This window comes from Aegilops tauschii, chromosome 4 (genome assembly GCF_002575655.3).
Source record: "Aegilops tauschii subsp. strangulata cultivar AL8/78 chromosome 4, Aet v6.0, whole genome shotgun sequence".
Classification (NCBI taxonomy): Eukaryota; Viridiplantae; Streptophyta; class Magnoliopsida; order Poales; family Poaceae; genus Aegilops; species Aegilops tauschii.
This window is the reverse complement of record NC_053038.3, coordinates 64,000,170-64,072,258: the sequence shown is the minus strand read 5'-3', so window position 1 is coordinate 64,072,258 and position 72,089 is coordinate 64,000,170. Positions and strand designations below refer to the sequence as shown.

The 72,089-nt window shown below is 50.1% G+C and overlaps 1 protein-coding gene and 1 pseudogene across 1 annotated transcript; both read right to left on the bottom strand.

Annotated features, from left to right (window-relative positions):
• Positions 1-30,590: 30,590 nt before the first annotated feature.
• Positions 30,591-60,498, bottom strand: LOC123493589 (uncharacterized; annotated as a pseudogene).
• Positions 60,499-63,025: 2,527 nt separating this feature from the next.
• LOC109740672 (F-box/kelch-repeat protein At2g44130) lies at positions 63,026-64,718 on the bottom strand. Its single transcript, XM_020299728.4, has one exon. It carries the CDS (start codon positions 64,376-64,378, stop codon positions 63,266-63,268), a length of 1,113 nt encoding a protein of 370 aa, XP_020155317.1. The 5' UTR covers positions 64,379-64,718; the 3' UTR covers positions 63,026-63,265.
• Positions 64,719-72,089: the final 7,371 nt, after the last annotated feature.

Sequence of the window (72,089 nt, the reverse complement as noted above, 5' to 3'; positions counted from 1 at the left end):
GTAGATCGCGAGCGGAAGCGTTCAAGAGAACGGGGTTGATGGCGTCGTACTCGTCGTGATCCAAATCACCGATGATCCTAGCGCCGAACGGACGGCACCTCTGCGTTCAACACACGTACGGAGCAGCGACGTCTCCTCCTTCTTGATCCAGCAAGGGGGAAGGAGAGGTTGATGGAGATCCAACAGCACGACGGTGTGGTGATGGAAGTAGCGGGATCCCGGCAGGGCTTCGCCAAGCGCAAGCAGGGAGGAGGGAGATGTGTCATGGGAGGGAGAGGGAGGCGCCAAGGCTTAGATATTGCTGCCCTCCCTCCCCCCACTATATATAGGGCCAAGGGAGAGGGGCGGCGCAGCCTTGGCCCTTCCTCCAAGGAAGGGTGCGGCCAGGGAGGAGTCCATCCTCCCCAAGGCACCTCGGAGGTGCCTTCCCCTTTAGGACTCTCCCTTTCCCTTATCTCTTGGCGCATGGGCCTCTTGGGGCTGGTGCCCTTGGCCCATATAGGCCAAGGCGCACACCCCTACAGCCCATGTGGCCCCCCGGGGCTGGTGGACCCCCGGACCCCTTTCGGCACTCCCGGTACAATACCGATAATGCGCGAAACTTTTCCGGCGACCAAAATAAGACTTCCCATATATAAATCTTTACCTCCGGACCATTCCGGAACTCCTCGTGACGTCCGGGATCTCATCCCGGACTCCGAACAACTTTCGGGTTACCGCATACTAATATCTCCATAACCCTAGCGTCACCGAACCTTAAGTGTGTAGACCCTACGGGTTCGGGAGACACGCAGACATGACCGAGACGACTCTTCGGTCAATAACCAACAGCGGGATCTGGATACCCATGTTGGCTCCCGCATGCTCCTTGATGATCCCATCGGATGAACCACGAAGTCGAGGATTCAATCAATCCCGTATACAATTCCCTTTGTCAATCGGTATGTTACTTGCCCGAGATTCGATCGTCGGTATTCCGATACCTTGTTCAATCTCGTTACCGGCAAGTCTCTTTACTCGTTCCGTAACACATCATCCCGTGATCAACTCCTTGGTCACATTGTGCACATTATGATGATGTCCTACCGAGTGGGCCCAGAGACACCTCTCCGTTTACACGGAGTGACAAATCCCAGTCTCGATTCGTGCCAACCCAACAGACAGTTTTGGAGATACCTGTAGTGCACCTTTATAGCCACCCAGTTACGTTGTGACGTTTGGTACACCCAAAGAATTCCTACGGTATCCGGGAGTTGCACAATCTCATGGTCTAAGGAAATGATACTTGACATTAGAAAAGCTCTTAGCAAACGAACTACACGATCTTGTGCTAGGCTTAGGATTGGGTCTTGTCCATCACATCATTCTCCTAATGATGTGATCCCGTTATCAACGACATCCAATGTCCATGGTCAGGAAACCGTAACCATCTATTGATCAACGAGCTAGTCAACTAGAGGCTTACTAGGGACATGGTGTTGTCTATGTATGCACACATGTATCTGAGTTTCCTATCAATACAATTCTAGCATGGACAATAAACGATTATCATGAACAAGTAAATATAATAATAACCAATTTATTATTGCCTCTAGGGCATATTTCCAACAGTCTCCCACTTGCACTAGAGTCAATAATCTAGTTCACATCACCATGTGATTAACACTCACAGGTCACATCACCATGTGACCAACATCGAAAGAGTTTACTAGAGTCAACAATCTAGTTCACATCACTATATGATTAACATTCAATGAGTTCTGGTTTGATCATGTTATGCTTGTGAGAGAGGTTATCAGTCAACGGGTCTGAACCTTTCAGGTCCGTGTGTGCTTTACGAATATCTATGTCATCTTGTGGATGCTACCACGCGCTACTTGGAGCCATTTTAAATAACTGCTCTACTATATGAATCCGGTTTACTACTCAGAGTCATCCGGATTAGTGTCAAAGTTTGCATCGACGTAACCCTTTACGACGAACTCCTTTTCACCTCCATAATCGAGAAAATTCCTTAGTCCACTAGATACTAAGGATAAGTTCGACTGCTGTCATGTGATCCATTCCCGGATCACTATTGTACCCCTTGACCAACTCATGGCAAGGCACACTTCATGTGCGGTACATAGCATAGCATACTGTAGAGCCTACGTCTAGAGCATAGGGGACGACCTTCGTCCTTTCTCTCTCTTCTGCTGTGGTCAGGTATTGAGTATTACTCAATACTCACACCTTGTAACACAACCAAGAACTCCTTCTTTGCTGATCTATTTTGAACTCTTTCAAAATCATGTCAAGGTGTGCGTTCTTTGAAAGTATCATCAGGCGTCTTGATCTATCTCTATAGATCTTGATGCCCAATATGTAAGCAGCTTTATCCAGGTCTTCCTTTGAAAAACTCCTTTCAAACAACCCTTTATGCTTTCCAGAAATTTTACATCATTTCGGATCAACAATATGTCATTCACATATACTTATCAGATATCTTGTAGCGCTCCCACTCACTTTATTGTAAATACAAGTTTCTAACAAACTTTGTATAAACCCAAAAACTTTGATCACTCCATCAAAGCGTATATTCTGACTCCGAGATGCTTGCTCTAGTCCATGGAAGGGTCGCTGGAGCTAGCATACCTTTTAGCATCCTTAGGATCGACAAAACCTTTCTGATTGTATCACATACAACCTTTCCTTACGAAAACTGGTAAGGAAACTTGTTTTGACATCCATCTGCCAGATTTCATAAATGCAGCTAATGCTAACATGATTCCGACGGACTTAAGCATCGCTACGGATGAGAAAATCTCATCATAGTCAACTCCTTGAACTTGTCAAAATACTCTTTGCCACAAGTCGAGCTTCATAGACGGTAACATTACCGTCCATGTCCGTCTTCTTCTTAAAAATCCATTTATCTCAATGGCTTGCCGATCATCGGGCAAGTTCACCAAAGTCCATGCTTTGTTCTGATACATGGATCCTATCTCGGATTTCATGGCTTCTAACCATTTGTCGGAATATGGGCCCACCATCGCTTCTCCATAGCTCGTAGGTTCATTGTTGTCTAGCAACATGACTTCCAAGACAGGATCACGCATTACTCTGAAGTAGTACGCATCCTCGTCGTCCTACGAGGTTTGGTGGTGACTTGATCCGAAGTTTCATGATCACTATCATAAGCTTCCACTTCAATTGGTGTAGGTGCCACAGGAACAACTTCCTGTGCCTTGCTACGCACTAGTTGAAGTTATGGTTCAATAACCTCATCAAGTCTCCACCATCCTCCCACTCAATTCTTTCGAGAGAAACTTTTCCTCGAGAAAGGACTCATTTCTAGAAGCAATTACTTTTGCTTCCAGATCTGAAATAGGAGGTATACCCAACTGTTTTGGGTTTTCTATGAAGATGCATTTATCCGCTTTGGGTTCGAGCTTATCAGCTTGAAACTTTTTCACATAAGCATCGCAGCCCCTAACTTTTAAGAAACGACAACTTAGGTTTCTCTAAACGGTGTTGTCTCAACGGAATTGCGTGGTGCCCCTTTTAAAGTGAATGCGGTTATCTCTAATGCCTAACCCATAAACGATAGTGGTAATTCGATAAGAGACATCATGGTATGCACCATATCCAATAGGGTGCAGTTATGATGTTCGGACACACCATCATACTGTGGTCTTCCAGGCGGTATTAATTGTGAAACACTTTCCACAATGTCTTAATTGTGTGCCAAACTCGTAACTCAGATATCTCTATGATCATATCATAGACATTTTATCCTCTTGTCACGACGATCTTCAACTTCACTCTTAAATTACTTGAACCTTTCAATAATTCAGACTTGTGTTTCATCAAGTAAATATTCTCAGCATCTACTCAAATCATCTGTGAAGTAAGAACATATTGATATCCACTGCGTGCCTCAGCACTCATTGGACTGCACACATCAAATGTATTACTTCCAACAAGTTGCTCTCTTGTTCCATCTTACTGAAAACGAGGCCTTTCAGTCATCTTGCCCATGTGGTATGATTTGCATGTCTCAAGTGATTCAAAATCAAGTGAGTCCAAACGATCCATCTGCATGGAGTTTCTTCATGCATATATACCAATAGACATGGTTCGCATGTCTCAATCTTTTCAAAACGAGTGAGTCCAAAGATCCATCTACATGGAGCTTCTTCATGCGTTCTATACCAATATGACTCAAATGGCAGTGCCACAAGTATGTGGTACTATCATTACTATTTTATATCTTTTGGCACGAACATGTGTATCACTGCGATCGAGATTCATTTTAGGTGCAAGACCATTGAAGGTATTATTCAAATAAACAGAGAGTAACCATTATTCTCCTTAAATGAATAACCGTATTGCGATAAACATAATCCAATCATGTTTATGCTCAACGCAAACACCAAATAACAATTATCTAGGTTTAACACCAATCTCGATGGTAGAGGGAGCATGCGATGCTTGATCACATCAACCTTGGAAACACTTCCAACACATATCGTCATCTCACCTTTAGCTAGTCTCTGTTTATTCCGCAGCTTTTATTTCGAGTTACTAACACTTAGCAACCGAACCGGTATCTAATACCCTGGTGCTGCTAGGAGTACTAGTAAAGTACACATTCATATAATGTATATCCAATATACTTCTGTCGACCTTGCCCGCCTTCTCATCTACCAAGTATCTAGGGTAGTTCTGCTTCAGTGACCGTTCCCCTCATTACAGAAGCACTTAGTCTCGGGTTTGGGTTTAACCTTGGGATTCTTCACTAGAGCAGCAAATGATTTGCTGTTTCATGAAGTATCCCTTTTGCCCTTGCCCTTCTAGAAACTAGTGGTTTTACTAACCATCAACAATTGATGCTCCTTCTTGATTTCTACTTTCGCGGTGTCAAACATCGCGAGTTGCTCAAGGATCATCATGTCTATCCCTGATATGTTATAGTTCACCACGAAGCTCTAATAGCTTGGTGGCAGTGACAATGGAGAACTATCACTATCTCATCTGGAAGATTAACTCCCACTCGATTCAAGCGATTGTGGTATTCAGACAATCTGAGCACATGCTCAACGATTGAGCTTTTCTCCCTTAGTCTGCATGCTTAAGAAACTTGTCAGAGGTCTCATACCTCTTGACGTGGGCACTAGTCTGAAATCCCAATTTCAATCTCCGGAACATCTCATATGTTCTGTGACGTTTCAAAAAACGTCTTTGGTGCCACAATTCTAAACCGTTAGCATTACGCACTGAACTATCACGTAGTGATCAAAACGTGTATGCCAGATGTTTCGCAACATCTACAGACGACGCTGAGGTTCAGCACACCGAGCGGTGCATTAAGGACATAAGCCTTCTGTGCAGCAATGAGGACAATCCTCGGTTTACGGACCCAGTCCGCATAATTGCTACTACCAACTTTCAACTGAATTTTCTCTAGGAACATATCTTAAACAGTAGAACTAAAGCGTAAGCTATGACATAATTTGCAAACACCTTTTGACTATGTTCATGATAATGAAGTTCATCTGATTATTTAATGAACTCCCACTTAGATAGACATCCCTCTAGTCATCTAAGTGATACATGATCCGAGTCAAACTAGGCCGTGTCCGATCATCACGTGAGACGGACTACTCATCATCGGTGAACATCTCCATGTTGATCGCATCTACTATACGACTCATGTTCGACCTTTCGATCTCTTGTGTTCCGAGGCCATGTCTGTACATGCTAGGCTCGTCAAGTCAACCTACGTGTTTCGCATGTGTTCCGAGGCCATGTCTGTACATGCTAGGCTCGTCAACACCCGTTGTATTCGAACGTTAGAATCTATCACACCCGATCATCACGTGGTGCTTCGAAACAACGAACCTTCGCAACGGTGCACAGTTAGGGGGAACACGTCTCTTGAAATTTTAGTGAGGGATCATCTTATTTATGCTACCGTCGTTCTAAGCAAATAAGATGTAAACATGATAAACATCACATGCAAATCATAAAGTGACGTGATATGGCCAATATCATCTTGCGCCTTTTGATGTCCATCTTCGAGGCGCGGCATGATCACCTTCGTCACCGGCATGACACCATGATCTCCATTATCGTGTCTTCATGAAGTTGTCTCGCCAACTATTACTTCTACTACTATGGCTAACGGTTAGCAATAAAGTAAAGTAATTACATGGCGTTATTCATTGACACGCAGGTCATACAATAAATTAAGACAACTCCTATGGCTCCTGCCGGTTGTCATACTCATCGACATGCAAGTCGTGATTCCTATTACAAGAACATGATCAATCTCATACATCACATATATCATTCATCACATCCTTTTGGCCATATCACATCGCATAGCATACCCTGCAAAAACAAGTTAGACGTCCTCTAATTGTTGTTGCATGTTTTACGTGGCTGCTATGGGATTCTAGCAAGAACGTTTCTTACCTACGCAAAAGCCACAACGTGATATGCCAGTTTCTATTTACCCTTCATAAGGACCCTTTTCATCGAATCCGATCCGACTAAAGTGGGAGAGACAGACACCCGCTAGCCACCTTATGCAACTAGTGCATGTCAGTCGGTGGAACCTGTCTCACGTAAGTGTACGTGTAAGGTCAGTCCGGGCCGCTTCATCCCACGATGCCGCCGAATAAAGATAAGACTAGTAACGGCAAGTAAATTGACAAAATCGACGCCCACAACTACTTTGTGTTCTACTCGTGCATAGAAACTACGCATAGACCTAGCTCATGATGCCACTTTTGGGGAACGTAGCAGAAATTAAAAATTTTCTACGCATCACCAAGATCAATCTATGGAGTTTACTAGCAACGAGAGGGAAGGAGTGCATCTACATACCCTTGTAGATCGCGAGCGGAAGCGTTCAAGAGAACGGGGTTGATGGAGTCGTACTCGTCGTGATCCAAATCACCGATGATCCTAGCGCCGAACGGACGGCACCTCCGCGTTCAACACACGTACGGAGCAGCGACGTCTCCTCCTTCTTGATCCAGCAAGGGGGAAGGAGAGGTTGATGGAGATCCAGCAGCATGACGGTGTGGTGGTGGAAGTAGCGGGATCCCGGCAGGGCTTCGCCAAGCGCAAGCGGGGAGGAGGGAGATGTGTCACGGGAGGGAGAGGGAGGCGCCAGGGCTTAGATATTGCTGCCCTCCCTCCCCCCATTATATATAGGGCCAAGGGAGAGGGGGGGCGCAGCCTTGGCCCTTCCTCCAAGGAAGGGTGCGGCCAGGGAGGAGTCCATCCTCCCCAAGGCACCTCGGAGGTGCCTTCCCCTTTAGGACTCTCCCTTTCCCTTATCTCTTGGCGCATGGGCCTCTTGAGGCTGGTGCCCTTGGCCCATATAGGCCAAGGCGCACACCCCTACAGCCCATGTGGCCCCCCGGGGCTGGTGGACCCCCTTGGTGGACCCCCGGACCCCTTTCGGCACTCCCGGTACAATACCGATAATGCGCGAAACTTTTCCGGCGACCAAAATAAGACTTCCCATATATAAATCTTTACCTCCGGACCATTCCGGAACTCCTCGTGACGTCCGGGATCTCATCCCAGACTCCGAACAACTTTCGGGTTACCGCATACTAATATCTCCATAACCCTAGCGTCACCGAACCTTAAGTGTGTAGACCCTACGGGTTCGGGAGACACGCAGACATGACCGAGACGACTCTTCGGTCAATAACCAACAGCGGGATCTGGATACCCATGTTGGCTCCCACATGCTCCTCGATGATCTCATCGGATGAACCACGATGTCGAGGATTCAATCAATCCCGTATACAATTCCCTTTGTCAATCGGTATGTTACTTGCCCGAGATTCGATCGTCGGTATCCCGATACCTTGTTCAATCTCGTTACGGGCAAGTCTCTTTACTCGTTCCGTAACACATCATCCCGTGATCAACTCCTTGGTCACATTGTGCACATTATGATGATGTCCTACCGAGTGGGCCCAGAGATACCTCTCCGTTTACATGGAGTGACAAATCCCAGTCTCGATTCATGCCAACCCAACAGACACTTTCGGAGATACCTGTAGTGCACCTTTATAGCCACCCAGTTACATTGTGACGTTTGGTACACCCAAAGCATTCCTACGGTATCCGGGGGTTGCACAATCTCATGGTCTAAGGAAATGATACTTGACATTAGAAAAGCTCTTAGCAAACGAACTACACGATCTTGTGCTAGGCTTAGGATTGGGTCTTGTCCATCACATCATTCTCCTAATGATGTGATCCCGTTATCAACGACATCCAATGTACATGGTCAGGAAACCGTAACCATCTATTGATCAACGAGCGAGTCAACTAGAGGCTTACTAGGGACATGGTGTTGTCTATGTATCCACACATGTATCTGAGTTTCCTATCAATACAATTCTAGCATGGACAATAAACGATTATCATGAACAAGGAAATATAATAATAACCAATTTATTATTGCCTCTAGGGCATATTTCCAACAATGATATCCACTCGGGGACCTGTGGTTACCATGCGTCCTCTCGGACCATTGTGGCCAAAGCATACCGGGCGGGGTTTTACTGGCCGCGTGCTAATGATATGGCAAAAGAAATAGTTGACAAGTGTGAGGGCTGTCAGTTCTACTCCAACATGTCCCACAAGCCCGCATCAGCCTTGAAGACCATTCCACTCGTCTGGCCATTTGCTGTTTGGGGATTAGATATGGTTGGACCCCTGAGGACTGGCAGGAGTGGCTTCACCCATCTGCTCGTGGCAGTCGACAAGTTCACCAAATGGATTGAAGCTAAACCTATCAAAAACCTCGAATCAAGTACTGCTGTCAGCTTCATCAGAGAGTTGACGTTCAGATATGGAGTTCCACACAACATCATTATAGATAATGGGTCAAACTTTGATTCAGATGAGATCAGAGCTTTTTGCGCTTCCCAAGGCACTCGGGTCGATTATGCTTCAGTCGCGCACCCACAGTCGAATGGGCAAGCAGAGAGAGCAAACAGTTTGATCCTCAAAGGACTAAACCCTCGATTGATGCGTGACCTCAAGCATGCAGCTGGCACTTGGGTTGACGAGCTACTGTCAGTACTTTGGGGATTGAGGACAACTCCCAATCGGTCGACTGGTCGGACCCCCTTCTTCTTAGTGTATGGGGCTGAGGCTGTGCTTCCGAGTGACTTACTTCACAATGCACCCCGAGTGGAACTTTTCTCAGAAACTGAAGCAGAACAAGCTCGACAGGATGCTGTTGATCTTCTGGAGGAAGAAAGAGAGATGGCCTTGATTCGGTCGACCATCTATCAGCAAGACCTTCATTGATTATACGTCAGAAATGTGAGAGGTCGAGCATTTCAGGAAGGTGACCTAGTGCTCAGAGTGGATCAGCAACGACCGCACAAGCTTGCTCCTGCTTGGGAAGGTCCCTTCATCATCACCAAGGTGCTCCACAACGGTGCATATCATCTCTACAATGTGGAGCACAATAAAGATGAGCCATGCGCTTGGAACGCGGAGCTGCTCCGCCATTTTTATACTGAAGTCATTCAGACTATCGAGATATAATAAGAAGTACCTTATAGTTTGTTTTATCAAAGACACAGTTTTACAGTCTCCTAAATAATTGTTGTTTCTTATACATGAGTTTAAAATCCCCCAGTGGGTGGCTTAGCTGCAAATCCGCTTCGCCTAAGTTTAAAAAATCCTACCGAGTGAGGAGCAAGCCTCTCACTCGGGGGCTTAGCTGCAGTCCCGTACTCGCCTAAGTTTCAAAATCCTACCGAGTGAGGAGCAAGCCTCTCACTCGGGTGCTTAGCTGCAGTCCCATACTCGCCTAAGTTTAAAAAAATCCCACCGAGTGAGGAGCAAGCCTCTCACTCGGCGGCTTAGCTGCAGTCCCGTACTCGCCTAAGTTTAAAAAATCCTACCGAGTGAGGAGTAAGCCTCTCACTCGGGGGATTAGCTGCAGTCCCGTACTCGCCTAAGTTTAAAAAATCCCACCGAGTGACGAGCAACCCTCTCACTCGGGGGCTTGGCTGCAATCTCGTACTCGCCTAAGTTAAAAAAATCCCACCGAGTGAGGAGCAAGTCTCTCACTCGGGGGCTTAGCTGCAGTCCCGTACTCACCTAAGTTTAAAAAATCCTACCGAGTGAGGAGCAAGCCTCTCACTCGGGGGCTTAGCTGCAGTCCCGTACTCACCTAAGTTTAAAAAATTCCACCGAATGACGAGCACCCCTCTCACTCGCGGGCTTAGCTGCAGTCCCGTACTCGCCTAAGTTTTAAAAATCCTACCGAGTGAGGAGCAAGCCTCTCACTCGGGGGCTTAGCTGCAGTCCCGTACTCGCCTAAGTTTAAAAAATCCCACCGAGTGAGGAGCAAGTCTCTCACTCGGGGGCTTAGCTGCAGTCCCGTACTCGCCTAAGTTTAAAAAATCCCACCGAGTGAGGATCAAGCCTCTCACTCGGGGGCTTAGCTGCAGTCCCGTACTCGCCTAAGTTTAAAAAATCCCACCAAGTGAGGAGCAAGCCTCTCACTCGGGGGCTTAGCTGCAGTCCCGTACTCGCCTAAGTTTAAAAAATCCCACCGAGTGACGAGCAACCCTCTCACTCGGGGGCTTAGCTGCAGTCCCGTACTCGCCTAAGTTTAAAAAATCCCACCGAGTGACGAGCAACCCTCTCACTCGGGGGCTTAGCTGCAGTCCCGTACTCGCCTAAGTTTAAACATCCTACCGAATGAGGAGCAAGCCTCTCACTTGGGGGCTTAGCTGCAGTCCTATACTCGCCTAAGTTTAAAAGTCCTATCGAGTGAGGAGCAAGCCTCTCACTCGGGGGCTTAGCTGCGGTCCTGTAGTCGCCTAAGTTTAAAATCCCCCCCTCCCGGGGACTGAGCCACAAGTACAATGTGCACTCCATCCCGATCCGCAAGGACGACGAGGTGCAGGTCGACTACGACCTTCTCCTCAGAGCTGCGCTACAAGTACAATGTGCGCTCCATCCTGATCCGCAAGGACGACGAGGTGCAGGTCGACTACGACCTTCTCCTTAGAGCTGTACCATAAGTACAATGTGCGCTCCATCCTGATCCGCAAGGACGACGAGGTGCAGGTCGACTACGACCTTCTCCTCAGAGCTGCGCTACAAGTACAATGTGCGCTCCATCCCGATCTGCAAGGACGACGAGGTTCAGGTCGACTACGACTTTCTCCTCGAAGCTACGTCACAAATACAAACAAGAACAAGAGCCTGTTCCGAGTGAAGATTCAAGTTCCGCACGGAAATAAAGATAAGCATATTCAAGTCCAGATAAATCCCACGAGGTTCCAGACCGTAGATCAAAGTACTCGGGCTTCAGGCCCGAAGGAGTGTTACGGTTACAAAAACCACTCGGCATACCGAGGCAAATTTAAACGGATCATTAAAGAGTTTGTTCACTCCGCAGGAGGAGGGATGGCAGACTCGACGAACTCATCCAGATCGATTCCATCGGCGATCCGAGCAGCAGCAGCAATGAAAGTCTCCATGAAGGACCGGAAGTCAAGCCTCTTGGTGTTGGCAACCTTGATCGCTGCTAGCTTCTCTTCTCTGGCTTCCCTGTAGTGAACGCGTACCAGAGATAGAGCCACGTCAGCACCACACCGAGCAGAAGACTTCTTCCATTCTTGCACTCGACCGGGGATCTCATTGTGTCGAGTCGTCGGAGACTCGAGATCATTCTGGAGCGTCGCCCTTGGCCAGAGCGCTGTGTTGATACGCGACACCGCAACCTTCAGTCGAGCGAGGTAGTCGACGACGCTAGCAAGTCAAGATTCCAGTCGGAGCACATTCATGGCAGCTTCATCCTTGACAGGAGAGTTGATAGGGTCCAAGCTAGTTTTTATTTGACCAGTCGTTTCCTCGAAGTTTTGGCAGAATTCTGCGTTCACAGAGAAGCAATGAGTCGATGGTTTACAACTAGTCGACGAAAGCAAATCAATCAGACAAAGACGAATACCTTTGAGCATGAGGAATAACTTCTTGGTGAGTCCTCCCAGATAATTCTCCAGTTCGTTTCTCTTGCGGGAGATGTCTTCCACCTTGTCAGTCAGGGCCCCTTTGTCCTTCTTCAGTCGAGTCACCTCTTTGTTGGCTTCGTCAAGGGCAGCCTTCAATTTGGTGTTTTCTTCCTCCAGCTTTCTGACTGAGGCCAGCTTCTGGTCGGCGAGGGTTGTTTTGTCTTCTGCCACTTTTTGCGCAGCCGCAAGATCAGGGTCCTTTTTCTCCAAAGCTTGTCTCATTGTTTCTTCAAAGAATAACATTCGAGTCAGAAAAAGGAAGGGAAAGATAGCAGGAGAATCAGTCGACAAGTTTTCCTTACCAGCAGCATCATCCTTAGCCTTCTGCAGATTCGTCTTGGCCAATTCCAGATCAAGATTGAGTTGGATTTGCTTCTGCTCCAAGTCAGCAAACCGAGCTCCAAGTTCACAAGATTTCTATGGTCAGAAGATAGTCAGTCGACAGATGCAAGGATTGGGTGCTTCCGAGTTTAAAGAGTAACAAATTCAAAAAGTTCTAAGACTACTGCCGAATCAAACATCCACCAGTAGTCTCGGGGACTACACCCAGTGGGTGCACTTAGCGTGCCCCCACTGTTCTAGTTTCCACTCGACACGGTTTCTCTAGATCGAGTGCAAGAAGAAAAAACAAAGAGAGCAAGTGGAAGAATGCAACAGTTGTTCTCAGACCACAACCGACTGCCCGCAGTCGACCGCGGTCTCAGGGAGTACACCCAGTGGGTGCACTCAGTGTGCCCCCACTGGTTCAGGTTCCACTCGACACAATATGTCCAGATCGAGTGGAAGAATTGAAGAACAAGACATTTTTATCAAGACCTCCGCCGAATCTCACATTCGACGGCGGCCTCGGGGACTACACCCAGTGGGTGCACTCTGCATGCCCCCACTAGTCCAAAGCTACAATCGACACAATCTAGTCAACTCAATCAGAAAAATTACTCAACATAAATTGAAACACCTAGTGGGTGTACAGATGCAAAGTGCAGACTGACAAATAGATGCACAGGAAAAGTTTTTCAGGTAGCATATCCTAACAGAACAAGCGTCAAGCTAAGAGATCAGTCGAAATTCAACCAACCTGGACGTTGGTCTAGAGTGCTGAGCTGGCATCATAAGCATCTTGACCAGCCTCGCAAACCACTTTCATCTGCTCCATCATGATGCCTACCTGGCGTATAGCTTCCTTGGCAGCACTCACTTGGTCCTCTGGGACATGATGGGCGGTGAAAAGTGAAGATGGTGGATCAACTGGAGCCTGGGCAGTCGATGATGAAGGCTGTGCACTTGACAGTGGAACGACAAAAGTAACAGAAGCCCGGTTGGCGTCTCCGGACTGCTGAATCACCGGCTCCGTCACGGGCGTCGACTGAGGCATCTTGCTAGTTGATGTTTTCCTGCTCAAAGTCCTGCTCCTCCTTCCCGTGGGCCTCAGTGGCACATCCTCGTCGTCGTCTGGAAGTTCAATAACATTGGGCGGAGCTACAAAAGAACCAATCGCAAGAGTTCAGTCGACCGTAAAAATGGCTGATAAAGGAAAGACAAAATGGAAAGAGTTATACCCGCGTTGGAGGTGACTACGTCTTCCATTTCCTCCTCATCATCATCTCTATAAACAGAAGTCCCAAAGGTAGCAGCACTGCAAATTTCAAAATTCACTCGGTCAGGCCCTCCGAGGTGAGTCGACCAAAGATCAAGTCATGTCAAACTAAGAAGTCGAGTTCAAAGATTACCCAGAAGCAATGGGGACAGCCACTTTGATCTTGGGCAAGGCCTTCCGAGGTTTTCACGGCGCGACTTTGGGCTGCTTCGGAGCCTTCTCAGTCGGCACAGGAGAAGACGTCCGAATGCGCTTTGAAGTCTGACCAGTCTGTGCAGTTGCTTTGCCACGGATACTTGCTGGGTCATGGGTATGCTTGGATCGCCTTTCGGTGCGAGGTGGTGAGTCGACTTCCTCGCCATCGCTTGAGTCATCACTCTCATCATCTTCTCCTCCGTCAGAGTGCCACTCGCCGCTTTCGCCTCCGCTCGCCTCCCGTTCCTGCTCCTGCTCTTGCTCTCCGTTGGGCATCAAATACATCTTAGTATAAATCTGCAAGACACAGAGTCGGCCGAATGTCAGTCGGTTTCAAAAGCAATTACATGTCAGAACAAAAAGACACTCGAAAGGAAAGAGTCAGACCTTGTCTGGTTCATTGGTGTTGTCGAATGGAGGGACCCTCCTAGACCCCCTGGGGTTGTCCTTGTTGCCAGTGATACCCTGCAACCATTGCTCCACCGTCTCCTCACCAACTTCTTCTGGGTGGATCCGAGTGCTGTCTTCAACGCCCGAGTACAGCCACATTGGGTGATCGCGGGCTTGGAGTGGCTGGATGCGTCGTTTGAGAAACACCTCTAGCAAATCCATACCGGCCACATCATCACGGACAAGTTGGACCAATCGCTCAACCAACATCTTCACCTCCGCTTTATCAGCCGAGGTCACTTTCAAGGAAGAGGGCTTCTCGACTCGCTCCATGGAAAACGGAGGAAGGCCGGTCGATTGACCAGGGGTCGGTTTGTCCTTACAATAGAACCAAGTCGACTGCCAACCTCTGACTGACTCAGGGATAATCATAGCTGGGAAAGTGCTTTTACCCCTCATCTGGATCCCTAACCCTCCACACATCTGGATCACGTGTGTCCTCTCATCACTCGGATTAGCCTTTTTTACAGACTGAGAACGACAAGTGAAAATGTGCTTGAAGAGGCCCAGTGCGGTCGACACCCCAGAAAGTTTTCGCACATAGATACAAATGCAGCAAGGTATGTGATGGTGTTGGGTGAAAAGTGATGAAGTTGAGCTCCAAAGAAAGTAAAAAAACCCCCGGAAAAAAGGATGTGGAGGCAGGGAGAAACCGCGGTCGACGTGAGTGGCGAGAAGGACGCACTCACCCTCTTGCGGTGGCGGTTCGGTCTCGTCCTCTGGAAGCGCCAGGAGCCATGGGGAATCAGTCCCCCCTCCTCCAGATGCTCCAGATCCTCCCGCTGGATCGTGGAGCGAATCCAGTCGCCCTGAATCCAGCCGGGCGGCAGGCCGGATCTCGACGATGACCCCCCTCTGCTCGTCTTCTTGCCCTTCGCCTTCGTCGTCGCCTTCTTCGCACGCTCCAAGACCGCCGTCTTGTCCTTCGCCATCGCTGCGGGTTGCGCTCGGGCTGGGCGGCGGCGTCGAGGAAGGAGGCGGGCGCAGTGGAGAAGCACAGGAGGAAGAGGGGAAATTAGGTGCACAGTGCAAAGGCACCAGCCCAAACATCTTATATGGGCTCGTTCCCCGAGTTACTGACTTGTGGGTCAGCAATCCTGTCAAATCCCGCAAGAGTCGCGCGCGCGATACGTGGCTAAAGAGGTGGTGCGGGGATCGAGGCGCCCCTGCCTAATCCACTCCGATTACCGCAGCTCTCTCCGCCCCGCGCGCTTCCCCAAATTTCGAATCCCGCAAGATCCGGGAACGGCAGAGCAGTCAATCATGCCGGAGATTTTATACCATATCAAACACTCGAAGCTTATCAACAAAGTTCACTCGACAACCTCTGAATGGGTCAAGGCGACTGAGAATGAGGTCGAAGTTTTTGCATGGTTCTCCAATCCAAGTAAAATGCTTCTGAAGCATGAAAATTCAGTCGGAACCATCTTCTACTCCATCTCCACTCAGACCCAGAACCATTCGGGGGCTAATGATGATGACATGTACCTAGGGTAGGGCAATAGACCTGATCTAAGCACCCTACCCAAGGACACTGCCCTACAGTCAAGGACATCCAAAGGACAGCAGATTCTACCAATTGAAATCACCACGGGACACAACTCACTCGACTGAGTGTTCACTCGGATAGCCCAATTCCATTCGACCAAAATATGTTCATTCGACCATACCAGAAACCACTCGGAGAACAGAAGATTTAAGGTCACTCTGAATGACAACGGCCGGGCGTTCACTCTGTAATCTTAATGATCATTTGTATGGCTTTAATGCTGGCGTTACCAGTAACGTCTCTATCTTAATGTACATTGAACCCCTTGTAACGTGGGCTGGCTGGGGTCCTGGCGCAATCTATATAAGCCACCCCCTTCACTGGCACAAGGGTTCGCACCCCCTGTAACTTCACACATAATCCAATCGACCAGTCTCAGGGCACCGAGACGTAGGGCTGTTACTTACTCTGAGAAGGGCATCTTGCGTCCACAACTCCACCGTAGCTAGGATCTTGCCTCCTCATACTTACCCCTCATTCTACTGTCAGACTTGGAACCACGACAGTTGCTGCGCAGCTGTAGGCATCGGCGGCTGGTGACGGATCGTCCGAGTTGTCGGACAAGGAGCCACGGTCGTCGTCGTCGTCTGGGGTGTCGGAGAGAATGATGTGTCCTTTCAGCCGCCAGACCTAATTGCGCTTGCCTAACCGGATTACGGGAGGCTGCTTGTCAATCAAATCGAAGACAATAGTAATCTCATTAAAGATACGCGCTTGCGGATCGATCGTTAAGAGCGACGGTGAGCATATGCACTTACGAAAGCCACCGGCCAGTTAATTAAACCGTCGTCGTCATTCTGTCCAGGTTCATCGACCTAAGCCTATCGGTCAGATGGTAATAAATTACCGTTGTGCCACTGGAAATGTTATCCACAAGCAAGCCCCTGCTTTCCGAGCTGCTGAGAGGGCAACGGGCTTCTAGAAGGAAGGTTGGCGTTAGGAGCGTCGATAATACTAGGGATTGCGAGCTGGAATAGTAGAGTATTTTATCTGTTTTGGTGCCTGATCTCATTATATTAGCCGTGTTATTATCACTCCCAAATCTTGTTGATAAAATAAGCGGTATGCCTCGTTGGTCGACGGAGACACATCCAGCGGAGCAAACTTCGGCTAAGGTACGGTGGGCGCGGTGCAGCGTTGGGCTGCAAACCGTCAAAGGATTCGTTCGCTTTATTATTGCTCTATCATCTCTTATTAAACACTACTGTACTAGCACCAGGAAAGCATCTTACGATCTGATCAGAGGCCGGGTTGCATGATGCGCATGCATGGCCGCGAAAGAGTGTGATTCGCTGGGCTGGTGATCAACCCGGCTGGCTCCCACAGGAACAGAATTGGTTCGTCCCCACAGAACAGAAGCGACGTCGAATGAGTCGGTGGAACCAAAACGTTGGTTGTCGGAGAGGCACCGCTGCCTGCCTTGTCGACGCAGCATCAGCATGCTTTGTGTGCATGCAGATGCAGCAGCGGCACATCACATGCGTGTGCCTCGTGCCCCTGGTTTCTTCTTGGTTGAGAAAAGGCAGTTGGATTCTCCTCCTCCCACGGCATACATAATAGGCCGAAGCCAGCTATGATCAAGAACTAAAATAACTCAAGATACTGTCGCCGGTTCATTTTCTTTTTGGAAAAAAACCGTGCGCGGCCTACTCAATCGTACGGCGCAAATACAGAAAAACCGATGACAGCCAACACAGGTTGACCTCAACCCCTAATGATATATTATCCTAATCTTGGCATGGCAACCAAGCACACGCGTCGGCGTCTCTCTATGATCTCTACACCTAGCTAGATTCAGTTCTTCCATCGCTATGAAACCCTACAAAGTCTCCCTGCTACGTACAATACAAGGCGACAGTATTGGATTGGATATACGTGCATGGCTGGTACTGACACGACGCAGTGGCAAGCACGTCTATTCTGCCACGCGACCGGGAGAGTAGAAACTTGAGTCCGGCCGGCTGACACCGGGACCTCAATACAATACCGATCGCAGTCAGACAGCGGCGAGGGAATGACGCCGCGTTGACCCCCTCCATCCAAGTCTCCGCCTCCAAGCAAGCGGGGACGCCACAAAATAGAAGAACTCGACCCTCCAATCAGGAACTCATCTAGTGCCCGTCGAGTCCACTTCCCTGTAGCTGCAGGCTCATCCTTGAATCCTTGATTGTTCTTCCTTTCAGCACAAGCAATGGAGCGCATGTTGCTATGCTTTCTCCCAGCGAGTGGGGTACGTATACATGCAGCAAGCACATATGCTCGGGTTGTAGGGCAGGGCATGATGACTAAGCGCGGAGTGGATGCTGACATGTGATCTGATCTCCCAGCTCCATGTTGATCGACATCCCGGCAGCATGTCATGTGTTGGATAGATCATAGATCAATCAGATATTTACACTGGGTGGTTCGGCGACCCCATGAGAGGAGCACGGTCTCTCGGGGACACGACACTACCCTCGCATGCATGGATGGATTGGCCCCTCTACCTATAGCTGATCCAGCACACTAGTGCTTATCCCGCTTGACTCGTCTAATAATAATGAGTCAGCCTTTACAGCGTCGTCGTACCTACAAATTAAAGTCCCCGTGTACCGTTGCTTGTACACGAATTTAGAGCGTTGCAGCACACACATGTTGAATGCTGAGTGAGTGCTACGTACAAGGACTACGCACCAAATGGTGTTGTCCCCAGTCCCCACCGTGGCACCACATGGAACACGTCATCATTAGTTGGATATGTGTGTGTCAATTTTTCTCTGCCTTTTCCAACATTATATCTTACTTTAGTCCACTGCATACACAACAGATCAAAGCGATAAGATGATGACATGTAAAGCAATTGGGTCGAGAATTTGGATCATCACAACTAGTAGTAGTACACCACTAACAATTGCGGGCATAATTTGGTACACTTCAAGTTGATCCAGGAGACGACTGAATAAGCTGTTTAACAGTATCATTTGATCCACAAAAGGGTTCCATTGATAGTAACTAATTACGCCCAGCAAACAATAAGATAAGCACAAGGGACCATCATGAATAATAAAGAAGACAAAGTGGTGTTCGTTTGGTACATATACTAAGTTTAATAAGCAACTATCCAAATATCTGCCGACTACGACTAATCTTGCTTATCTCTCTTGTCTTTCTACAGGTAAAGGGTTTACGACCTTTTTATCCTCAAGCAGTGGGGTAGCACAACGATAGTAACAGTCCCGGTTAGACATACGAATGTGTACTGGATACGTGAAGCAAAAAACCATTCAGTTTGAGGTTTCCTTCAAGGTTGCAAGCAGACAAAAGTCTTCCATTCAATCTGAGCTGGCACAAAGGTGAATCGCCTAGTGTAATTTGCTTGTAGAAGCAGTCCAACACCTTAATAAATAAAAACGTCGCTCCTAAATGCTACGAACACAGAGACCCACCACAAATGTATCAATACAAAAACCAGAGATCAAGGACAGAGAATAACGATGATTGATATCCTTACATGGACCATTTTAATGTTTAGTTACTCCCGGCCTCTACATTTAGGATGCACATAACACTCAATGAGTAACTTGAGACTTTGGATCTGCTGGTAAATCTATGTCACATATTCACAAGCAAGTACTAAATGTTTATTTTATTTTGAATGTCATCTTATTGCACATAACATTTAGGAGTAGCACACCACCGCATGACCATTTTTTTTGTTGCCTTCTAGATAGATGTTGGGCTTCTTTGAAACACATGATTCCTATAGCATAGGAAAAGCAAAACATCAAATTGATATATAATGGACAATTAAATTCTCCAGCAAACAAAATCATTGCAGTTGGAGAGAGAGAGAGAGAGAGAGAGAGAGAGAGAGAGAGAGAGAGAGAGAGAGAGAGAGAGAGAGAGAGTGCATCAGAAAACTTATAAATGAATTTCCCAAAATATAATGGAAAATCCCTATCATATGCAACTTTCAAATGAGAAGATGCATACTTGTTCTGCAGACACTCCAATAACTTTCTGGGAACACTTCAATTATATCAAGTATATAACCAACTACTAGCCTGCATGGGACAAATGATTTATTATCCTCATTTCTTGGGCTAAGCAGGATGTGTAGGTAGTGGCTTTACCCGCATGTCGTGGAGGAGTGTCTATCCAACAGTATACATATGACACAATCATATTTCAGAGAGCCTGATATGGGGAAGGTTGTCAATAAGATATATTTCCATAAATGTGAGTTCTTTTTCTCTCAGCAAACCAAAAGACAGGTATAACATATTCTTTGGGTTTTGAACCAACTTCCCTACGCTTTGGATATCTCGGCATGTGGAACTGTTGCAGAGATTTATTTTTTTGCGGGGAGCAAGGATATTGTTTTCTAACAAAAATAAATTTTTCATTTTTATGCAGACTTTTTTTAAGTCGGTTTTATACAGATTATTCATATCGCTAAATCTTTGGGTTCATACACGATCGTCCTGCAGTGTATGGAGGCGCGCGATTTTCTTGCCTCGGTGTGCTGCCACGTGGATATGGTAGCTTAGACTAGCCACAGTGGGAGTAACTTCGGTAGTAACATCGAGTCTAACTCAGCAATTTTGCTTATGTGGCAATGAGTTAATGAGGAGAGATGTAGTACTACTAACTTAGCTAGTTACTGTAACATCACATGTCTCAATGCAATATGAGTCCATAACGTAATAAATGAAGCTTTGCATGTTACCACACTTATGTTACTACCCACTATTGAGGTAGTAACATCCCATTGTGGCTAGTCTTATATGGTCGACAGTCTAACAATATGATACTCCCTCCTTACCGTTTTATAAGGCTCATATCTGAAATCTCATCAACCAAGGGAAATGTCTATTGGCTGGGATGAATTGTGCTGGTTTAGAAAGTGCCCAATGAGCCTTCTGCTTTTTCTTCGCGAAAACTGTGCGCGCCGCAGTATTAATTCTCAGCCGTTCGACTCCCGACGCAATAACTCCAGCGCCCGCGTGCTCTATGCTGCGCGCTAACGGCTGCATGCGCGCGCTCTCTCCCGCCTCCGCTCTGAACTTACTGCATGCGCGCGCTCTCTCCCGCCTGACCTCAAAACTAAACCGGCCCGTGCGCGCGGTCTCTCCCACCTCTCTCTCTCATCTGCATGGCGCATGCATAGGCCAGTTTCATTTTCATGGTTTGCATGCACGGCGCCAAACAACAAATGAAAAAAGCACCGCCAAAATCCTCTGGTGCCATTAGCTCAATTTTTGGTTTTTCAGCTCTGGCGCCGCGAACTCGAACACTGCCTCTCCCGCCATAGCAAATCGTACATGCACTGCAGTATAAAGTGGTGGGCAGCAAGCAAGTTTAGCCACACCATTCTTCTCCCACATCTCCATCTCCTTTCCGGAACCATGGTCCTCATTGACCTAAACGAGCCACCATCAGAGGGGAATGAGAGGTTGGAAGCTGGCATAGGTGTTGGTTATGGTGATGCCGGGCGTAGCCATGGAGTTCACGGGCTCGCCGGCGCCGTTCTAGCGGGATTCCGTCAAACTGCAGTTCGGCACGCCGGCGTGGCTGACGACGGAGTCAGTAGCGCCACTGCAGGCCGTGTTCCGGCGTCACCGAGGACCTCCCCGGCTCTGGGAAGCCGTCGCCCGTGCGCTGGGTGATCGTGAGCTGGTGCACGAGCTGCTCGACCTGGTCGAGGAGCGCTGAGAAGTTATCCACGAACGCCTCGACTTGGTCCAGAAGCGCCCCCACTTCATCGTCAGCATCGTACTGACCCTCGCCTCCGGCGGGAAGCTGGGTCTCCGCGTCTGCATCAGACACATCATCAGCGGCGGACTGTGCGGACTGCGTCTCCGCGTCTGGATCACAGACAACATCAGGGGCGGACTGCGTCTCGGCGTCTGGATCACACACCACCTCCGCGCCCGTCTGCATCTCCATGTCTTGGTCGGCGACGAGGATCTCGTCTGTGGTGGCACGGGCCGCGCCCACCGCAGCGCCGACGCCGTTGACAGCTAAGTCAGCAGCGCCCATGGCTACGGTGCCGCCGGAGTTCTCCGTGCCCATCACCAATGGCTGGAGCTCCTTCTCGACGTCCGGAATCCAATCTGACATCGCTTTGCTGCTCTCGTTTCGTATGTGGATGAAAAGAGTAGAGGAAGGTGGGTGAAAGAACACGAGTGCTTCGAGTCGTTTTAAAGAAGTGGGTGGTGCATGCATGCAGGCATGCAGCGAGGGAGAGGAAAGGAGTAACGGCCATTTCTTTTCGTACGAGAACAGCAGCCAGCTAATTAATTGCGTGCGTAGGGATCGAAACGACCGCAGCGCTTCAACCGAGCGGACCACGAATTGAGCCTTATGTTTTGGAAATCTGGCGATTTTGAAATGAGCCTTATAAACTGGTAAGGAGGGAGTAACTCATGTATAAAGGTAGCAATTCCCCTAAAAAATATTGTATAAGGGCAGCATAATGACTATATTAATTTCCGTACTTCACAATAAATAATGCTGCATGCATAACTTGATGTAGAGGTCAGGGCACTACATACTTTTCCTTAAAAAAAAGAATCTAATCAAACGCCTGTGGAACAAGTCTGAAGGAAAAGTTCGCGATAAGAAACGAGGAGTAGCCTGACGGCAGTGATGCCAAGAAAAGCTGATGCCAATTTTGTATCTGTCTCTACTTAAGTACATGGGTGCTACGCATGACAAGAGACTTTGGCACAAGCCACGCAAGTCCCATTAATAATCCTGCGAGGAGAGACTCCGCAGCCGAGATGTTCTCGCAGTAATCTATTTCGTGCGCTGCGATGCGAGACGTCTGTTTTGTTCGGATTTTATACGTTTGGCGTAGCAATGAGTGTCAAAACAGACATGTACATCCGGGTGTAGTTGAAAGCGCCCAACGCACCGACCGACCCCAAAATGAACGCCTCGACCGCGCGCCCACTCGCCCGCCCGCGAGTTCGCGCTCTCGCCTCGCCGGTGCCGCCGCCGCCGTCGAGCTCGCCCGCGCCTTCATGCCGTCCCGCCCGCTCGCCTCGCCCGCCTGCGCTAGCTAGAAAGCTAGCAAACAAGGCGCTCGCTCGCCGCCGGCACGGCGGCTGGCTAGCTAAGCTAGCTAGCTAGCAGAAGCAGCCCGCGCGCCCGCACAAGCTAGCTAGCTAGCCGGCCGCGCGTCCGCCCGTGCACCAACCTGTGGAGCCAGCCACGCCACGCCGCTCGCCCGCCACACGCTGCGCGCCGCCAGCCGCATGCCCCGCCGCAGTCGGCCGCCCGCGCGCGCTCCGTCCCGCGTGCCCCCGCCCTTCCCGGAGCAGCTCGCCGCCGCGCCGCGCCCGCGCCCTCCACCCCGCGCGGTCGGCCGCCCTCGCGCGCCCGCTTGCCCGCGCCCTGCCCGCACCAGCTCGCCACCGCGCCGCGCCCGCGCCCTGCCGCCCCTCCCGCAGCAGCTCGTCGCCGCCATTCGCGCTCGCCTGCAGCAGCCCGCCGATGCGCTCCGGCCGCGTCCGCGTGTTCGTCCCCGCGTGTCTCCTGCCGCCGCGCCTGCTCGCCCCCCGCCTGCTCGCCGGCCATGGCGGCGGGGCCTCAACGACGGCGAGGCGAGGCCGGCCGGCTGGAGCGCAGCGTGCTCCTCGGCGCCCGCGGCTGTTCAGCCTCGTGGTGTTGTGTGCGCGTGGTGGGCCGGGGAGAGAAAAGGAGGAGAGAGAGGGGTGGGTGGGTGGGTGTGTGGGCCAATGACAGGCGGGTCAGGGTCACATGTGAAATGACACACCCCGGACGAGGACGACGCAGAGAGCTGCGCTCGTGTCCGTTTCAGACCCAAAGCCAGCCCAACTTTACTTCCAGGATGGGGTGAAGCGGACAAAAAACAGACTTTTTTAAGGATGGGGTCGCGCGCTGGGCCGTCTGGTATGTCCGTTTTACTCCAAACGGATACACCCGAACAGAATAGGGTCGCGCGGTGGAGTTGGCCTGACCCAGTGATGCAAATATCACGCGTGTTTCTGGCCCTCGCGGTAGACGCGCGCCCAAGCATCTCGCGGGGTTTGAACCATCCGCCATACAACTCGAGAGGTCATGCCAGTGTGACGTGGTGAAGATGTGTGTCAGTGCGTGCAAAGATTCCGAACTCACGTTGCATGTTGCTTGCTACAGAAAAGTAAAAGCCATTCCTTCGAGGGGCGACCGGCGGGATCGCCGTCCGTCGCCCGCCGTTTGAACTTGACCGTTATTCGAGGTTTTTCTTCATTTTTTTTCGATAAACTTTTCTTCAGTTTTTCTCCTTGGGGTACGTAGGTACTAGCAGAACATTCTACTCTGACATCGGCATCGGCCATATGTTTCCATGGTCGTATGCAACAGGGTTGAGCGTAACATATGGCCACGGGTTCAGGCTTCTCCGACAGTGTTCCACGCAAGTGATGGACTGTGAGGGCCAGAAACACGCGTGCCCGCGCTGGAGGGTCCCCGCCCGTCGGTGGGACGCGGCGGATGCGCCGGGCACCCACCCAACCAACTGACCCACGCATGCACCCTCTGCTCTCCTTGGTCCGCAAGTTTCGGCGGGTCCGGCCGACAGGGGCCAGACAAGTCATCCCCGGCCTTGGGGATAAACGAGAGACGCTACGCCGGCCGCGTCGATGATTCTCCCGGTCTCGACGTTGCCGGCGCGGGGTGCTGTGCATGCAGCGTGAGCAGATAGCAGATATTCTGCTTCTAGAACGTGGTCACTGTACGCATGGTGGGTGTCGACGTGGGATATCTCTCCGTGCTGATGATCTGGAGCGCACATGCAGCTCATGTGCCGGACAGATCTATCTAATCTCAACTTGTCTGCGCCCCGCGAAACGAATCCATGAGGAACACTGCTGATAACTCCACCCCATCATCACATGCACGATGCATGGCGTTGATTACCAACCCTGCCTAGAGAACCGGACCCGTCACTGTGACTCCCTCCAACTATTTATTTCATGTGTACCGCTGCTCCCACAAACGTTACAGCAATAAAAGTTTGACACGTGGAAGGAAGGACGATTTCAAATTTAGTAGTATGATACTCCCTCCTTTCCGGTTTACAGGGCTTATCTCAAAATCTTAGTTTTTCCATTTTATAAGACTTAACTTGGTTGTTCGCCGTTACAATTTAGATTTCAAGATGTATTAAATAATTACATGCAAATATTAAAAGAAAATTGACCAATGCATGCACTTTATGCATGCATGCATTGCAATTAATACATTGCTAAACATGAATTTTTGAGGAAAACAAGAGCAATAGTTGGGTGCTTTTGCAAATTACGAAAAGTATTCCACCACTTACCATCTATCTTGGTTGGTGAGATTTTTGAATTGAGCCCTATAAACCGGAAAAGAGGGAGTACGTCGAATGGTGACCGGCAGCTACAAGGACTACTACTCTCTCGGTTCCAAAATAGTGTCGGGGCTGTAAATTAGGCATGTACATCCATTTAAGAATCTAATAATATACTTTTGATAACACATAACTCATATTTAGTTAGTCAAATTGATGACCTAAAACTACGCGCACGCTTTATAAACTGAGACGGAGGGAGTACTACCTTTCTATGGTGCATTTGGACAACGGATGAAAGGTAAATGAGCTCCTCAAGCGATAAGAAAGATGACATGTAAAGCTAATTTGTTTGGGAATCTGCATCAGCACTCAGTACGCCTACTACTATGCCATTATCAAAGGCGGCTAAATTTGGTGCATTTCCTTGTCTACTGATCGACCTGGATGACTCAGTAAGTTGTTTGTCTTCATCTGATGAACCCAAGAGTCCCACTAATTACGGCAAACAAGAAAAACATCAACGTGCCTTTTTGCAATATATATACTACTCGTATTACGCTACAATTAAACCACCATCTAAGAGCATCTACAGTCGGGTCTCTCGTACCCGTCTCAAACGGCCGGGCACACCGTCCGGTCACAAAAAATTGACCTAACCGGATCATTCAAACTGCAGACAAACACCCGGGCTAATCGGCACCCCTCATATCCAACCCAAATATAGGGCGGATATGGGGCGGCCCGAGCACGTCCGGGCGCGTCCACCTGACAGGCCCGTCCCTCCACGGATCCCACAAAAAACCTCAATCCGGGCGGCGAGCTCAAACCCTAGCTCACTCTCTCCCTCTCTCGCTCCGTCCGTCCACTCCTCTCCCTGTCCGGTTCCGATCCCATCCACCACCATGAGCAGCTCCGGCAGCGACTCTAACTAGGAGCTCGACTACAAGGAGGAGATGGCCCTCCGCGTTGCGCTGGGGCGGTCCAAGGTGGAGATCGGCAGCTGCTCCAGATCTGGAGCGTCGCCGCACCTCCCGCGACGGCGCTGGAGCTGGACCCTCCCGGCCCGCGCGCGGTGAAGCCCAGTCAGCACAGTCCGCGCCGGCCCCGCGTCGTCTCCTTCCCCTGTCGGCCGCTCTTGCACGCGGCTAACACTGGGCGCTTGTGCCCGCGCCTCCGGCCCGCACGCGCACTCCGGAGTCGGAGGCGTGCGCCGCGCGCCGCGAGCCGCGAGAGGCGGCGTGCAGGGGAGAGGGAGAAGGCGGAGCAGTCCGCGTGCCGCCGCCGCGGGACGGAGTCGGACGCCGACCAGGATGTGCGTCCTCGCCTGGGTGTACCGCCGCTCCCTTACGACGGCGAAGACGGACGCTCGCCGCCTCCGATGAAAGAACGCGAAGGTGCTCCGGCTAGCCATTGAGCAGCCGGATGCGAAGAAGGCAGCGACGGAGAAGGCTCGGGTGGCAAGGCTGAAGCAGGAGCAGGACAGGACAGTCTGTTGGATGAAGGGGCTCATCGTCATCTCCGACTCCGACTCCGACGGCGGCGACAGCTGCACCTCGTCGTCCGACGACCAAGACCCTCCACCAGCCGCGGACGCCTACAGCTGAGCCGGCGACCGGAAAGGCAAAGGCCCGGTGAGGAAGTGGTGATTCCGGCCCCCCCTCCTCCTCCTCCTCGTCTGATCACGTATGATAGATTAAAGCGTGCATGGGTAGTATGGATATAAGGCGCCGGATATGAGATACGCGGATGCGGAATGGCAAATATGAGGGGTGCCCGGTCAGTGCCCGCGGACGCGCCCGGGCGTGGCCGCGGGCATTTGAGTGGCCAGATTTGCCAAGTCCGGGTGTAGATGCTCTAAGGTCTCAAAAAGAAAAACACCATCTAAGTGCTTAGATTTTCCGGGCAGCGAGGCAAAACTATCACACAACAGCGCGGATAAGTATGATGCATCTTTGTAATTTTGTATCCACGGATGAATGACAGCTTTTAAAACAACTCACACTTAGGCATGCAGGAGGACACGTAAAGAAACCAAGAGGGGGAGGACTGAGATTCCAGGTCTCCTTCATGACTGCAAGGAGTGTACATCACTGTGTATGAGGCAAAGGGGCCTTGCCCTCTCCTTGTCAAGATGCAGGCTTGATCGTATTCGCTTCAATACCCTAACTAAGGACCCACCTCACACTCCGGGCTCACGATATTATCATCACAAATACAGTATTACCCTTCAATCCAAATATAAACATAAAAATCTTGCTTCACTCCTCTCTCTCTCTCTCTCTTTAAGAAAAAAGAGAAACCCCCTTTCTTGTACTGACTCACCACTCATACATCTATCCACATCTGAGCTGGTACAAAGGCCCCATCCATGCCCAGAGCAATGTGCTTCTAGAAGCATCTCGACATCTTAGCGGCCAAAGCACCACCCAGCACGAATCAATCAAAATGTCCACCAAAAAGAGAGAAAGAAAGTGCAGAGACCGGAGGGGAGGGCACCCCTCCACTTTCTTTTTCCACATAAAAATCCAAGAGAAAGCTACGAGGTGGCAAGTAAAGCAACCACAAAAAGGAGATGATCCATGAGTTGTAAAGCAGGAAAACACTGGTAAATCTAGGTCGCAATCAACTGGCATGTGTGCCACCACCAGCACATGAACTTGTCGAGTAGGACGTAGTACTATTTTATCTTGCCTTCTAGAAACGTTTCAACGGCTCAGTGTGCAGACAACAACAAAAGCTCCCATGAAAAAGGTACGGGCACTTCAAGCCCAAGCAAGGAGTGGTGCAAAGGATTATACAACTTTTATCTAGGGAATCCACATTCTCTTGCTCAATTAAATTATTGCTACAATCAATTATCGCAAAGAAATTAGCAGCCTAACTAGCATATCAAGGATACTGTGAATTCGGCATTTTTTCTTCTAAATAAATGTATAACTATTTAACTATAGCTACACGGACACGACTGCTACACCGACAGAGATGGAGATGCCAACTTTTGTCATATCTTTTTTCGAGCTTTGTTAGGGTTTGTGTCCTGTTCAGGCAGGCGAGACGGCGGCGGCTTTCTGAAGATGGAACAAAGGTCTCACCGTCTAGTCCCCGTTCCGGTGATACGTGTAGCATCATCGGCGGGCGTGTGGAGGTGTGTCTCCGGCGAATCCGTCTTTGGTGGATTTGCTCGGACCTGTTCGTCATTCGTCTTCGTTCGTGTATCTTCAGGTTGGATCCTTTTGATCTACGCCCTTCATCCGCGGCGGTTGCTGTTCTGATGCGTTGGTTCTATGGGACCTTGGCACGACGATTTTCCGACTGTCTACTACAACAAGGTTTGCCCGGCTCCGGTGAGGGAGGAGCGATGACAGCGACGCGCCTTCGGCTCGCTTCAGTGTTTGTAGTCGTCGCTAGGTGGTCTACGGATCTGGATGTAATTTTCATTATTTTAGTGTTCGTTGTACTATCATGATTGAAGATGAATAGATTGAAAGTTTTTTTAAAAAAAAAGAGACGGAGACGCCAACTTCTGCATGCAGCCTCATCTCAGATCTTATAAAATCCCTCATCTTGGACAGCAGCCGTCCTGGTCCTGGCCTCTGGTGCAAACGGCGCGTGGCAAAAATCTAAAGGAAAATACTGCTTCTGCCGTGGAATCAATCTTGCATGCAGAACAGTCCAACATTACACGAACACAGCCCCGTGTGTTGCCCGGCAAGCTTCGCCAGCGCCAAAACCTCGGCGCTTAATCTGAAGCGGCTCCGAATGTGTGGATGCGTGATTCATGGCCCCCTTTCCCAAGCTTTTCCTTTCCTTTGATTCTTCTTATGCTTCTACTAGTCGTGAGCTGAAGAAGAAGAAGAACTGAGCTCCATGCTTCTGCTTCTTGGAAAAGTACTTTGAGCTTCGGATGATTCGCTTCTAGAAGCATGCTTCTGCTTCTTGGAAAAGTACTCGAGCTTTTCCGGACGATTCGCTTCTAGAAGCATGTCGATAGGCAGCGGATCAAAGTAGAATATGCCCAACTGCTGGACCGAATGGAACAGATCACCGCGCGAATCTAATCTAAGCAAACTTGGAATGACGTGTTCTGAATAACTATTCAATCACTGCCCTTTCTATATTTCAAGAAAGTGAATAGTACAAATCCGGGGGCGCCAAAGTCGTCGCCTGACTTGCATTATCATGGTACACGCCAAGGCAGGGCAAACATCAGAGCAGGATATGGTAGAGTAATCACGCTTGGCCCGGCACCACCATTTTTCTATGGCCGGATGCCAACGGATGCAGAGCCCAAAACAATGGTGCCAGCCAGGGAAAGTCCGCGGCAGTTTTGTACTAGCATTTGGCGCCACGAGGCAAGGCACGCACGATTTCGATTAATAATCCACGGAGAGAATACTTGGTTTGAAATGTTCTTTGTAGTAATCTGTTGGTGCTCAGCACATCTCCTCCGCGAAAACGATGGGATTAATTTTTTGAATAAACGATGGGATTAATTAGTGAGGATGGTTATTACGTCGTACCATGTGCTGCGTCCATATGGACCTTGTGGGCGGCGCCGGCGATGTGCGGTTTCGTGCCTCCCATTTGGCGGCATTGCCATTGACATCCCGTGCGAGACGCTGACTCTGGTGATTAAGAACCAGCCACGAGCGTCGCTTGTGGGCGATGCAAGTTTGCTCGCCGTCGTCAGCTCACATGTTTGTTTGACTTGTACGGGAGGAGTATCATCTCCGTGCAGGAGACTACCAATCTCACACCGTTCTCTGTGTGAATTAATGTGGGCGATGGAAAGGAGGCGAAGCGAATCAATGCTCGTGACTTTGGTGAGTGAGGTGTGTGAAGTGTGTGCGAAGATCCCGGCAGATTGCATGGTGCTCCGGCCTCCGGCTCCGGAGTCGGGACGCGGCGCGGAGCGGGTCATGCTCCGGAGTACGAGCGGCAAACATGATGGGAGGTCACGGCGCATGTCATGGCCGGTGGACGAGGTGGTATATGCACCACCGATTTTCCCGCGCCCGAGGGGACACGCAGTCCGTGCTTGCCGCGGGCATCGGCGTCTGTTGCACGCCGCTTGAAGTTGCGTCACGTGATTGCTCGTTTTGGAAGATTAACGTGGACGCATAAGATTACACTCGAATACTGACTTGGGGTTGCCGAAGTCTTCACCACTTCTCGGCGGCCCTTCCGATCGCCGACACTGCGGTAGTAGTCCGCGGCAGGACGTGGGCAGTGGCGTTGCCAGAAAAATGAAGGCCGGGTATTCATCCAATTTTTCTCTCTAAATGTAGTATATGAACCAAACAACACAACAGTAACAATATATGAACAAAACAACACTAGCATAACGGCAATAGCAATATTTCAATGTATCATACCATAACGACATGAATTCATAAGTACCTTTTGATTGATAAAGTGATGATATCCTTCTTACAGAATAACTCTACGGCCGCCTTTTCGAAACAGATTGATGACATCTTCATCCTTTACTTGATTGAAAAAATCTCACTTAACGAATGTAACCAAACAATTGTTCAAATAATCATCACCCATTTTGTTCCTTAGCTTATTCTTCACATAGCTCATTGAAGAGAATACCTTTTCAACACTAGCAGTAGATACTGGCAGAATCAATACCAACTTAAGAAGCTTGTAAACAATATGATATTGTTCATGCTTGTTTGTCTCAACAAGCAGAAGTGAAAGCTGACACAGATTTTTCAGATTTCGAAACCTTTCATCTCTATGCACATTAGTAATATACATGTTTAGTTGCCATGGAAGTCTTGCCAGTTCATCCCTTGTAAAATCAGAAGCATAAAACTTTGTTGCAAGTTTAACTAACTTCTCTTGGTCATAAGCAACAAATAGATGAAGTGGACAAAATGCTGCCATGCAAGAAAGTAGCTCTGTGTTTACCTCATCAAATCTGCCATTCAGCTCACTGATTTGCCTATCAATGACACCCACAAACATATCAACCTTGAAGCGGTGGTAATTGGTCGGACCATTACATAAACCCCTTCTAGGCCGGCCAACGGGAAAGTAAGGACCCTCCATATCAACAACTTTGATCTTATGCTTCGTATAAAAAGATGTGACCTTTGTGAGAAAATCATCCCATCCAGTATCGGTCCTCAAAGCCTTCAAGTAATACTTTGTGTCAGCAACAAGCTCAACAAGCATGAACAATATCTTCGTCTTGCTTTTGCAAAGCTCTACACAACTCATCTGTTTATCCAAATATTTCTTGCATCAAGTGTGCCATGAAAACAAACTCAAATGATCGAAATATTGTCTCTATGGATAGAGCTGCTTGTGCCTCCGCACCATGGTACTCGTCTCCAATCTTGCGAAGGACTCGTCGTAGTGCACCATACATAGAGATGATATGGTTCACAGTTTTGAAGTGAGAGCCCCAACGTGTATCACATGGCCTTCCCAAACCCATTTCCTGATTCGACCCACTCCCTGTTTCTACTTCTTCCAATTCCAATGCATCAATGAGTTCTTCAGCCTGAGCTATCCGAAGCATTCTCATCTTTTTACAAGACATGCCAAGAGCATTTAACAAGTGTGCAAGCTGCTGAAAGAACCAAGTACAATCACCACTCTCCTTAGCAACAGCAACAAGAGTTAACTGTAGTTCATGGGCAAAACAATGAACATAGTAGGCAGAAGGGGACTCATCCATAATCAGTTTTTTCAGGCCATTGACATTACCTCTCATGTTACTAGCTCCATCATATCCTTGCCCACGAACCATCGCAAAGGTCAAATTGTGGTCCATAAGCATTTTCTAAATTGCAGCTTTTAGTGTCAAAGAGGTAGTATCTTCAACATGAGCAAGACCAGGAAATCTTACAACCGCCCTTCCTTTCTTATCAACAAAACGCAAGCAAACAACCAACTGTTCATTCCGATACACATCACTAGACTCATCTGCAAGTACTGCAAAATGACCACCATCAAGTTCTTCAATGACTAGTTTAGTAGTCTCTTGTGCACAACATTTTATCACCTCTTGTTGTATATCATGGTGAGTCATCTTGCAGTTCTGTGGAGCATTCTTGAGAACAATCCTATCAACCTCTTCAAAATTTCCTGCTAGCCAATTTAGAAGCTCAAGGAAATTTCCTTTATTTAGCAAGTCTTCACTTTCATCATGTCCTCTAAATGCCAAGCCTTGGCGCAACAAAAATCTCACACACTTGAGTGTCCATGTTAAACGCTGTTTATACAAAGCCTTGTATTGTGAGGTGTTTGAAGCAATAGACTCCCGAATTGATGTTTGTGGTATAGTGTCGGGGGTTGGGTGCGACATATGCTAGTGGATGGCTTATCATGGTGGGAGCGAGTAGAACGTCGCCGGTGCCTGGAAGTGGGATGAGGCGTAGACACGAACACCGGCGCACTTTACCCAGGTTCGGGGCTCTCCTAGGAGATAACACCCCTAGTCCTGCTCTGCGGGGTCTCCGCATGATCACTAAGGCACTAGTGGATACAATGGTTCTCCTCGAGCTGTATGCTAGAGGTAGAAGAAGGCAGGCGCGCTCTCTCCTTCCTCTAGGTATGAGTCTAGTTCTAACAGGTTGGGAACCCTTTGCATGGGTGCCCTGGGGGTTTATATAGGCCTACCCCCAGGGGTACAATGGTAATCTGGCCGGGTGTAGGACCCGGCTGTCAGTGTCTCTGGTCGCCGGCTTCTCCGCCGGCTGCTGGGGTCCGCCGCCTGCTGTTAGTGTCTCTGGTCTGGTACGGAGCCGACAGGCCACCTCCACCGCTTGCTGGTCTGGTCGGCTGCTGATTACTGTAGCCGTGACGCTAATGACGCACGCTTGGTCAGGGGAGCGTGGCTACAGTCCCGCCGCCTGGTGGGAGATCACTGTAGCCACACCGTGTCTCATCTGGTTAATGGCGCATGGGCCCCGAGGAAGGAATGGGCCGCCTGCTGGAAGCCGGCCTCCCTCAGGTCCGGCTGGTCAGGCCTCCGTCGTCTTCCGGGCTCTCGCTGCCTGGTAGGGCCCGCCGCCTGCAGGCCGTACCGACAAGCCGTCGTGGGAACAGGGCTCCGCCTGTCAGTTGCGACGTCAGGGGCGGAGTGGCAACAGTGCCGCGCCGGGCGGAGATCTCAGCCTGTACGGAGCACTGTGGCCACGCCCAGCCCTGGATACGGGCATGATGGGCTACACTGTAGCCTCACCATGTCTTGTCTTCCTTAATGGGGGCGCAAACTCTGAGGGCGCCATGGGCCGCCTACTAGAAGCCGGCCTCTCTGGAGGCCGCCTGCAAGGAGTCGGCCCGTCTTGGTGCCGCCTTCTGGAGCTTAGCTGCCTTCTGGCAGCCGGTCGCTTGGGCCAGCCGGCCAACAAAAGGCGGCGCTTCATCTCGATGTCCTGAGGGGCGCAGCCGGCCCCGATGTCTTGAAAGGTTCTGGGACTCGGGTTAGGCTACCCGTGGCCCATTACTCCGACATTAGTCCCCGAAGCTGGTGAGGCGCCGCGGCCGAGGAGCCGAGGAGCCTCAACAGTTTCTTTCTCCGGGTGCTCTGGACGGAAACTTCATTCGCCTCCTGGCAAGCCGCCTGGTGGGAGTCGGCCACGTTCGGTCGGATTCGTCTGAAAACTTCGAACGCAATGGCGGGAACTAGGTGGCGTGCTAGGGAAGCCTCCAGGCCTGCCGCCCGTTGTGGGCATGCCATGTGGCGTCAGCCAGCCGGGCCAGCCTGCTAGCCCACGCGCGCGATGGGACGCGACAGCAGGCTGGGCCCGCCACTACCGGGCCTCGGCACGCGAGCGGATCCGTTGCGGTCGAGGCGGCCGGTTGAGCTTCTCCGTGGAGTTACTGCGGACAATAACTCGCGCGATAAAGGTGGGGATGTGGGGTCGTGGGCACAGTTAATCCCACGATCCCACGCCCGCCCCCTCGGCTTCATAGCCCGTCGGCTATAAGTAGGGGGGAGGAGGAGCGGCGGAGCACGCGCGCCCCTCCACCCCATTCTTGCCTCCTTCCTCCTCTCGCCGCAGCGCCCCCGAGCTCCGCCGGAGTGCTGCCGCTTCTTGTTTTCATCGAGCTCTTCCGCCCCGAGCCCTCTTGGCCCTGCTCCGATCCTCAGCTCCCCCGTCGCGCCGTTGGCTTCGTCGAGCTCTTCATGGCGCGCGAGCGGGGTGGAGATTGGGATGGGTCGAATGTCAATGAAGACCACATCGCCTTCCTCCGCGACACGCGGCGCCTTCCCGGCGCAGGCTACTTGAAGGCGTGCGTGCCTCCTGAGGGGGAGATCTCGCCGGTGGAGGGCGAGCGGGTCGTCTTCCGCTCGCACTTCGTCTGCGGCTTTGGCCTGCCGGCGAGCGGCTTCCTTCGCTCGTTCCTCGAGTTCTACCATCTTCAGCCTCATCACATCACGCCCAACACCGTGATGCTCCTGTCCGCCTTCGTCACGATGTGCGAAGGCTACCTCGGCATCCTCCCCACCATCGATTTGTGGGGAGCGTTCTTCTATACCAAGCTGGGCACCTCCGTCCGGGAGGTGGCAGCCCAATGCGGCGCCGTCCGTCTTCAAGGAACGCCTTCCCCTCCATCAAGCTGCCACAGTTGGTCAAGATGTGGCAGCAATCTTACTTCTAGGTGGAGAACGTCGATCCGGCAGTCGACTTCATCAACCTGCCGGCTGAGCCTCGGGCCAACTGGGGCTACAAGCCGAAGCCGATGTCAGCAGACGGCGCCGCCGCCATCAACCGACTCCGGGTGCTGACTGGAGCCGAAGGCCTCAGGGCGTCCGACTTGCTGGTCGCCTTCGTCGCGCGCCGGGTTCTCCCGCTCCAAGGCCAGCCTCCCTTGATCAGCCGAATGAGCGGGCACCGCGACCCGTGCCGGCTGAGTACCAAGGAGATGCTGGCTGCTGAGGTGGCGAACTTGGTGAACGAGATCTCCGACCTCAAATTGGAGGGGTCCTGGCAGTTCGGCAAGCAGCCGTACTCCCGCGCGGGCCCACTACAAGCCGTAAGTTTTTCCATCTTTCCTTCCTTCAGTAGTTCGTCTTGATTCCATCTTGCGGTCTTGAACAGTCAGCCTCTTGACCTTCGAAACAGATCTACATGTCTGAGGCGACAGCCGCCATCGTCGGGGCGGGAGGCCCCTACGCACCGGACCGAGCTGTGAGCGACGTGGACGGCCCCGACTTGGGGGCGGCCGCCTTGGAGGATGACGCCACAGGCAGCGTCTATGGAGCCGGCGGCTCCGAGGAAGGCGACATCGAGACTTGGCCTGATGATGACGATGAGGAAGACGAGCCGCGCCCTGCACGAGACGCCGGCAGGGCGGACGCGGGCCCCTCTGCTGAACCGGCTGCTCGAGGTGGCACGCGAAAGCGTAAACAAGGCGCCGCCTTGTTCGGTAGCGCGCCGAAGAAGGCCAAGAACCCAACCGCCGCGACTAGGCGGAAGGAGGCCGCAGCGAAGGCGGCCAAGTTTCAGAAGCTCCCGAAGGCGCCTCCCATGGTGTCAGCGTAAGTATCTTTTCTTGTGCTTTTCTTTCTTGTCGATTCTTTCTGAGCTTCCTCTCTTCGTCTTTCTTGACTTAGGGCTCCGCTCTCTCTTGAGAAGTCGGCCGCCGCCTCCGTCATTGGGTCGGCGGAGACCTCCACCACCACCCGGCGAATCGATCCGGCCGCCGACCTCCGGGAGGCGCGGGAGGTGCGCGAGGAGCAGGAAGTCGCCCGCCTCGAGAAGGCGGAGGCAGACAACTCGGAGGTCGACACTTTGAAGAAGCTGGCGGAGGCCGAGGCTGCTGCCGCGGCAAAGGAGCAGGCCGAAGAAGCCGCGTGCCGTCAGTCGGCGTTATTTGTCGTTCCCCTAAACTCCGCGCCGCCACCACCAGAGTTCGTGGCACCGACTGGGGAGCCGGCGACGAGCACCCGATCATGGAGAGGGATGGCGGCGATGTCGTCATGCCGGACGTGGTCGTGCCTCCGCCACCACCATCTAGAGAGGCGCGAGACAAGTAGCCGGCGAACCCGCCGGTGCCGCCAGTCGGAGACGAGATGGTGACGGGCTTGACTCCCGAGGTCCGCACGCCATCGCGCCGCCGGTTTGCAAAGGCGGCTTCGGCGCCACACCGCTGGAAGCCGGTGCCGCGAGCTCTTCAATCCCGGACGTCGAGGCATCCAGAGCCGCGCCCGCTGATTGGATGCGGGGAGGCGGGACGGGCCCTTTGAATCAGGCGATCCTAGACATCCAGGCCAAGCTCCGGGCTGAGGGCGACGCTCTCAAGCATTGCAACACGGCGTTCTTGGACTCGCGAGCAGCCATCCGGGTATGTTTCTTCTTTATTTCTGATTTTTGTACTTCTCTGTGGGGGCGCGCCAGCGCACCCACTGGGTGTAGTCCCCGAGTTTCGTGCCGACAGCTGAGCAGGCGGCTCGGAACTTTAATTGGCCAGATCCAAGTACTGACATTGTCTGATATCTTCACTGCAGGATTATCATAACCTCCGCGCGGCCGCCTTCAACTCCAAAGTCCAGGAGCTGAATCAACGGACCACCGACTTGTCGGAAAGCCGGAGTAAGTCTTTGTTTTGTTTCTCTGCGGGGGCGCTCTAGCGCACCCGCGGGCTATAGTCCCCGAGATTCGGGCCGACTGCTGACCAGTCGGGCCGGATCTCCCCGGTAACTGCTCTTTTTCTTGGTAGCTAGTGATAACTTCTTTCTCTGCGGGGGCGCGCTGGCGCACCCGCGGGCTGTAGTCCCCGAGATTCAGGCCGACTGCTGAGCAGTCGGGCCGGATCTCCCCGGCAACTATATCTCTCCTTGTTGATTGTTGATGTATTTTTTCTTTGTCCCTTTTTGCAGAGGCCAACGCTGCCTTGCAGCAACAGCTAGGCGAAGCCAACACCGCGCTGCGTGCCAAGGAAGCGGACTGCAGCAAGTTGGCCGAGGAGCGTGACCGGCTGACCATGCAACTGGCGGAGCAGGCGGAGCTTCTCAAGAAAGCCCAGAAGGAGGCAGAGGAAAAGGAGACCTCTCTCCTTGTTGAGTTCGAGACCGAACGCTCCGCCTGGGCCGATAAGGAGGCACAGCTGACTGCCGGCTTTGGTAGTATTGAAGATATGGTTGATGGTAAGTTCCCTCTTTTTTCTTTCTTTGAGCTGCCGGCTGCTGACCAGGCCGGCTTCTAGCTTCTGGCTTCTGTCTTACTTTCTTTCTGCTCACGTAGACTTCTTCCCTGGCCACTCTGGCACTGCAAACCAGGCCATTGAGGCTTATCGCGAGGAACGGAGGGCGGAAGGCGCGCAGATTGCTACCGATGCCCCCCGCAGCCTTAGCGAGCAGCTTCTCAGCATCCAGGCTCGCCTTCGGCCGGCTCATCGGATGATGCGCCGTCTTCAGCGTGTCGGCGCCCAGGCGATTGCCGCCCTGTGGCCAGACATGCCGGCTCCACGTACACCCAGCCGGACTGCCGACTGGCTAGAGGTGGCGGCCGGCCACCTTGAGGCTTGGAAGGGTTCATCGGCCCAGGCTGGGGCACGCCGGGCCTTGGAGTTCGTCAAGGACGTGGTACCCTGGGCTAAATCTAGCCCAGTTGACCACGTTTCGACAGGAGGCCCAGGAGGAACTGGTGGCGGTGGAGGGTGAGCTTGTCAAGCGGGCGACGGCAATCGCCGAATACACCAACACCAGCATCTTCATCCCGGAGCTGGCTGAGAATGGTGCCGAGGCGCCACCAGAGTGGTTCGGGTTGAACCCGGAGGATGGTGAGGACTCGGCCGAAGTGATCGACTCCAGCGACAAGGGAGAAGACGAGGAGGACGAGGAAGGTGAAGAGGAAGCGCCAGAGGTTGAAGCGGACGGCCATCCCCAGCTCGACCGCGCTTCCAGCAACGAGCCACGCCCGAGCGAGCTGACTGCTACCGAAGGCGACCAAGCAAAGACTGACCAGCCGGCCGCTCCACCAACCAGCACCACCGACTCCACCGTTCCGCCGAACCCGTCTGCTGCTCCCTAGGCTGCCAATTTATCTTTTGTTTTTACCTGCTTATCAGTCTCGACAAACTTTGTTAACTTCGCACAATTCCACCCGCGGGGTGTATTTCAAACTTCTGTTGAATGCTGGCCAAGGGCCTTTTGAAATGTAAATACTTTGCCGAGTTCTATCTTTCCTTGCTTTCTGCTCCTTGGCTTTTTTCCTTTGCTGCCCTCTCTGAGCTTCCGTCTGGCCAGCCAAACAGCCGCTCTGCGGTCTGCGGCTGGGTCCAGTACTTGGCCTCTTTGGGAGGGTAAGTACTTAGCCGATTAGAGCTTTTTAGCAAGTTAAGTAGAAGCCGGCCGGCCGGCTGCTCAGCAGCCAATCGGCGAAGCGGAAAGCCGGCTTGAACTATGTGCATGCTTTGGGTCCTTAGCCTTTTTCATGCGGACACCCTTTCTGCCTTAACTCCTGCCTACCAGACAGTCGCTCTGCGAGCTGCGGCTTTTGGCAGGAGAAGGCTTAAGTGCCAACACATTACTTCTCCGGCTGCAGGAAGCATTACATAGTACAAGGCAGCGAGTCCCCGGGTCTACTGGTCGAACGCGGTGCCAGGTGGACTAATGAAATAACACATTGATAGGCATAATACTTATCATATAGATAAAAGAGGGCAGTCCCCGAGCTCTTCACGGGGGACCCGGAGTCTTCGTACTTAATACAAAAGTTGGCGTGGTACATACTGCATCAACAGTAAAACCTTCGAAGGAGGTTTGCATTCCATGGTCGCTCCGTCTCCTTGCCGGAGTCGTCTTTTTTGCGCGCTCGAGGCTTCTGAGCATCGATCAAGTAGTAGGAGTCATTGCCCAACACCTTGCTGATGATGAAGGGGCCTTCTCAAGGTGCCGAGAGCTTGTGCTGGCCGGCTGTTTGCTGGATCAGCCGGAGCACAAGATCTCCCGCTTGGAAGGATCTTGGCTTGACCTTCCGATTGTAGTACCGGCGTAGACTCTGCCGGTAGATGGTGGACCGGCTGAGTGCCAACAGGCGGCCCTCTTCTAGCAGATCGACGCCGTCTTCTCATGCTTCTTTTGCCTCCTCTTCGGTGTACATGGTGACTCTAGGGGAGTCGAATTCTATGTCTGTCGGGATGACGGCTTCGGCACCATAGACGAGGAAGAAAGGCATGAAGCCGGTTGACTTGTTCGGAGTTGTGCACAGACTCCAGAGGATGGCCGGCAGCTCGTCGAGCTAGCAGCCGGTCGAACGCTCCAGAGGTTCGACCAGTCGGGGCTTAATGCCGGACAAAATGAGGCCGTTTGCTCGTTCCACTTGGCCGTTTGACTGCGGATGGGCAACATACGCTAAGTCCAGTCGAATGCCCTGCGTCACGCAGAAATGGGCCACGGCGCCTTTGGCAAAGTTTGTGCCGCTGTCGGTGATGATGCTGTGTGGTATGCCATACCGGATGGTGATGTCGGAGATGAAAGTCACAGTAGTCGGACCATTCAACTTCTTAATTGGCTTCGCTTCTATCCACTTGGTGAACTTGTCCACCGCGACAAGCAGATGAGTCATGCCACCGCGTGCTGTCTTGAATGGTCCCACCATATCCAGCCCCCAGACAGCGAAGGGCCAGGCAATGGGGATGGTATTGAGTGCAGAAGCCGGCTGATGTGGCTTGGAGCGGAACTTCTGGCACCCTTTGCATTTCTGGACCAAGTCTTTGGCGTCTTCTAGAGCAGTCGGTCAGAAAAAACCGTGGCGGAAAGCTTTGGCGACAAGTGCTCTTGAAGCCGCGTGGTGACCACACTCGCCTTGGTGGATATCTTTGAGGATTGCTTGGCCTTGCTCCGGCTCCACGTAGCGCTGGTAAACACCAGTGACGCTGCACCTCACAAGTTCTCTATTGACTATGGTGTATGCTGCTGCCCGACGTTGCACTTGCCGGGCCGAGATCTCATCAGTCGGCAGCTCTTTGTTCACCAGAAAGTTGAGGATGGGCTGAGCCCAAGAAGGTGCTGCAATTTCTTTGACTGCTAGGACTGCTACTTGCACGAGGGCGGTTGGGCCGGGAGGCGGCGGGTTGGAGTCGGCTGCCGCTTGCTGAGTCGATGAAGTCCCCGGGCCGACTGCTGCAGTCCCCGGGTTGTCTGCCGAATTCCCCGTGCCGGCTGCTAGGGTCCGCAAGTCGGCTCCTCCTGAAGCAGTCGGATCCGGCACGAAGATGGAGCCTGATTCTGGTGACGGCTTGACAGACGGCTTGAGGAGGTGCTGCAGGGCGACGCCGGTTGGTATTGCTTGCCGGGTGGAGCCGATCCGTGCCAGAGCATCAGCTTGCTCGTTGTCGTTTCGTGGCACATGGAGGAACTCGCACCCTTCAAAGTATCCACTGAGTTGCTGGACGAGGAAGCGGTAGCTCGCCCTATTTGCATCCTTGGCGTCCCAGTCGCCTGACGACTGCTGGACCACCAAGTCGGAATCACCATAGCACAGGATCTGGCGAATGCGAGTTCCTTGGCAAGCTGGAGCCCGTGAATGAGTGCTTCGTATTCAGCAATGTTGTTGGAGACGGCAAAGTGGATTTGCAGCACATATCTGAGCTTATCGCCTTTGGGAGAGGTGAGGACGATGCCAGCTCCCAAACCGGTGCGCATCTTGGAACCATCAAAATGCATCCGCCAATGGGTGGAGTCTGGCGCTGGCGGCAGGTACTGGGTCTCGGCCCAGTCGACGAGGAAGTCGGCCAGTGCTTGTGACTTGATGGCGGTGCGAGGATGGTAATAGATGGTGCAGGGGGCCAAATCTATGGCCCATTTGGCCACTCGGCCTAAAGCATCTCGGCTTCCAATGATCTCGGCAAGTGGAGCAGTGCAGACCACAGTGATTGGGTGCTCTTGAAAGTATGGCTTTAGCTTCTTGGCGGCAAAGTGCACGCCGTAGCACATCTTCTGATAGTGGGGGTAGTTCTACTTGGAGGCGGACAACACTTCACTCAGGTAATAAACCGGCCTTTGGACTGGTAGTGCTTTGCCTTCTTCCTTTCTTTCCACGACTATGACTGTGCTGACCACCCGGCTGGTGGCAGCGATGTAGAGGAGCATAGGCTCCTTGGGAGGCGGAGCCGCCCGGACAGGCGGGGTGGTTAGCATCTTCTTGAGCTGGAGAAAAGCTTCATCCGCCTTGTCGTTCCACTCGAAAAAAGTGGTCTTCTTCATGAGCTAGTACAGGGGAAGAGCCTTCTCGCCCGGCCGACTGATGAAACGGCTGATGGATGCAAACAGCCGGTGAATTTTTGCACGTCCAGCAGTCGGGTGGGCACCTCCATCTTCTCGATGGCCTTGATCTTCACAGGGTTGCACTCTATGCCGTGCTCTGAGACCAGAAAGCTAAGAAGCTGGCCAGCTGGCACTCCAAAGATGCATTTCTCCGGGTTGAGCTTGATCTGAAATCGGCGCAAGTTTTCAAAAGTCTCCTTGAGGTCCTCTAGCAGCGTTCCACGCTTCTCCGTCTTCACCACAACATCGAACACATAGACGTGGGCGTTTCTGCCGAGTTGCTGGAGGAGGCACTTCTGCATGCAACGCTGAAAAGTGGCGCCGGCATTTCTCAAGCCAAACGTCATGGTCAGGTAGCAGAAGGCTCCGAATGGTGTGATGAAGGCGGTCTTCAGCCTGTCGGCCGGGTTTAGCTTGATCTGACGATACCCTGAGTATGCATCCAAAAAACTCAACAGCCCGCATCCGGCTGTGGAGTCAATTACTTGGTCGATTCTTGGCAAAGCGAATGGGTCTTTGGGGCATGCTTTGTTGAGGCTGGTATAATCAATACACATGCGCCACTGCTTATTCTTCTTCAGCACAAGGACTGGGTTGGCTAACCATTCTGGAAAGAACACCTTCATGATGAAGCCGGCTGCTAGAAGCCAGGCTATCTCTTCTCCAACAAATCTTCTCTTCTCTTCTGATAGGCGGCGCAAGGGCTACCTGACTGGCTTGGCATCAGGTCGGACATGTAGCTTGTGCTCGGCGAAATCCGTCGGAACACCCGGCATGTCCTTGGGAGACCATGCAAAGATGTCCCGATTCTCACGGAGGAAATAGACGAGCTCGCTTTCCTATTTGCTGTCAAGGTTTGCACCTATGACAGCGTGCCTCTCCGGGTGCTCTGGGTCCAAAGGTATCTTTTTTGTTTCTTTGGCCGGCTTGAACGAGCCCTCGACTTCCGACTCCTTGGGGTTGGGTGACATTTCCGGCTGCTTGCCTGCCATTGCCACAACCCGGTCAAGGAGCCGCTTCTCTGCTGCAATCACGAGGGACTCAACTAGCCGGCTGCTGTCTGCTGCACAGGCGGACGACTTCTTGTAGTCCCCTGCTATGGTCAAGATTTCCTCGGAGATCGGCATCTTCATCTTGAGGTAAGCATAGTGGGGGACCGCCATGAACTTGGCCAGAGCAGGCCGGCCAAGCAGCGCATGATAGGGGCTCTCAAGGTCCACCACTTCAAACCATACTGGCCCTCGGCGAAAGTGATTTTTGTCTCCGAAGAGGACATCTATCTGGGTCTTGCCGATTGGTGAGCAGGAAAGGCCAGGAACTATGCCATGGAATACAGTCCGACTGGCTGAAGCTGCCTCTGTTTGATTCCCAGTTTCTCCATAGTATCTCGGTACAGGATGTTGATGCTACTGCCGCCATCTATCAGGACTCGGGAGAAGCGAGCAGCCCTCCTCTCTGTTGCGAAGGTGGCATCTAAGACCAAAGCATAACAACCGGGATTAGGCATCACCTCCGGGTGGTCAGCTCTGCTCCGGCAGATGGGCTTCTCAGACCAATGCATGAACTCGGGGATCTCTGAAGCTACTGCATTTACTTCTTGTTGTCGCTGCCGTCTGCTGTGCCTGTCGTCGGCCACGCTGGTGAACACGACATAAGCTCCATACTCTTCAGGGTATTCATCTTGTATTGCGCCGACTGGCCGAACCGCCGGCTGCTGGGGAGGAGGTGGCGGCAGGCCGGCAGGCGGAGGAGGCAAGAGTCCATCACCCTTGGCTATCCTGGTGAGCCAGAGGCACTTCCGAGTGGTGTGGTTGGACGGCTTCGCGCCGCTGTGGAACTTGAAGGGTGCATCAAGAGTCTGCTCGTACGAGAAGGCGGGCAACCAGTTAGGCTTGCCGCCCTTCTGGCGTTTGGGAGGAGGTTGCCCTTCCGACTGCTGGTCTTCAACTGTCACCACCTGCCGGCTTGTGGAAGCCGGCTGCATGGCCTTGCGCTTATGGTCATTCTGTTGCTGTCGCCGACTGGTGTCACAAGCCGGGGTCCGAGGAGCTTGGGGAGCCACCTTGCCAGATGCGTCAACTTGGATTTCCGCCTTCATGGAGGAGTCGGCTGTGGCGTGATGACCCACAAGTCTATGGGATCTATCATAGTCCTTTTGATAAGTAAGAGTGTCGAACCCAACGAGGAGCAGAAGGAAATGATAAGCGGTTTTCAGCAAGGTATTCTCTGCAAGTACTGAAATTATAGGGAACAGATAGTTTTGTGATAAGATAATTTGTAACGAGCAACAAGTAACAAAAGTAAATAAAGTGCAGCAAGGTGGCCCAATCCTTTTTGTAGCAAAGGACAAGCCTGGACAAACTCTTATATAGAGAAAAGCGCTCCCGAGGACACGTGGGAATTATCGTCAAGCTAGTTTTCATCACGTTCATATGATTCGCGTTCGGTACTTTGATAATTTGATATGTGGGTGGACCGGTGCTTGGGTGCTGTCCTTACTTGGACAAGCATCCCACTTATGATTAACTCCTATTGCAAGCGTCCGCAACTACAAAAGAAGTATTAAGGTAAACCTAACCATAGCATGAAACATATGGATCCAAATCAGCCCCTTACGAAGCAACGCATAAACTAGGGTTTAAGCTTCTATCACTCTAGCAACCCATCATCTACTTATTACTTCCCAATGCCTTCCTCTAGGCCCAAATAATGGTGAAGTTTCATGTAGTCGACGTTCACATAACACCACTAGAGGATAGACAACATACATCTCATCAGAATATCGAACGAATACCAAATTCACATGACTACTAATAGCAAGACTTCTCCCATGTCCTCAGGAACAAACGTAACTACTCACAAAGCATATTCATGTTCATAATCAGAGGAGTATTAATATGCATAAAGGATCTGAACATATGATCTTCCACCAAATAAACCAACTAGCATCAACTACAAGGAGTAATCAACACTACTAGCAACCTACAGGTACCAATCCCGGACTTAGAGACAAGAATTGGATACAAGAGATGAACTAGGGTTTGAGAGGAGATGGTGCTGGTGAAGATGTCGATGGAGATTGGCCCCCTCCCGATGAGACGAGCGTTGGTGATGACGATGGCGATGATTTCCCCCTCCCGGAGGGAAGTGTCCCCGGCAGAACAGCTCCGCCGGAGCCCTAGATTGGTTCCGCCAAGGTTCCGCCTCGTGGCGGCGGAGTCTCGTCCCGAAAGCTTGCTTATGATTTTTTTCTCGGACGAAAGACTTCATATAGCAGAAGATGGGCACCGGAGGGCCAACAGGGGGCCCACGAGGCAGGGGGGCGCGCCCCCACCCTCGTGGCCAGGGTGTGGGCCCCCTCTGGTATTTCTTCCGCTCAGTATTTTTCATTATTTCCAAAAACAACTTTCGTGGAGTTTCAGGACTTTTGGATTTGTGCAGAATAGGTCTTTAATATTTGCTCCTTTTCCAACCCGGAATTCCAGATGCCGGCATTCTCCCTCCTTATGTAAAACTTGTAAAATAAAAGAGAATAGGCATAAGTATTGTGACATAATGAGTGATAACAGCCCATAATGCAATAAATATCTATATAAAAGCATGATGCAAAATGGACATATCAACTCCCCCAAGCTTAGACCTCGCTTGTCCTCAAGCGGAAGCCGATAACGATAAATATGTCCACATGTTTAGAGGTAGAGGTGTTGATAAAATAAAATACGGACATGAGGGCATCATGGTTAATCTTATAACAACAACATATATGGATATTGTCATATGATTTCTTATGCTCAAGTAATAATCTATTCGCAATGCAAAGTATGAATCAAAAACTTTATTGAGAATTAACAAACTATAGTCTCAGTCATTGAAGCAATTGCAATTTATCATAACATCAGAAAGAGTCTATGTCAGAGCTTCTTAGCAAGTCCACATACTCAACTATCATTTAGTCTTTCACAATTGCTAACACTCACACAATACTTGTGGTTATGGAGTTTTAATTGGACGCAGAGAAAGATAGGGGCTTATAGTTTCGCCTCCGATCCTTTTACCTCAGAGGTAATGTCAACAATAATAGCTCATGCTAACTTACATCCCATTAGATATATATATCAGGATCTTTCTAACATACTGTGCTTGCCAAAGGATAAAATGTAAAAAAGGAAAGGTGAAGATCACCATGACTCTTGCATAAGGTAGAAGATAAAAGTAAAAGATAGGCCCTTCGCAGAGGGAAGCAGAGGTTTCCATGCGCTTTCAGGGTTGGATGCACAAAATATTAATGTGAAAGAACGTTACTTTATATTGCCACTTGTGATATAGACGTTTATTATGCAGTCCGTCGCTTTTATTTCTTCCACATCACAAGATCGTATAAAGCTTATTTCCTCCACACTAATCAATCATACATATTTAGAGAGCAATTTTTATTGCTTGCACCAATGGCAACTTACTTGAAGGATCTTACACAATCCATAGGTAGATATGGTGGACTCTCATGGCAAAACTTGGTTTAAGGGTATTTGGAAGCACAAGTAGTATCTCTACTTGGTGCAAAGAATTTGGCTAGCATGAGGGAGAAAGGCAAACTCAACATGTTGGATGATCCATGACAATATACTTTATCTCAGATATAAGAAAACATAACCCATTACGTTGTCTTCCTTGTCCAACATCAACTCTTTAGCATGTCATATTTTAATGAGTGCTCCCAATCATAAAAGATGTCCAAGATAGTATATTTATATGTGAAACCTCTCTTTCTTTATTACTTCCTATTAATTGCACCGATGACCAAAGCTATGTTTGTCAACTCCCAACAACTTTTAATCATCATACTCTTTCTATGTGAAGTCATTACTCCCCATAAGATCAATATGATCTCTTTGTTTCTTTTTATTCTTTTTCTCTTTTCTTTTATTCCCTCAAGATCATAGCAATATAATCAAGCCCTTGACTCAACACTAATCTTTATTATATAACCCACGGACTCGATTACATAAAGGGATCATAAGGCAAAACTCAAAACTAAATTATACTATAAACTTTATTCTACTTTATCAAGATACTACTAAAAGGATCGAACTAAGAAAAATGGTAAAAGTAAAAGGTGATGGTGATACGATACCGGGGCACCTCCCCCAAGCTTGGCAGTTGCCAAGGGGAGTGCCCATACCCATATGATTATGTCTCCTTCTTCGGAGATGGTGATGATGGAGTTGTTGATGATGACATTTGTGTCTTTAGCTTCTTCATACTGTAATTGAGAAGGGCAATTTCCTCCTTTAAATCATCGACCTCCGATTCCAGCTTCAAGATCTTGTCACATAAATCTCCTTTGCTTTTCTGCCAAAAATGAGAAGGAATAGATCGGTTGTTAGATAATTTAGCCCTCTTAGGGAGACTAGATTTCTTGAACTTCACGTGCATATCCCCAGGTTGAGGTAGAGGAACATCCTCCTCCTCTGAACTTGAATCATCGATCCTCATCAAATGAGCATCCTCCTCCTCATCCGTAGTTCGACCACAAGGAGAAAGATACCCATAGGTCTTTGGGTCAGCAATTAGGTGTGAGACATAGCTCTCTCCGCCAGAATCCTGAGATGACATCTTGCTCCAAATCTGCTACAGAAACAGCTCGAAATGAAAACAGAGGATATTTGCGTGATACAGGAGTCAAAACCTTCGAGAGATTATATAATGAATTTTACCGACCTAAATACGTAACGTGCAAGAAAACAGAGTCCGGAGAGCGCAGGAGGTGTCCACGAGGCAGGGGGGCGCGCCCTGGGGGGTAGGGCGCGCCCTCCACCCTCGTGGAGGCCTCGTGTCCTTCCCGGACTGCTTCTTATTTTTCTATTTTTCTAAATATTCCAAAACAGAGAAAAATTGCCATTAGAACTATTTTGGAGTCGGTTTACTTACCGTACCACATACCTATTCCTTTTCAGAGTCTGAAACGTTCCGGAAAGTGTCCCTCATGTATTCCTCCGGTGTTACAGTTTCAATAACATTGGTTTCAACATTTATAGGATTACCTGAGATATAGTGTTCGATTCTTTGACTGTTCACCACCTTCGGATTTGTACCTTCGAAGTTGTTGATTTTTATGGCACCGGAACGATAGACCTCCTCGATAATGTAAGGACCTTCGCATTTAGAGAGAAATTTTCCTGGAAAAAATCTTAAACAAGAGTTGTATAATAATACATAATCACCCACATTAAACTCACGCTTTTGTATCCTTTTGTCATGCCTTCTCTTAACTTTTTCTTTAAACAATTTGGTGTTTTCATAGGCTTGGGTTCTCCATTCATCAAGCGAGCTAATGTAAAATAACCTCTTCTCACCGGCAAGTTTGAAATCATAGTTGAGCTCTTTAATGGCCCAATATGCCTTATGTTCTAGTTCGAGAGGTAAGTGACATGCTTTTCCATAGACCATTTTATACGGAGACATACCCATAGGATTTTTATATGCAGTTCTATAGGCCCATAATGCATCATCAAGTTTCTTGGACCAATTCTTTCTAGATCTATTAACAGTCTTTTGCAAAATTAATTTGAGTTCTCTATTACTCAATTCTACTTGACCACTAGACTGTGGATGATAAGGAGATGCAATTCTATGATTAACGTCATATTTAGCAAGCATTTTACGAAAAGCACCATGAATAAAATGTGAACCACCATCAGTCATTAAATATCTAGGGACTCCAAACCTCGGAAAAATAACTTCTTTAAGCATCTTAATAGAAGTGTTATGATCAGCACTACTAGTTGGAATAGCTTGTACCCACTTAGTAACGTAATCAACAGGAACTAAAATATGTGTATACCCATTAGAGGCAGGAAACGGTCCCATATAATCAAAGCCCCAAACATCAGATGGTTCAATAACAAGTGAATAATTCATAGGCATTTCTTGACGTCTACTAATATTACCAATTCTTTGACATTCATCACAAGATAAGACAAACTTACGGACATCCTTGAAGAGAGTAGGCCAATAAAAACCGGATTGTAATACCTTATGTGCACTTCTATCCCCAGCGTGGTGTCCTCCATAAGCCTCGGAGTGGCACTTGCGTAGGATCTGTTCCTGTTCATGCTTAGGTACACAATGTCTAATAACACCATCTACTCCTCTTTATAAAGATGTGGGTCATCCCAAAAGTAATGTCTCAAATCATAGAAAAACTTTTTTTTGCTGGTATGTGAAACTAGGTGGTATAAATTTAGCAAGAATGTAATTAACATAATCCGCATACCATGGAGTAGTACGAGAAGCATTTATGACATTTAATTGTTCATCAGGAAAGCTATCATCAATAGGTAGTGGGTCATCAGGAACATTTTCTAACCTAGACAAGTTGTCTGCAACGGGGTTGTCAGCTCCCTTTCTATCAATAATATGCAAATCAAATTCTTGTAGCAAGAGAACCCATCTAATAAGTCTAGGTTTAGCATCTTTCTTTTCCATAAGATACTTAATAGCAGCATGATTAGTGTGAATAGTTACTTTAGAATCAACAATATAAGGTCTGAACTTATCACAAGCAAATACAACTGCTAAGAATTCTTTTTCAGTAGTAGTGAAAGATCGAGGATGTCGCCTAGAGGGGGGGGTGAATAGGCGCTTTAAAATAATTACGGTTGGGGCTTGAACAAATGCGGAATAAACCTAACGGTTAATTTGTCAAGCACAAAACCTACAACAACTAGGCTCACCTATGTGCACCAACAACTTATGCTAAGCAAGAAAAACTACTAAGTGATAGCAAGATATATGACAAGAAACAATATGGCTATCACAAAGTAAAGTGCATAAGTAAAGGGTTCGGATAAGAGATAACCGAGGCACGCGGAGACGAAGATGTATCCCGAAGTTCACACCCTTGCGGATGCTAATCTCCGTTTGGAGCGGTCTGGAGGCACAATGCTCCCCAAGAAGCCACTAGGGCCACCGTAACTCCTCACGCCCTCACACAATGCAAGATGCCGTGATTCCACTAAGGGACCCTTGAGGGCGGTCACCGAACCCGTACAAATGGCAACCCTTGGGGGCGGTCACCGGTACCCATCAAATTGCTCGGGGCGATCTCCACAACCTAATTGGAGACCCCGACGCTTGCCCGGAGCTTTACACCACAATGATTGAGCTCTGAACACCACCAACCGTCTAGGGCGCCCAAGCACCCAAGAGGAACAAGCTCAAGGGTACCAAGCACCCAAGAGTAATAAGCTTCTCAACTTGTAACTTCCACGTATCACCGTGGAGAACCCAAACCGATGCACCAAATGCAATGGCAAGGGCACACGGAGTGCCCAAGTCCTTCTCTCTCAAATCCCACGGAAGCAACTAATGCTAGGGAGGAAAATGAGAGGAAGAACAAGAAGGAGAACACCAAGAAATCCAAGATCTAGATCCAAGGGGTTCCCCTCACATAGAGGAGAAAGTGATTGGTGGAAATGTGGATCTAGATCTCCTCTCTCTTTTCCCTCAGAAACTAGCAAGAATCCATGGAGGGATTGAGAGTTAGCAAGCTCGAAGAAGGTCAACAATGGGGGAAGAACACGAGCTCAAAGAATAAGGTTGAATGGGGAAGAAGACCTCCTTATATAGTGGGGGGAACAATCCAACCGTTACCCCCAAAACAGCCCCGCAGGGGCGGTACTACCGCATAAGGCAGCGGTACTACCGCTGAGAACAGCGGTACTACCGCTTCCCCGGGCGGTACTACCGTGGAGTTAGGAGGGCAGGAGAGATACGGACTCGAGCGGTACTACCGCGGTGGTAGGGCGGTACTACCGCCCATGAGCGGCACTGCCGCTCTACTGCCGCTACGAAGTACCGCACAATCCGACATGAAAAATGACCCCTCGAGTCGATGCGGTAGGGGCCTGGTACCGTAGCGGTACTACTGCTGAGGACCCACCGGCGGTACTACCGCTGTGGAGTGGTACTGCCGCCTGTGACCCCTAAGCGGTACTACCGCTGGCGCCATCCTTAAGCCACTTCCACGAAAACATGTATACTCCACGGGAAACCAAAACTGCCATAACTTCTGCATATGAGCTCCGAATTGAGCAAACTCAAGCTTGTTGGAAACAAGACGACGAGTAGCATTCAAACAGCAACTGAGAAGAGGCAGGGGAGGTATGCCAACAAATAGAGGAGTGAAACCTCCAACCGAGAAGTACCGGCATAACCTCCAACATCGAAAACATCATAGAAGATGCGAGTAAACTCCGTTTTCGATGAACTCGAGCTTGTCATCAAGATGACCATAAGCTCCAAAACTCACAAAGAGAAGAACCAAACAAGAACCAATAAAGATGATGCAAGGATGCAATGGTTTGAGCTCTCTATGAACGATATGACCAAGCTACTCATCGAGAGCCCCCCTTGATAGTACGGCAATCGATCCTATAACCCGGTCTCCCACAAGTACCATGAGACCGGTAAAATAGAAAACCTATCAAGGGCAAACCTTTGCCTTGCGCATAGTCCACTTGAGCTGGATGATGATGATCTTGACTCCCTCAAGCTGGACCACCTTTCTTGATTGCGTTGGCTCTGTGAAGACTAGTGGATTGCTCCCCCATACTCCACTATGGGTGAGCCACTCTTCGACACATCTTCACAAATCCATTGTCACCACAATGGACGGCAAGCTTCAAGCATAAGATCTCTTTGATGATGCTCCACTTGAACTTGCACACGCAAACTTGGTGACGAGCACCATTTGATGTCATCCACCATGGGTTGTATAATATCTTCCTCTTGACGCAAGCCCATGGAAACATACCTAACCCCACATAGAACTCTCACGTAGACCATGGGTTAGTACACAAAGCATAAAGGACAATGCTTACCTTACCATGCGATCACGTGATCCCTCTCGGTACATCTTCTACGCTTTGTGTGTTGATCAACTTGATTCACTCTTTGACTTAGACTTAATCAACCTTGAATCTTTCCAACTCTCTTCATTTTTATGATGTCTTGAAGGTAAACATGAACGATCACATAATCTTCTTCTTCAAGACATGCTTGCAATAAGCTCAACACTCACAAGACCAATCTTTGGATAATTCCTTAATGGCACCTTGGTCATCAAAAACTCTCCTTGAAACCAACAAATGGACTCCAAGAAAAGCCTATGGACAAACCCTTCAAATATAACTCAAGGCAACCATTAGTCCATAGAGATTGTCATCAATTACCAAAACCAAACATGGGGGCACCGCATGTTCTTTCAAGTAGCATAATTTCTCTGGGCATTGTCTAGAGTATTACTAGCATATTGAATAACATTTAATTTCTTATCAACTCTTTGCCCTAGAACAACACCCACAACATAATCACTAGCATCACACATAATTTCAAATGGTAAATTCCAATCAGGTGGCTGAACGATAGGTGCAGAAATCAATGCTTTCTTAAGTATTTCAAATGCTTCTACACAATCATCATCAAAGATAAATGGTATATCTTTTTGTAATAGATTAGTCAGAGGCCGAGAAATTTTTGAGAAGTCCTTAATGAACCTCCTATAAAACCGGCATGACCAAGGAAACTTATACCTTTGATGTCCTTGGGACATGGCATCTTTTCAATAGCATCAACTTTAGCTTTATCAACTTCAATGCCCCTTTCAGAAATTTTATTCCCCAAGACAATGCCTTCATTAACCATAAAGTGGCACTTCTCCCAATTCAAGACAAGATTAGTTTCTTCACATCTCTGCAAAACTCGATCAAGGTTGCTCAAGCAATCATCAAAAGAGGATCCATAAATGGAGAAATCGTCCATGAAAACCTCACAAATCTTTTTACAAAAGTCAGAGAATATAGCCATCATGCATCTTTGAAAGGTAGCAGGTGCATTAGATAAACCAAAAGGAATACGTCTATAAGCAAAAGTACCGAAAGGAGAGGTAAAAGTGGTGTTAGCTTGATCATCAGCTGACACAGGTATATGAGAGAAACCAGAATAACCATCTAGAAAGCAAAAATGTGTATGTTTGGATAATCTTTCTAGCATTTGATCAAAAAAAGGTAAGGGGTAATGATCTTTTTTAGTAGCTTTATTTAATTTGCGGAAATCAATTACCATCCTATAACCTGTAATAATTCTTTGCGGAATCAATTCATCTTTATCATTAGGAACGACAGTAATACCTCCCTTCTTAGGGACACAATGGACAGGACTTACCCACTGACTATCAGCAACGGGATAGATTATACCTGCCTCAAGGAGCTTTAGTATTTCCTTTCTTACCACTTCTTTCATTTTAGGATTCACCCGTCGTTGATGATCAATAACTGGTTTGGCATCTTTCTCCAAATTTATTTTGTGTTGACATAGAGTGGGACTAATGCCCTTAAGATCATCAAGAGTAAATCCAATAGCAGCACGGTGCTTCTTCAGAGTTTTCAATAATTTTTCTTCCTCCTTCTCTGAAAGGTTAGCACTAATAATAACAAGATATATCTTCTTTTCATCAAGGTAAGCATATTTAAGAGTACCAGGTAATGGTTTAAGCTCAAACACAGGATCACCCTTGGGTGGAGGAGGATCCCCTAAGATTTCAACAGGCAAGTTGCGTTTCAGAATAGGACCCTGTTTAAAGAACACTTCATCTATTTCCCTTCTTTCATTCATAAACATATCATTTTCATGGTCTAGCAAATATTGTTCTAAAGGATCACTAGGAGGTACGGCAATAGAAGCAAGACCAATAATTTCATCTTTACTAGGCAGTTCTTCTTCACGGTGTTGTCTACGAAATTCAGAGAAGTTGAACTCATGAGACATATCACCTAAACCAATAGTAACAACATCCTTTTCACAGTCTATCTTAGCATTAATAGTGTTTAAGAAGGGTCTACCAAATATAATGGGACAAAAGCTATCTTGTGGGGAACCAAGAACAAGAAAATCAGCAGGATATTTAGTTTTCCCACACAAGACTTCAACATCTCTAACAATCCCAATTGGTGAAATAGTATCTCTATTGGCAAGTTTAATTGTGATATCAATATCTTCTAACTCAGCAGGTGCAATATCATGCATAATTTCTTTGTATAAGTTAATAGGTATGGCACTAGCACTAGCACCCATGTCACATAAGCCATGATAACAATGATCTCCTATTTTAACAGAAATAACAGGCATGCCCACCACAGGTCTATGTTTATCTTTAGCACAAGATTTAGCAATTCTAGCAGTTTCATCACAGAAATAAATAACATGCCATCAATATTATCAGCCAAGAGATCTTTGACAATAGCAATATTAGGTTCAAATTTAACTTGCTCAGAAGGTGTATAAGTTCTAATATTGCTTTTACGAACCACAGTTGAAGCTTTAGCATGATCCTTTATTCTAACAGGAAAAGGTGGTTTCTCAACATAAGCAGTAGGAACAATAGGATCATTATAAGTGATAGTCTTTTCTTCAACTTTAATAGGTGCAACTACTTTTACTTCTATGGGAGGATGATATTTAAACCACTTCTCCTTAGGGAGATCAACATGAGTAGCAAAAGATTCACAGAAAGACGCTACAATCTTAGAGTCAAGTCCATATTTAGTGCTAAATTTACGAAAAACATCGGTATCCATAAAAGATTTAACACAATCAAACTTAGGTGTCATACCTGACTCCTTACCTTCGTCGAGATCCCAATCTTCAGAGTTGCGTTTAATTCTTTCCAATAAATCCCATTTGAATTCAATAGTCTTCATCATAAAAGAGCCAGCACAAGAAGTATCGAGCATGGTGCGATTGTTATCAGAAAGCCGAGCATAAATTTTTTGAATAATCATTTCTCTTGAGAGCTCATGATTGGGGCATGAATATAACATTGATTTAAGCCTCCCCCAAGCTTGAGCGATGCTTTCTCCTTCGCGAGGCCAAAAATTATATATATAATTGCGATCACGATGAACAAGATGCATAGGATAAAACATCTGATGAAATTCCAATTTCAATCATTTGTAGTTCCATGACCCCATATCATCACATAGCCTATACCATGTCAATGCATCTCCCTTCAAAGATAAAGGGAAGACCTTTTTCTTGATAACATCATCGGGCATACCTGCAAGCTTAAATAATCCACAAACTTCATGCACATATATTAGGTGCTCATCAGGATGTAATGTTCCATCTCCTGCAAAAGGATTAGCTAGCAGTTTTTCTACCATACCCGAAGGAATTTCAAAGTAGACATTTTCATTTTTAGTAGGTTCAGTAGGTTGAGGAGCAACTCTTTGCTCTACTGGTTGGGGTGAAGACACCCCGAACAAGCCCCTCAGAGGATTACTTTCCATAGTAACAAGTGACAGTAAATTTCAGCACACTATATAAATTTTTCCTTATCAAATTCCACCTACCAAAGGCGCTTCACTCCCTGGCAACGGCGCCAGAAAAGAGTCTTGATGACCCACAAGTATAGGGGATCTATCGTAGTCCTTTCGATAACTAAGAGTGTTGAACCCAACGAGGAGCAGAAGGAAATGATAAGCGGTTTTCAGCAAGGTATTCTCTGCAAGTACTGAAATTATAGGTAACAGATTGTTTTGTGAGAAGATAATTTGTAACGAGCAACAAGTAATAAAAGTAAATAAAGTGCAGCAAGGCGGCCCAATCCTTTTTGTAGCAAAGGACAAGCCTGGACAAATTCTTATATAGAGAAAAGCGCTCCCGAGGATACATGGGAATTATCGTCAAGCTAGTTTTCATCACGTTCATATGATTCGAGTTCGGTACTTTGATAATTTGACATGTGGGTGGACCGGTGCTTGGGTGCTGTCCTTACTTGGACAAGCATCCCACTTATGATTAACTCCTATTGCAAGCGTCCGCAACTACAAAAGAAGTATTAAGGTAAACCTAACCATAGCATGAAACATATGGATCCAAATCAGCCCCTTACGAAGCAACGCATAAACTAGGGTTTAAGCTTCTATCACTCTAGCAACCCATCATCTACTTATTACTTCCCAATGCCTTCATCTAGGCCCAAATAATGGTGAAGTTTCATGTAGTCGACGTTCACATAACACCACTAGAGGATAGACAACATACATCTCATCAGAATATCGAACGAATACCAAATTCACATGACTACTAATAGCAAGACTTCTCCCATGTCCTCAGGAACAAACGTAACTACTCACAAAGCATATTCATGTTCATAATCAGAGGAGTATTAATATGCATAAAGGATCTGAACATATGATCTTCCACCAAATAAACCAACTAGCATCAACTACAAGGAGTAATCAACACTACTAGCAACCTACAGGTACCAATCCCGGACTTAGAGACAAGAATTGGATACAAGAGATGAACTAGGGTTTGAGAGGAGATGGTGCTGGTGAAGATGTCGATGGAGATTGGCCCCCTCCCGATGAGACGAGCGTTGGTGATGACGATGGCGATGATTTCCCCCTCCCGGAGGGAAGTGTCCCCGGCAGAACAGCTCCGCCGGAGCCCTAGATTGGTTCCGCCAAGGTTCCGCCTCGTGGCGGCGGAGTCTCGTCCCGAAAGCTTGCTTATGATTTTTTTCTCGGACGAAAGACTTCATATAGCAGAAGATGGGCACCGGAGGGCCAACAGGGGGCCCACGAGGCAGGGGGGCGCGCCCCCACCCTCGTGGCCAGGGTGTGGGCCCCCTCTGGTATTTCTTCCGCTCAGTATTTTTCATTATTTCCAAAAACAACTTTCGTGGAGTTTCAGGACTTTTGGATTTGTGCAGAATAGGTCTTTAATATTTTGCTCCTTTTCCAGCCCGGAATTCCAGCTGCCGGCATTCTCCCTCCTTATGTAAACCTTGTAAAATAAGAGAGAATAGGCATAATTATTGTGACATAATGAGTGATAATAGCCAATGATGCAATAAATATCGATATAAAAGCATGATGCAAAATGGACGTATCATGGCGTACTTGTCTGCTATGATCAGCAGTTCGTCGAGGGTCGTCGGCTCGTCGCAAAGAAGCTTGTGCTTGAGGAGGGTGCCTTCTCGGCACCCGGCGGTGAAGTACTCGATGGCCTGCACCTCGTGGACGCCCTCGCAAGAGTTGCGCAGCTCGGCCCAGCACGTGAGGTAGTCGCGAGTCGACTCGTTGGGGCCTTGGACGCATAAGGAGAACTGGCGAGGCTTGGGCGGCCGCTTGTACGTGTTGGTGAAGTTGCGGATGAAGGCTTCGATGAAATCGACCCAGCTGTTGATGCTGCGGGGCTTCAGGTTGTTCAGCCATGTCCGGGCTGTGCCCTGGAGCATGAGCGGAACGTACTTCACGGCAACACGCTTGTTGCCGTTCGCGATGCTGACGGCTGTGGAGTAGTCGACCAGCCAGTCTTCCGGCTTCACGGAGCCGGTGTACTTGGGCGTATCTCTTGGGAGTGTGAACCCTTTGGGGAAGGGCTCATCTCGGATGCGGGGGCCAAAACAAGGCGGACCCAATTCATCTTCTTCTTCTAGCGCCAGGGATCGGTTGAGGCGGTCGATCTGATGGCGGGCATCGTTCTCTCCGACTCCTTCTCGGCGGACAAGGCGGTCGCCGAGTGTCGGGTGATCAACAGGCGGCGGGGAGACGCACCTCTCCCTGCAGGGGGGAGGTGGAGGCGGACAGTCGTCCCGTCGTTCCACTCCTCTTGGGCGGCCGTATTGGTCGCGCTCGATGGTGATGCGAGTCTGGCTGCGGCTGGCAGCCGGCTCCTTGTCTCTTCTACCGCGGACGCCACCAGTCGGTGTCCGGGATGTCGCGCCTTGGTCTCGGCGGGGAGGCGGGTCGTCGTTTCGCCGGTTGGGTGCTTCAGTGCGGCACCCGGCCTCTTGCTGCTCAGCAGCCGCGTCAAGGAGCTGCTGGACGCGCTCCGTCATGTGGTGACGCTCGTCGCCCTCGAGCTTTTCTAGCTCGTCTGCTGCCGCCTGGGCAGCTCGTATGTTCTCCGCAGGCGTGGCGTAGACGGGACGATCTGTCTTGAACATGCTGGCGATGGTCGCGCCACGCTGTCGGATCTGGCCAATACGGCTAGGCCCACCAGGAGCCGGCGTGCCGCCGACGGCACGGTCCATCTCACGCTGGTAGGCCTCCGAAAGGCGTCTCATGCTGGCCAGCCGGTTGGCGCTTTCGACGAGCTGGACACGGCGTGCCTCCAGCCTCTCGACTTCAGCGTCTTCCGGGATGGGCGCAGTCAGGCCTTGCATCGCCGCCTGCAACGGATCCGGGCCACCCCCGCCAGAGTGCTCGCCGTGGTTGATGACGAGCACCTCCGTGACGGTGCTACCACCGCTGTCCGCGCGAGAAAGCGGTTCGTCGGAGACCACCATGTTGGTGGGGAACGCGTCAAGCGACGCTGTGTCGGAGTCGACAAGCATCGGGTCGGTGGAGCCGACCGACTCCAAGTCCACAGCAGGCTCGCTGCCGACGTGGAGCTGATCGAGGAGGCTGACGAGGCGGCTCTCGGGGCCTTCTGTGCCCGCGTCGGATGCGGGCTCGTCGGAGAGGCGGATCTCGCCAACAAGATCGGCGAGGTAGCTCGCCGCACAGGCGACCTCCGCGCCTTGCAGCGCGTCAGCGCAGACGCCGTCTGGCGTGCTGGGCTGGCTGAGCTCGCCAGGAAGGAACAAGGTTCCCGTCCAAAACAGGTCTCCGGGAGACGGTGCACCTTGCCCCATGGTGGGCGCCAAATGTCGGGGGTTGGGTGCGACATATGCCAATGGATGGCTTATCATGGTGGGAGCGAGTAGAACGTCGCCGGTGCCTGGAAGCGGGATGAGGCGTAGACACGAACACCGGCGCACTTTACCCAGGTTCGGGGCTCTCCTAGGAGATAACACCTCTAGTCCTGCTCTCGGGGGTCTCCGCATGATCACTAAGGCACTGGTGGATACAATGGTGCTCCTCGAGCTGTATGCTAGAGGTAGAAGAAGGCAGGCGCGCTCTCTCCTTCCTCTAGGTATGAGTCTAGTTCTAACAGGTTGGGAACCCTTTGCATGGGTGCCCTGGGGGGTTTATATTGGCCTACCACTAGGGGTACAATGGTAATCTGGCCGGGTGTAGGACCCGACTGTCAGTGCCTCTGGTCGCCGGCTTCTCCGCCGGCTGCTGCGGCCCGCCGCCTGATGGGCCCCGCCGACTGGTCTAGTACGGAGCCGACAGGCCGCCTCCGCCGCTTGTGGGTCTGGTCGGCTGCTGATTACTGTAGCCGTGACGCTAATGACGCACGCTTGGTCAGGGGAGCGTGGCTACAGTCCCGCCGCCTGATGGGAGATCACTATAGTCACACCGTGTCTCATCTGGTTAATGGCGCATGGGCCCCAAGGAAGGAACGGGCCGCCTACTGGAAGCCGGCCTCCCTCAGGTCCGGCTGGTCAGGCCTCCGCCGTCTTCCAGGCTCTCGCTGCCTAGTAGGGCCCGCCGCCTGCAGGCCGTACCGCCAGGCCGTCGTGGGAACAGGGCTCTCCCTGTCAGTTGCGACGTCAGGGGCGGAGTGGCAACAGTGCCGCGCCGGGCGGAGATCTCCGCCTGTACGGAGCACCGTGGCCACACCCGGCCCTGGATACAGGCATGATGGGCTACACTGTAGCCTCACCATGTCTTGTCTTCCTTAATGGGGGCGCAGACTCAGAGGGCGCCATGGGCCGCCTGCTAGAAGCCGGCCTCTCTGGAGGCCGCCTGCAAGGAGTCGGCCCGTCTTGGTGCCGCCTTCTGGAGCTTAGCCGCTTTCTGGCAGCCGGCCGCTTGGGCCAGCCGGCCAACAGAAGGCGGCGCTTCATCTCAATGTCCTGAGGGGCGCAGCCGGCCCCGATGTCTTGAAAGGTTCTGGGACTCGGGTTAGGCTACCCGTGGCCCATTACTCCGACATGTAGTGAACATATCATATTTCTCTTGAGCTTCAGTGTGAGCACTACTTACATCACCAACATGCCTTGTCAATCTTGCTTTCATGTTCCAGTTTCTAAACCCACCCTTAACAAATGGATCTCCACCAGGGCTTTTTGTTTTATCCTTGAACAAATAGCAAACAAAGCAGAACATGACCTCTTTCTCCACACTATACTCAAGCCACTTGTGATCCTTAAACCAAGAAGGACAAAAGCGACAGGGATGTCCACTAAAATCTCTGATCTCAAATTTGTGACCCTTTGGTTCACAAGCTCCCAAGTCACTGTATCTCCTTCTAACTACATCCTGGTCATTGACATGATATGAAGATATGGGAAGTCGCTTGCCAGGATCACGTTCCAGAGCCGCCAAATCTGCTTCGAATTGGGGACTTGGTTCATCATCTTCATCAACCGCTTCATCATCTTCTACAATTGGGGACGGGGAGCCTCTCTCCCTCTCCGGTTGCGGAGCTTCGTCATGTGTATGCACTAGTGCTAGTTGTAGGTTGCTCTCAACCTCAACGGAAATAGCAGTTGGTGTGGATGTAGAACTTATTTTCCTTGCCTTTGAAGATTTGTCGCACAATTCAAACAAGCTAACATATTTCTTCTTCATCTACATCACAATCACATAAACAAAGTAGAAATCGGTGGCAGTGGCAATGTGGCATCAAATCCATCACATAAACATCCTTCTTCTTCAAACTCCAATGTCCATTTAGTTCATTTCAGTTCACAAACAAATCTTCAGATTTCTTAAGAAAAACAGAGGGCAAAAAGCCAAGTACCTTGGTGGAGCACTGGAGCTATGCTGGAGGAGCAGGACGGTCAGCAGTGGAGGCGTGGTCCGCGTGGAGCCGTCGAGGGAGCACTGGAGGCCGGTCGGATCTCGGAGGCGGAGGAAACTCTTGTGCTGTTCGGGGAGGGCGGAGCCGGGTTGCCGGAGCCCGGAGGCCGAGGCCGGAGGGGCCGTACTGCCGAGGGGAGGGAAGGAGAGGGCCGGCCGGGCCTAGATTCGCCGCCGGCCGCCGCCCACGCGTCGCCCGCCACCGGCCGCTAGCGCTAGGTTTGGAATCGGTGGAGGGGAGGGAGACTGCGCTGGAGATGGGAACTGGTCGATAGGTTCCTCGGCTCCTCGCCCGCGGACCGGCGTGTACCACCAGACGCTGGTCTGGTTCCCTGCGTGACGCTCAGTTTGGGCTGGCCGGCTGGGCTAGTATTAACATGTATATTGATTTTTTTGGGCATAAATCTTGGGTATTCTAGAGAATACCCAGGAAGACACCCAGCGCCGCCGATGGACGTGGGTCCATGTCGGAGCCGTCGGACCCGTCGGAGAAGGAGGAATCGGAGATGACGATGAAGCCTTGCAAGCGCCGGACGACGCGGTCTTGCTGGCGCTTGAGCTTGGCCATCCTCGCTGTCTCCACCGCCTCCTGCTCGGATTGCTCAATGCCGAGCCGAAGCTGCTTGGCGTTGAGCCTCCGTAGCCGTCAGGCTTTCGTCTTCGCCTCATTCAGTGACCGGCGGCACACCCACTCGAAGAGTCAGTCCTCCTCGTCGGGCACCCGACGGCAGCGGGCGGACTGCGCAGACCCGTCGGACCCGCCCACCATCTCCCTAGCCCTCTGCCTCTCGTGCGGGAAACTCATGCCTCCAACTCCGGAGTGTGCATCCGCGGCGTCAGCTGAGCGGGCACTAGAACCAAGCGCTCCTGCGCAGACTGCGCAGACCCGTCGGACCCACCCATCGTCTTCCTAGCCCTCTGCCTCTCACGGCGGGCAGCTCGTGCCTTCGACTCCGGAGTCCGCATCCGCGGCGTCGGCTAAGCGAACACTAGAACCCAGCGCTGCCCGTGCGGAGCAGCGACCGGAGGTTGAGGAGGCCGTCGGGCGGGAGGAGCAAATCTGGCAAGCCTTGCAGATCCGTGCGCAGGGCGGGAAGGACCAGAGCTGGCATCAGCACTGGCGCGACAGGGGGCGTCGCACCGGACCCAGAGATGCCGCTCGTATCGACCCGCGAGCGCTTGAGCGCGATACGAAGTGCCAGCTCCTCCTTGTCTCCGGAGCTGCCATCGGAGTGACTACTGGTCTTGCTCGCTGGCACTAGGGATTTGGCAGATTGGGGAAATGGGACCGTCAAGAAGGGGAGGGGAGTGGAGCGGAGCGGAGTGAGCTAGGGTTTTTGCCGGACGGGGTTTTTGTGGGTCGGGGTGGACCAGCGGTGGGCCAGGCTAATGTGGCGGGTGAGCCCGGGCATGCTCGGACCGCCTCATGTCTGCCCTACATTTGGGACGGATATGGGTGGTCCCGGTCAGTCCAGGCATTTGAGAGTTTCGGTTGGGTCGCTATTTTGTGACCGGTCAGTGCTCGGACGGCCTGTCCGGACGTATGAGACAGATAGGGCATCCGGTTGTAGATGCTCTTCAGGACTTCAGCCCTTGTCTTCTCCGACCGAGGCAACCCCTCCAAGAGTTACCAGCAAGCCACCCCTGAATTGAACCTCCCTCGGACAACGGTGAGAAAGGGAGGCGGCTAGGTTTTTCACATCGTCTTTGCCCTCTTTTTGTAGCTGCGCTTGACGTTCCATTAGGCCAACTCCACCGCGCGACCCCAAACGGACGTCCGGTTTGGCCGGATTTTGTCCCTTTGGGTAGGGCGATGGGGGCGTGTCCGGGGATGCGGTGGCCGTGCGCCCAGCGCGCGGCCGCATCCTTTGGCCCCATCTTGTCCGCCTCCATATTAAAAAGAGAACAACGTTTCAAATACCAGCGGCCCTAGTTCAGGCCAGCGACCTAGTTCACGCCAGCGGCCCTAGTCACGCCGGCAACAGAGCCAGCGGCCTACACGTCCTCGCCGGCAACACAACCAGCCTCCAAAATGAATAGTTTTGTTTGCCGGCAACAGAACCAGCCTCCAAAATGAATGTGTTTCTCGCCGGCACACAGCCAGCGGCCCAGCGGGCGGGCGGCACCCATGCCAGCCTCCAAAAAGAACGGCCACGGCCGATCGGACGACCTAGTTCAGGCCGTCAGCGTCGAACATCTCCTTCTGCCTGGCCTCGAATCAACTCCTTGTCTTCTCGCTCATCTTGATCAAGTGCACGCTCATGATCGCAAGGGCCACCTCCTTTGCTTTAGTTGCGGCATTGGTGGCCTCGATGTCGAGCTGCCACTGCCTGGCCGAGACATTGGCGGCCTCGATGTCGAGCTGCCTTTGCCAGGATGCCTCTTCCATGTCGATCTTCCTCCTCTTGGCCGCATCCTCCATTTCAAGCTTCTTCCTTTGAAGCTCTAGGTTTGTCCCTTTTACCCTAAATGGACGGGGCCAGAAAGGATGGGGTCGCGTGGTGGAGTTGGCCTTAAACCAACCGGACACCGTTAAAGATCGTCCACAGGGAGAAACAAAGCCACGGAGGATTTACTAGGAGGATCCACGGTGAGGGGCGCCCACTGCGTGTACTTCAAGTTACACTTGACTGCATTGTGAAATGCTAAGAACAGAGTCGAGCAAGGCAAACTGACTCTCATGAATCCGTGCTAAACCCTTCGTTTCGCTTTATGTCTCCGTGTTTCGCTTTATATCGCACATTTGGTTGTTACTCTCAGTCTCATGAGATGTCTCCACGAACCCAGAAAGTTTGCCTGTTTTTACCTGTTCCCGACGTATTTTTGACTGAAGAAGGCGGATAAATGTTGTTTGCCAAGAACAATCAGGTAATCCAACCTCTATAGATTCGAAAAACAAGGATTACTACACCCCTGATCCATCAGTCCAACCATACGAGCAGGAATTCAGTTCTGCAACAGAGGCAGATGAACACAGCTGAGCTAACTACACTACTCCTTCGCCTTCGATGCCGTCGACTACTCGCATCTGCCTTCCGCTCGTCTCTCGCACACATGACATGGCTAGCAAGAAGTCTCCTTGGACAGGAGAGCGGTCCGAGACATCACACGCGCACGGATCCAATGGAGAAGACGAAGCCGGCGAACTGCGGCGGCGGGCGCACCACGGTCCAGTTCTTGGACTTGACGTCGAACACCCACAGCGCGTGCCCGGTGCCCCCTCCCTCGGACTCGATGGCGCCGGTCACCACCACGCGCTCGCCGCCGCCGACGGCGACCGCGCGCGCCGTGCCGGCCTTGAGCCCCGGCGGGGACGGCCCGACCTCGCGCCAGCTGCGCCGCTCCCCGCGGTACTCCATCACGGCCGTGCCCTCGATGCACCACACCCGGCCGCGCACCACCACGTGCGCCGCGGACGGCGGCGCGCGCACGCGCTCCAGGCGGCGCCACTCGCGGGACGCCGGGTCGAACCACTCGGCGTCGCGCTCGAAGCCGCCCTGGCGGCCCGTGCGGTACCCGCTCACGGCCAGGAACCGGTCGCCGGCGACGGTGGCCATGCCATCGCACTCGTCGCGCTCCTCCGACATGTCCGGGAGCGGGTCCCAGGCGTCGGCGCCGGCGTCGTACGCCTCCGCCGTCTTGAGCGCGTTCTTGAGCTTGTCGTGGCCTCCCGCGACGTAGATCTTGCCGCCCGCCTCGGCGCAGGCGAAGAAGGACCGCGCCGACCGCATCGGCGCGCCGCGGCGCCACACGCCGGTGGACGCGTCGAGCACGTGCACGTCCGCCACGGGCTCGAAGGTCTTGGGGTCCCACCCGCCCAGCACGGCGAGGCGGCTCCCCACGGCCGCGCACTGCGCGAACATCGGCACGGGCGGCGCGGCGCCCTCGCGGCGCCACTCCCCGGTGGTGACGTTGTACACCGACACGCCGTACGCCTGGGCGTTCTCCGGCGCGACCCCGTCCGCATCCGCGGCCGCCGGGTTCCCGAACTGCAGCAGGTACACCAGGTCCTCGTTGGCGCCGGCCTCGGCGCGCGCCAGGGCGAAGTCCGGCGCGGCGGCGGCGGTGTTCCAGCCGCGGCAGACGCCCCGCATCGAGCGGAAGGAGGCGTGCGGGACGCGCGCCAGGCAGTCGACGGCGACGTCGTCCGGCATCCCCGGGATGAGGTCGATGTGCTCGACCTTGCACTCCTGGACACGGCTCTTCTGGTTCCTCATCTTCGTTATCTCTGGGATTGGGATTGGGGTTGGGAATGGAGATGGATGGCTCTCTGGCTCGGTGGAAGGGTGGCATAAATAGAGCGCTGAGAGGGCACGTGGCGCAGCGTGAATGGAGCTGAGGACACATCGAAAGCTGTATATTGAAGAGATGAAAATTCAGAGCACTGGCGCCAGTCGAAATGCAGTTCACCGCGCACCGACGACAGCACCGACGACAGCCCGATCTCTGTCGTGGCTTCTTCGCTTGTTTGATTCTTGCTACGATCCAGCCTTTTGTTTTAAAAATACATTTCATTCGCAACGCATTCATATAAAATTCGAAGCATCTTTATATTTCGCAAAGCAACAGCCGTCCTGTGTTTCCATCTACGCCGGTGTAGCAGATGGGAGAGGGAGTAATCTTGGATCTCCCAAGCGTGTGTACTTCTGTTTTTTCATTAAATTTTTGCTATTAGAGTAATTCTGGCAAGTCTCAATAAGTACCGAATTCTAATATTAACCTTCGGGTTGGAATTCGAGATTCGAAAAACAGGTCCAGCAAAGTACGGAATTCACACAAACACGCCAAATCCGGCCACGTTTGCCGCTGGAGTGCGGCCATTCCGGGTATAAATCAGCCCACTCTTGCTAAGCAGTGCCACTCCTCACCCATCTCCTCCTTTTGCCGGCGTCACTCCTCCCTCATCCTCCCGTTGACCGAGCCTTTCACGTGAAGCTTTTCCCGGCGAGACTAAAGAAGACCGCGCCAAGAGAAAGTTTTAGGAGAGGATGTGGAAATGGTCTGAGTGGGTCGAGAAGGACACACCCCACAAGGCTGAATCAGCCGTTGGGCCGAAGCGCCTCCCAGCCGCCCATCACTACCTTTTCTGCATGACGACAATCGCCTTGGTAGAGAGGGATGGTACGCTCACGGAGGCTACCGTTATGTCCCTCGTGATCTTCTCGCGTATCAAGGACGCCATGTGTTCGTAAACCACCGGAGTGGAAGAACTTGAAGCATGCTTCATTTGAGAGTTCACTTCCAAACGAAGGAATAGGCCATCAATAAGTTAGTAGTAGTCTCGTTGTTGAAATCATTGTAGGAATCTTTATTGAAATCCTTGTTAAAATTAAGTTCAAAGTTTTTTCAATTGTTATTTGGTGAGATGGAGAAGACATAGTTCTTGATAGCGAATGACAAACGGGTCCCACATGGAGATTTTTTTGTAGGCTCAGTATATGGCAGTTATGTGTTTGTGCACAAGCTCGACAACCTCCAGAACATTATTGTGTGTGTGTTCCATATGCATTATGGCGACTCTGCTAGAATTGTTCTTCGCGGCTATAGGCCAACCGTCGGTGTCGTGTTGTGAATTAATGGTCCTCCATCCTTGTGTGATATTCGTGGTTGATGTCTAGAAGCTAGTGGTGTCTTAGTTTCTCTAGTTCCACTCCATTTTTGCCATGGCCTTCTCCTTCGATGTTACTTGAGTTTTAAAATCTCAGTTCCTTCGGCGATCGGGTGATGAAGCGGTGCATAGCAAAGCTTATGACATGTATGTCCCCAGTCACAATGCGTTTTACATCATCAATTTTTTATAATCCTCGCCACTTATTGTGGGCGGCTCATGCAACTATGATTTTTTTAAAGGTTAGTCAAGCTTATGCAAATATAACATTTTATTAGTTCTTTACTGGTGCAAGAAAGAGCACCGACATGAGATTGATAACTAGAGATGGCATCTTCAAAATGTTTTGATGGAACTTTAGAGTGTGGCAACGTTTATTTGCTGGTCAGATTTATTCCAATTTCTTTTGTCATGATGTAACATCTTCTCTAAACTAAGTAAGTCAGATTTTTAGTGGCCTACGAATGTTTTCACACAATCAAGAACAAAAGAGAGGGTAGAGAGGGCTTGTGTGCTATAAAACTTGATATGCACAAAGCCTATGATAGAGTTGATGGACTTTTTTGAAGGGGATTATGTTGAAATTGGGTTCTCGTCGTGAGTGGGTAAACTTGATTATACAATGCGTCTCAACCGTAGAATACAAAGTAAGGATCAATGAAGAGGAAAGTGAGAGATTTAAGCCTACGAGAGGGTTGAGACAAGGGGACCCGCTATCACCATACCTTTTTTTGCTGTGCACAGAAGGATTGAATGCCTTGCTTGCGCATGCTGAGGAGAATGGAAACATATCAGGAGTTAAAGTCTGTAGAGACGCCCCTGTTGGAAATATGCCCTAGAGGCAATAATAAATTGGTTATTATTATATTTCCTTGTTCATGATAATCGTTTATTATCCATGCTAGAATTGTATTGATAGGAAACTCGGATACATGTGTGGATACATAGACAACACCATGTCCCTAGTAAGCCTCTAATTGACTAGCTCGTTGATCAATAGATGGTTACGGTTTCCTGACCATGGACATTGGATGTCGTTGATAACGGGATCACATCATTAGGAGAATGATGTGATGGACAAGACCCAATCCTAAGCCTAGCACAAGATCGTGTAGTTCGTTTGCTAAGAGCTTTTCTAATGTCAAGTATCATTTCCTTAGACCATGAGATTGTGCAACTCCCGGATACCGTAGGAATGCTTTGGGTGTACCAAACGTCACAATGTAACTGGGTGGCTATAAAGGTGCACTACAGGTATCTCCGAAAGTGTCTGTTGGGTTGGCACGAATCGAGACTGGGATTTGTCACTCCGTGTAAACGGAGAGGTATCTCTGGGCCCACTCGGTAGGACATCATCATAATGTGCACAACGTGACCAAGGAGTTGATCACGGGATGATGTGTTACGGAACGAGTAAAGAGACTTGCCGGTAACGAGATTGAACATGGTATCGGGATACCGACGATCGAATCTCGGGCATGTAACATACCAGTAGACAAAGGGAATTGTATACGGGATTGATTGAATCCCCGACATCGTGGTTCATCCGATGAGATCATCGTGGAACATGTGGGAGCCAACATGGGTATCCAGATCCCGCTGTTGGTTATTGGTCGGAGAACGTCTCGATCATGTCTGCATGGTTCCCGAACCCGTAGGGTCTACACACTTAAGGTTCGATGATGCTAGGGTTATAGGGAATAGATATACGTGGTTACCGAATGTTGTTCGGAGTCCTGGATGAGATCCCGGACATCACGAGGAGTTCCGGAATGGTCCGGGGGTAAAGATTTATATATGAGAAGTCCTGTTTTGGTCACCGGAAAAGTTTCGGGTGCTATCGGTAACGTACCGGGACCACCGGGAGGGTCCCGGGGGTCCACCAGGTGGGGCCACCGGCCCCAGAGGGCTGCATGGGTCAAGTGTGGGAAGGGACCAGCCCCTAGGTGGGCTGGTGCGCCTCCCACAAGGGGCCCAGGGCGCAGGAATGGGGGGAAAGGGGAAACCCTAGGCTCAGATGGGCCTAAGGCCCACCTAGTGGTGCGCCCCCCTCTCTCCCCCCTTGGCCGCCCCCCTAGATGGATCTAGGGCTGGCCGCACCCCTTGGGGGGGAAACCCTAGATGGGGGCGCAGCCCCTCCCCCTCCCCTATATATAGTGGGGGTTTTGGGGCTGCCAAAGATATGAGACTTCCTCTCTCTTTGGCGCAGCCCTACCCCTCTCCCTCCTCGTCTCTCGCAGTGCTTGGCGAAGCCCTGCTGGAGTGCCACGCTCCTCCATCACCACCATGCCGTTGTGCTGCTGCTGGACGGAGTCTTCCCCAACCTCTCTCTCTCTCCTTGCTGGATCAAGGCGTGGGAGACGTCACCGGGCTGCACGTGTGTTGAATGCGGAGGCGCCGTGGTTCGGCGCTTAGATCGGAATCAACCGCGATCTGAATCGCTACGAGTACGACTCCTTTATCCGTGTTCTTGCAACGCTTCCGCATCGCGATCTACAAGGGTATGTAGATGCACTCCCCTTCCCCTCGTTGCTAGATTACTCCATAGATTGCTCTTGGTGATGCGTAGAAAATTTTGAATTTCTGCTACGTTCCCCAGCAGCCCCGCCAGTCACAAATCTTCTCTTTGCGGATGACTCATTGATCTTAATGAAAGCCAACCAACATAATGCGGAAAACCTGAAATCGGCACTAGATTTATATTGTGCGGCGTCGGGACAGCTGGTAAGCGTTGAAAAATTCAGTATTTCTTCAGCCCTAATACAAAGGTAGAGATCAGAGAACAATTGTGTATAACGCTAAATATAATGACGGAGGCTCTCACTGATAAATATTTGGGCTTACCAGCAAATGTGGGTGTTGATAAAACAGACTGCTTTAGTTTTCTGATTGAACGTATTGGTAAGAGAATTAGTGGTTGGAAGGAAAAATTACTATCTGCCGGGGGAAAGGAGATCCTATTAAAGGCGGTGATCCAAGCCATACCTACCTATGCAATGTCGGTCTTCAAAATTCCTAAAAAAAATTGTAAAGGAATCATAGACGCGTTGGCGCATTTCTGGTGGGGAGACGAGGAGAACCAGAAGAGGATGCATTGGATGGCCTGGTGAAAAATGTGTGTACCAAAAAACCATGGAGGAATGGGATTCCGTGACATCCACTGTTTCAACCTGGCTCTGCTTGCAAAACAGGCATGGCGTCTCCTTGATAATCCTGACTCCTTGTGTGCGACTATTCTAGGGGCCAAGTACTATCCTAATGGTGATTTGCTGAACTCCAAGCCAAAGCATGGTGCTTCCTTCACATGGCAAAGTATTATGGTTGGCATCAATACTCTCAAGCGAGGTTATATTTGGCGAGTGGGGGATGGACATAACATTAACATTTGGGAAGATGCATGGATCCCAAATTGTGCCACTAGGAAGATTGTGACCCCTAGGGGGGCATCTGTTATCAAAAGTCGTAGATTTGATTGACCCAGTCTCCAATAATTGGGATGAGGATCTGATTAGACAAACTATGTGGACCATTGACGCACAACGGATTCTTTCAATCCCAATTTCGCAACATAATATGACAGATTTTATTGCCTGGAGTTATACAAAAAATGGTATGTTTTCGGTACGGTCTGCTTACTCCATGGAGTGGAACTATCAGTATGGGAGCAAACTAAAATATTCCCACGGGATTGGACGGAGCACACCTAACCCTATATGGTGTCAGATATGGAAGTTATCTTGTCCGGCTAAAGTCAAAAAAAATTTATGGCGGACACTACATGGCACTCTTCCATGTCGGGCAACACTCACTAATAGACACATGAAGGTCTCGCCCTCTTGCCCTACATGCTCTCAGGGTGTAGAAGATACGAAGCACTTTCTTTTCCTATGTAGAAAAGCCAAGAAGGTTTGGAAAAGGCTAGGGTTGGATATGATTATTGAGAGAGCTTGTGAGATTGATCGTGCTGGAGAGGCAACATTGGAGTACCTATTACTCCTTCCAGATCAAGATCTGCGCATTATGGGGTACGAAAATGTTCGAGAAATGATAGCAATCTCAGCTTGGTATCTATGGTGGAAAGACGGAAATTAGTGCACAAGGAATTAACTCAAAATGCGACTCAGATCTCAATGGGGATCATAGCTCTTACATATAATTTTGTAAATGCATCATCTTCAAAGGCGTGCATGAAAAAGGGGGGGTTGGCAATGTCCCTCTAGGGGCTTTGTGAAACTCAATGTTGACGCCTCTTTTGACCATGACTTGTTGGAGGGTACGATGGGGGCAGTATTGAGAGACGACAAAGGTAGGTTTATTGTAGGAGGGAATGGAAAGATAGACTACTGCGCGGATGTTCTCATGGCAGAGGCCTTAGCTCTCAAATTTGGCCTAAATTTAGCGCAAAGGGCGGGATGTAATCGCCTAATCATCAACTCTGACAATCTTGAGGTGATTGAGACCATGCAGGACGGAGGACATTCAGCGGGAGCGGCGGCGGCAATCTTCGATGACTGCTATCACTATGCTTGTGACTTTATCATGACTAAATTCGAACATTGTAATAGAGAGGCAAATAAAGTAGCACATGAACTTGCTAGATTAGCTAGATTTTTTTCGACTTCGGATTGGTTTGAGGAGCCTATTAGTGAAATTGTAACGTTTCTCACAAAATTGTTTTATTTCAAAAAAAAGTAAGTCGGATTTTTGGCCTCAAAAAAAGTTGAAACATCGTTGGGGCGGGCTTTACGCCAACATAAAATGCATTTACATACCTACCACTATCAAAAGTGAAAGTAAAGAAAAACTCTTCATATTCCTATCCGCCATCCATGTGTTCTTATCCCAGAAAAAACATCCAAATTGTTTTTTGCTTTTCTCTCTTTATCGAATGTAATGAGCATAATTAACCCCTCTGGTTTCATTTGCACCAATTTGATAAATCAAGCATCCGCAAGGTCCGCGGTAAACTCCAGTGTGGGTATACATCATGTCCTAACATCAAAATGGTTCTTAGTACAATTTTAGACAAATAATCAGAAGGAAACATATTGGAGATGTTAGAAGTACTCTAGGTAGGCTCTTCTCCTTGATCGTATAAACAAATAGAAAGTCTTACTTCATGATGTTAAAATATCTATTCACATCTCCTCGAACCCCCACTTGTTTTTACCCAACAATTACCCTTACCAACGCCCCCAACCCTATCTTGTATGATACAACTCAAAAGTAAATGATGCAGATTCCTTGCCCATTGGCGATATATGTATTAATTTTTTTTATTATGTAACCCGGATAAATATGCTAACCAATAAGAAATCTGTGACATAATGGTAGTAGGATAAAGTGATACATTCTAGAAGAGGGTGCATTTATAACCTTCCATAAAGACCATTACACACCTAGATCTACCAATAAAATCACATACCCAATTACAAAACTTTGAGACCGATAGTATATTTATCGTGACCCGACACACATCTCACTACATCCCAAACATATATAGAAATCATGCAACAAAGAATAACCGATCAACACACTCCTCGTGACAGAATGGGCATTTAACATTTCCCTCCCAGACCCTCTTGGCTAGGTTATCTCTAGTGAGAACATTGTTTCCAAGAATAATAGTGTTGAGAGGGGTGGGAAGATGGTGGTAGCACTTGGGAGGTGGGGGTTACAAGATTTGCAAGATTAACAAGTCATAGTTGGGAGAGGGAGAAGAGGATAAATGTGAAGGTTTGACACATGTATAATGAGTGCTAACTTCAATTATAAAATTTTCTAGACAACGCCACAAGATCATGGAACGAACAACTAGACTTCTTACATGTAAAGAACATCCAAAATGTAACTCGGAAAGTTGTATACACAATTGCAAGAAACTGATTCACCATAGTTAAAATTATAATTACTCAAGGACGACTCAAAGTGTGTAGTTGATGAGAATTTTACATGTGAATGCTATTTATTCTACAAAAGGTATCCAAAGTGTAATAGGTGCCAAATTTTACAGAGAATCACCAACAAGTGCAACGGATGTATCCATGGGAAGTCCAATATGTACTCCATAAAAGTTCTCTAAACCAGGCGCATGCTCTAAAAACAAACTATTTTCTCCTACTCCTTCGGTTCACAAATATAAGATGTTTCGGGTATATCAATATGGACTACGTACAAACTGAAATGAGGAACAAACAAACCAAAACGCGTCTATATACATCTGTTTCACAAAAAAGTAAGAACATCATATATTTGTGAACGGGAGAGTTTAATATAATGTAACCGGTGTAATCTTCTTTGTTACGTTACCAGCCAGCGTC

Bases quoted from the DNA above. Each gene is read 5' to 3' on its own strand.
- LOC109740672 (XM_020299728.4), bottom strand. From the start codon at position 64,378: ATGAGGAACCAGAAGAGCCGTGTCCAGGAGTGCAAGGTCGAGCACATC.